This window comes from Scyliorhinus torazame, chromosome 10 (genome assembly GCF_047496885.1).
Source record: "Scyliorhinus torazame isolate Kashiwa2021f chromosome 10, sScyTor2.1, whole genome shotgun sequence".
In the NCBI taxonomy this organism is placed as follows: domain Eukaryota; kingdom Metazoa; phylum Chordata; class Chondrichthyes; order Carcharhiniformes; family Scyliorhinidae; genus Scyliorhinus; species Scyliorhinus torazame.
In genome coordinates this window covers 234,129,875-234,201,572 of record NC_092716.1, presented here as the reverse complement: position 1 = coordinate 234,201,572, position 71,698 = coordinate 234,129,875, and the positions used below count along the sequence as shown (strand labels likewise).

The following is a 71,698-nucleotide window of genomic DNA, read 5'->3' as shown; positions in this document are numbered from 1 at the left end:
GGTGGGGGCTGTGGGGGGGGGGGGTGTTATGTTGTGGTTTTCCCCGTGCTCTCTTGTGGTTTTGTTGCCCCCTTTGCTCTGGGCCCTCGAGGCTTTGGGCGAGGTTGCAGTTGGGAAGACTGCGTCACAGGTGGTGGGGTTGGCCCAGACAGGGAGAGCGGTTTATCCGCTCAATGGTGGGGGCAGTACCCGAAGCTCGGGGGTTTGAGAGGTGCCTTGTTTTTTTTCTTCTTTCTCTGTACACACGGGGTGTGGGGGGGGCGGACTCTGTTTACCTCACTTAGGTGGGTGGGGGGGAGTGGGTGGTTGGAGACTTGTAAGGGGAGCAGACAGTGGGATTGGAGGTGGAGGCGGGGGTCAACATGAGTCAGGTGACCTGCGGGAGTGCAATGGGGGGGTTAAGCGGATGCTTGACTGGGGTGGGGGGGTTGGGTGGGGGGGGGGGGATGCTGGGATGCTGCTTTGCTGACTGAAGGAGAATTGATTTTAAAGAGGAGAGTCAGGACGGGGAGCCTCCTGCTGGGGGGCTGGAGTGTGCGGGAGGCGCGGGCATGTGGCTGGCCTAAAAAAGGAGATGACTAGTCGGCAGGGGGGGGCAAGGGGGGGGGTAATTAGCCCCCTGACCAGGCTGATCACGTGGAACGTTAGAGGCCTGAATGGGCCAGTCAAGCGAGCCCGTGTGTTTTCGCACATAAGGGGGCTAAAGGCAGACGTAGCCATGCTACAAGAAACGTGTCTGAAGATTGCGGATCAAACCAAGCTGAGGAAGGGATGGGTGGGGCAGGTTTTCCACTCAGGGCTGGATGCAGAGACCAGGGGGGTCGCAATTTTGGTGAGCGAGCGGGTGGCATTTGAGGCGGCGGGTATTGTGGCGGATAAAGGGGGTAGATATATTATGGTGAGTGGCAAGTTGCAGGGGGCCCGGGTGGTGCTAGTGAATGTGTATGCTCTGTACAAGGACGTTGCAGTGTTCATGAAGCGGATGTTGAGTAGGAGTCCGGATCTGGAGTCATGCAGTTTGGTAATGGGGGGGGGGACTTCAATACGGTCCTGGACCCGACACAGGTCGAGGTCGAGATCGGGTAAGAGGCCGGCAGCGGCCAAGGTCCTGAGGGGGTTCATGGGCCAGATGGGGGGAGTGGACCTGTGGAGATTTGCCAGGCCAAGGGCAAAGGAGTTTTCTTTCTTCTCCCATGTGCACAAGGCCTACTCGCGGATTGATTTTTTTTGTGGTAAGTAGGGCGCTAATCCTGAGAATGGAGGGGATGGAGTATTCGGCCTTTGCGATCTCGGACCATGCCCCGCACTGGGTGGAGTTGGGGCTGGGGGAGGAGAGAGGCCAACGCCCTCTGTGGAGACTGGACGTAGGACTATTGGCGGATGAGGAGGCCTGTGGGCGGATTCGGCGGTTTATCCAAAGCTATGTGGAGACCAATGATACTGGGGAGCTTTCAGTGAGTGTGGTCTGGGAGGCGCTGAAGGCAGTTAGTAGGGGGGAGCTCATTTCAGTCACGGGTTAGCTCGGCAAGGATCAACGAGGTCTTCAAGGACTTTTATGGCAAATTGTATGAGTCAGAACCCCCGGAGGGGGGAGGGAATGAAGCAATTCTTGGACCAACTGAGGTTCCCTAAGGTGGAGGAGGGGCGGGTAGAGGAATTGGGGGCCCCGATTGAGATGGAGGAATTGGTTAAGGGTTTGGAGGGTATGCAATCGGGCAGGGCCCCGGGACCGGATGGGTATCCCGTAGAATTTTACAGGAAATTCTCAGAGCTGTTGGGTCCGCTTTTAACGAGGCTAAGGAAAAAGGAACCCATCCCCCGATGATGTCGCAGGCTCTGGTCTCGCTTATCCTTAAGCGAGATAAGGACCCGTTGCAATGTGGCTCCGACAGGCCGATTTCACTCCTTCATGTAGATGCCAAACTGTTGGCCAAGATCTTGGCCACTAGGATTGAGGACTGTGGCCCGGGAGTGATTAATGAGGATCAGGCGGGGTTTGTGAAGGGCAGGCAGTTGAACACGAATGTGCGGAGGCTCCTGAATGTGATCATGATGCCCTCGGAAGGGGGGATACAGAAGTGGAGGCGGCAATGGACGCGGAAAAGCCTTCGATCGGGTGGAGTGGGAGTACCTGTGGGAAGTGTTAGGCAAATATGGGTTTGGAGAGGAATTTATAGGGTGGGTTAAATTGTTGTATCAGGCCCCGGTAGCGAGTGTGTCGACGAACCGGCTGCGGTCGGAGTACTTTAGGTGATATCGAGGAACGAGGCAGGGGTGCCCCCTGTCCCCCCTGCTGTTTGCCCTTCGAGCTGCTGGCCATGGCGTTGAGGGAGTCTAGAAACTGGAGGGAGCTGGTTCGGGGGGGGGGAGGAGCATCGTGTTTAACTGTACGTGGATGACCTGCTCCTGTACATTGCGGATCCGGTGGAGGGGATGGGGGAGGTCATGCAGATCCTTAGAGATTTCGGGGACTTTTCGGGGTATAAGCTGAATGTTGGGAAAAGCGAGCTTTTTGTGATACATGCGAGGGGCCAGGAAAAGAGACTGGGAGAGCTACCACTTAAGATGGTGGAGAGGAGCTTTCGCTACTTGGGCATTCAGGCTAAGAGCTGGGGTGTCCTGCACAAGCTCAATTTAGCACGGCTGGTGGATCAGATGGAGGAGGACTTTAAGAGGTGGGACATGCTGCCGCTTTCCCTGGCGGGCAGGGTGCAGTCCGTGAAGATGACGGTCCTCCCCAGGTTCTTGTTCGTCTTCCAGTGCCTTCCCATCCTCATCCACAAGTCCTTTTTCAAGCGGGTAAACAGGATTATTACGGGATTTATGTGGGCAAAGAAGACCCTGTGTGTTAAGAGACTGTTCTTAGAGCGCAGTCGGGGTGGGGGTGGGCTGGCGCTGCCGAACTTTTGCAGCAATTATTGGACAGTGAATATATCCATGATTCGGAAGTGGGTAGTAGAGGAAGGGGGGGCGGCGTCTTGCAGGGATACTAGCCTGGCGGCATTGATAATGGCTCCGCTGCCGCTCCCGCTGACACGGCACACCACGAGCCCGGTGGTGGTGGCGACATTGAGGATCTGGGGTCAGTGGAGACGGCATGGGGGGAGGCAAGGGCGTCGTCAGTCTGGACCCCGATATGGAACAATCACATGTTCGTTCCAGGTAGAATAGATGGTGGGTTCCTAAGCTGGCACAGAACGGGTATCAAAAGGATGGAGGACTTGTTTATTGATGGGACTTTTGCTAGTCTGAGGGCGCTGGAGGAGAAATTTGGGTTGCCCCCAGGGAATACCTTTAGGTACATGCAGGTTCGGGCATTCATGAAAAAGCAGGTGGGAGAATTCCTGCTGCTGCCTGCCCGGAGAATACAGGACAGGGTGGTCTCGGGAGTGTGGGTAGGGGATGGCAAGGTATCGGACGTATACCAGGAGCTGCAGGAGCCAGAGGAGGCCTCGGTGGAAGAGCAGAAGGGCAAGTGGGAGGAGGAGCTGGGTGAGGAGCTAGATGAGGGCCTGTGGGCTGACGCCCTGGCCAGGGTTAATTCCTCCTCATCTTGCGCCAGGCTTAGCCTGATTCAGTTTAAGGTGGTGCACCGAAAGCATATGACACTGGCGAGAATGAGTAAGTTCTTTGGGGTGGAGGACAGGTGTGTGAGGTGTTCAGGGGGCCCAACAAACCATGTCCATATGTTTTGGACATGCCCGAAACTTACAGAGTTTTGGAAAGGCTTTGCAAAGGCTATGTCCAAGGTCTTGGACACTCGGGTAAAACCGAGCTGGGGGATAGCGATATTTGGGGTGTCAGACGATCCGGGAGTTCAGAGGTCGAAAGAGGCCGGAGTTCTGGCCTTTGCCTCCTTGGTAGCCCGGAGGTGGCTCTTGTTAATGTGGAGGGACGCGAAGCCCCCAAGTGTGGAGGCTTGGGTCAGTGACATGGCTGGATTTCTCAGATTGGAGAGGATAAAGTTTGCCTTGTGAGGGTCCTTGCAGGGGTTCTCCAGGCGGTGTCAACCGTTCCTTGACTTTCTCGCGGAACGTTAAGTAGAGGTCAGCAGCAGCAGCAAACCAGAGAGGTGGGGGGAGGGGGGGTGGGGGGGTGCAGGGGGGGGGGGGGGTAGATTTTATTTGTGAAGGGCAGATACCCCACCTTGTTTTGCTAATTTGTTAAGTTGTTTTCTTAATTATTACTATGCTTTTTTTTGTAGTGGTTTGTAAAAATTATTGAAAGATTTTGAATAAAAACAAATTTAAAAAAAATGATACCACCCTTTGCCAAAGCCCGCAGCACTTCCTTGTGCCGTATCCCTCTATACCCATCCTATCCACGTGTTTGTCAAGATGCCTTTTGAACATCGTTAATGTACCTGCTTCCACAACCTCCCCTGGCAGCGTGTTCCAGGCACTCGCCCACCCTCTGTGTAAAAAAACCTGCCTCGCACGTCTCCATTAAACTTTGTCCCACGGATTTTCAATGTATTTCCCCTGGTGACTGACGACTGACCCCTCCACCCTGGGACAGGGTGCCTCTATCCATGCCCCTCATAATCCTGTAGGCCTCTATCAGATCACCCCCTCAACCTCCGTCGTTCTAATGAAAACAGTCCAAGTCTATTCAGCCTCTCCGCATAGCGAACACCCTCCAGACCAGGCAACATCCTGGTAAACCTCCTCTGCACCCTCTCCAAAGCCTCCACATCCTTCTAGTAGTGTGGCAACCAGAATTGTGCGCAATATTCCAAGTGTGGCCTTACCAAGATTCTATACAACTGCAGCATGACGTGCCAGCTTTTATACTTGATGTCACGTCCAATGAAGGCAAGCATTTCATATGCTTTCTTGACTACCTTGTCCACTTGTGTCGCCACCTTCAAAGATCTGTGGACCTGCACGCCCAGATCTCTCTGACTTTCTATCTCCCTAAGAGTTTTCCCATTTACGGTATATTTCCCCTCTTATGTTAGACCTACCAAAATACATTATCTCACATTTGTCCGGATTAAACTCCATTTGCCATTTCTCTGCCCAAGTCTCCAACCTATCTATGTCCTGCTGTATCCTCTGACAATCCTCAACACTATCTGCCACTCCACCAACCTTAGTATCATCCGCAAACTTATTATTCAGGCCAGCTACATTTTCCTCCAAATCGTTTATGTATACTACAAACAAAAGAGACCCCAGCCCAAATCCCTGTGGAACACTTCTAGTCACAACCTTCCATTCAGAAAACACCCTTTTACTGCTACCCTTTGCCTTCTGTGACCGAGCGAGTTCTTTATACATCTTACCACCTCACCTCTGATCCCGTGTGACTTCACCTTTTGTACCAGTGTGCCATGAGACACCTTGTCAAAGGCTTTACTGAAGTCTATGTAAACAACATCTACCACCCTCCCCTCATCAATCATCTTTGTCACCTCCTCAAAAACCTTGATCAAGTTAATGAGGCACAACCTCCCACTCACAAAACCATGCTGTCTATCGCTAATGAGTCCATTTATAAACCCTGGGTATAAATCCTGTCTCTGAGAATTCTCTCCAATAATTTACCTACTATCGACGTGAGGCTCACTGGCCTAATTTCCAGGATTATCTCTGCTACCTTTCTTAAACAGTGGTAGCACATTAGCTATTCTCCAGTCCTCTGAGATCCCACCTGTAGCCAATGAGGATACAAAGATGTCAGTCAAGGCCCCATCAATTTTCTCCCTTGCTTCCCTCAGTATTCTGGGGTAAATCTCATCTGGCCCAGGAGACTTATCTACCTTAATATCTTTTAAAAGACCCAATACCTCTTCCTTTTCGATGTTAACATGATTCAGACTGTCCACACACCCTACCCAAGAATCATCTTCCACAGAGTCCCTTTCTTTGGTGAACACTGATGCAAAGTACTCATTTAGTACCTCGGCCATTTCCTCTGGCTCAACACATAGATTCCCCCCACTGTCCTTAAGTGGTCCAATCCTTTCCCTGGCCACCCTCTTGCTTTTTACATATGAATAAAAAGCTTTGGGATTAACCTTAATCCTACTTGCCAAGGGCTTTTCATGGCCCCTCTTAGCCCTCCTAATTTCCCGCTTAAGTACCGTCCTAATTTCTTAATACCCCAGAAGGGTTTTGACTGTCCCCACCCTTCTAGACCGTACAAAGGTTTCCTTTTTTTTTGACGAGGTTCACAATATCCCTCATTATCCAAGGCTCCCTAAACTTCCCATACTTATCCTTCATTCTCTCAGGTTCGTGGCTTTCCTGAATCCTAATCAACTGTCGCTTAAAAGACTCCAACATGTCGGATGTTGATTTACCATCCAACAGCCGCACCCAATCCAAATTCTTCAATTCCTGTCTAATGTTATCGTAATTTGCCTTTCCCCAGTTTAGGACCTTAATGTCAGCGACCTTTAAGACTTATCTGGATGGGCACATGAACAGACGGGGTTTAGAAGGATGCAGGCGGTTGGTCTAGGCAGGACACGTGATCGGCGCAGGCTTGGAGGGCTGAAGGGCCTGTTCCTGTTTTGTATTGTTCTTTGTTATTTGTTCTTTGTTGCCCTCATCCCTATCCAAAAGTATCCTAAAACTTATGGAATTGTGGTCACTATTCCCAAAATGTTCCCCTGATGAAACCTCAACCACCTGTCCAGGCTCTTTCCCTAATACCAGAACCAGTACTGCCCCTTCCCTAGTTGGGCTATCTATATATTGCATCAAGAAGCCTTCCTGGATACACATTACAAACTCTGCCCCATCCAAGCCCCGAGTACTAAGTGCGTCCCAGTCAATGTAGGGGAAATTAAAATCCCGTACCACAACAACCATGTTACTTTTGTACCTATCCAAAATCTCTCTACCTATCTGTTCCTCTATCTCTTTCTGGCAGTTGGGGGGCCTGTGATAAACGACCAACATTGTGATTGCCCCCTTCCTGCTCCTGAGCTCTACCCAGATTGCCTCATTGTATGAGCCTTCCAAGGTGTCCTCCCTCAGTACGGCTATAATATTCTCCTTAACCAGTAATGGATGATGCTATTAAATCTGCATCTGCCACGCTCAGTGCATTCCAAATCCTAATCACGCATTTCAGAAAAATGTTCTCAGAATTAATCATAAAATGTTTACAGCACATAAAGAGGTCGTTCAGTCCATCATATCTGTGCAAGCTCTCTGAAGGAGCAATTTACCCAGTGTCACTCTCCTGCCTTCTCCCTGCAGCCCTGCACATTCTTCCTTTTCAGATTCTCTCTTGAATCAATTTCCTTTTGAACGCCTCAACTGAATCTTCCCCCATCACGTTCACAGGCAGTGCATTCCAGATCCTAACCACTCGCTGTATAAAAAGGATTTTCCTCACATTGGCCAACTTTGTCTACATCATACGCTGCAGGAAAGGATGTCCCGAAGCGTGGTACATTGGCGAGACCATGCAGACCCTGCGACAACAGATGAACGGACATTGCGCGACAATCGCCAGGCAGGAATGTTCCCTTCCAGTCGGGGAACATTTCAGCAGTCAAGGGGATTCAGCCTCTGATCTCCGGGTAAGCGTTCTCCAAGGCGGCCTTCAGGGCACGCGACAATGCAAAATCGCCGAGCAGAAATTTATAGCTGTGGTAGTCACCACTGTTGTATTATATTTTATATATGGGTATTACGGTAAGGCCCCTGTACTACAGGTACGGGGTAGATCCCCGCCTGCTGGCTCTGCCGAACAGCAGCCATTTCGTCAGCAGCTGCAGGAGGCCACACATCTCTGTGTAATAAAGCCTCGATTACTCTCTACTCTCGTCTCGTAGTAAGTGATAGTGCATCAATTTATTACACAGAGATTTTTCAGAGACGGACCTCTGCATCAAGCCGGATCGCCTGCAGCTGCATTCTCAAGCAGACAATGCCAAAAAGGACTTCCAACATTGGCTAGATTGTTTTGAAGCATACATCGGGTCTGCGCCAGACCCAATCTCAGAAACACAGAAGCTCCAGATTCTGTACATGCGGCTGAGCACCAACGTTTTTCCCCTCGTCCAGGACGCGCCGACCTATGCAGAGACCATGGCGCTACTGAAGGAGAATTACGCTCAGCAGACCAACAAGATCTACGCCAGGCACCTCCTATCCACGCGGCGCCAACTTCCCGGTGAGTCTGTGGAAGATTTATTTTGTGCCCTGCTCGCCCTGGTGAGAGACTGTGACTGCCAGGCCGTTTCAGCCGCTGAACATTCGAACCTGCTAATGAGAGACGCGTTCGTTACGGGTATAGGGTCTGACTACATCCGCCATCACTTCTTAGAAGGGGCCATGCTTGAGCTCGCGCCGACCAAGAAACTAGCGCTCTCGCTCACGGTCGCCTCACGCAACATACAGGCTTATGCCTCTGACCGCACGGCCCCCACCCCCCTGTGCATCATGGACCCTGCCAGCGGCCACCCTCAGCCAACCCCACGCCTGCAACGCGCAGCAGCCAACCAACCCCGGGGGACCCAAATGCTACTTCTGTTGACAGGCAAAACACCCCCGGCAGCACTGCCCGGTGCGGAGCGTGCTCTGCAAGGCCTGTGGCAAGAAGGGACATTTTGCTGCAGTGTGCCAGGCCCGCTCAATCGGCGCTATTGTCTCGGCACCTCCGACGTGCGGCATGCGGGCGCCGCCATCTTCCTCTCCTCAGACCACGTGCGGCCCGTGGGTGCCACTATCTTGCTCCACTCACAACACGTGCGGCCCGTGGGCGCCACCATCTTGCTTGCTTCAGAACCAATGAGCGGAGCCATCTTGCCTGCCCCAGTGCACGTGCGGCCCAAGGGCGCCGCCATCTTGCCTGCCCCAGGACACATGCGGCCCGTGGGCGCCGCCATCTTACCCGCCTCAGGACCCCAGCCTGTCGGGCACATCATCGGTCTGCTCATCGCCTGCAACTGCTGACGACCAGCCGCGTCTCGCCTTGGTCACAATAGACCAGTCTCGACCGTACAACCTCGCGACCGCTTCAACAAAGGTGAAGGTCGACGGGCACAAGATATCCTGCCTTCTGGACTCCGGGAGCACTGAGAGCTTCATCCACCCCGATACGGTAAGGCGCTGCTCCCTCGCGGTACACACCATTAACCAAAGAATCTCCCTGGCCTCCGGATCCCACTCCGTGGTGATCCGGGGGTACTGCATCGCCACCCTCATGGTCCAGGGCATAGAGTTCAGCGGCTTCCGGCTCTACGTCCTCCCCAATCTCTGCGCTGCCTTGCTACTCGGACTGGACTTCCAGTGCAACCTCCAGAGCCTAACACTGAAATTTGGCGGGCCCCTACCACTTAAGGCCGACCCGCCTTCCCTGTTTGCAAACCTCACCCCGGATTGCAAACCCATCACCACTAGGAGCAGACGGTACAGCGCCCAGGACAGGACCTTCATCAGGTCTGAGGTCCAGCGGCTGCTGCAGGAAGGTATCATCGAGGCCAGCAACAGCCCCTGGAGAGCCCAAGTGGTAGTGGTGAAAACGGGGGAGAAAAACAGGATGGTTATTGACTACAGTCAGACCATCAATCGGTACACGCAGCTCAACGCGTACCCCCTCCCACGCATATCTGATATGGTCAATCAGATTGCACAGTACCGGGTCTTCTCGACAGTGGACCTGAAATCTGCCTACTACCAGCTCCCAATCCGCAAGGCGGACCGCCCATACACTGCGCTTGAAGCAGACGGCTGCCTTTTCCATTTCCTTAGGGTTCCCTTCGGCGTCACCAACGTGGTCTCGGTCTTCCAACGGGAGATGGACCAAATGGTTGACCGGGACGGGCTGCGGGCGGCTTTCCCGTACCTGGACAATGTCACCATCTGCGGCCATGACCAGCATGACTACGACACTAACCTTTCCAAATTTCTCCACACCGCCACACTCCTCAACCGAATTTACAACAAGGAGAAGTGTGTGTTCAGCACAAACCGATTAGCCATCCTCGGCTATGTGGTTCAGAACGGAGTTCTAGGGCCCGACCCCGATCGCATGCGCCCCCTCATGGAACCCCCCCTCCCCCACTGCCCTCAAACGATGCCTGGGGGTTCTTTTCGTATTACTCCCAGTGGGTCCCAAACTATGCAGACTTGGCCCGCCCACACATTCAATCCACCGCTTTCCCACTGATGGCCGAGAGTCACCAGGCCTTCAACCGTGTCAAGGCCGTCATCGCTAAGGCCGCGATGCATGCGGTCGACGAGGCACTCTCCTTCCAAGTCGAGAGCGATGCATCAGACATCGCTCTGGCCGCCACCCTCAACTAGGCAGGCAGGCCCGTGGCATTCTTTTCCCGCACCCTCCATGCCTCTGAAATTTGGCATTCCTCCGTCGAAAAGGAGGCCCAAGCGATCGTTGAAGCTGTGCGACATTGGAGGCATTACCTGGCCGGCAGGAGATTCACTCTCCTCACTGACCAAAGATCGGTTGCTTTCATGTTTAATAACACACAGCGGGGTAAGATCAAAAACGATAAAATCTTGAGGTGGAGGATCGAGCTCTCCACCTACAATTACAAGATTTTGTATCGCCCCGGTAAGCTCAACGAGCCCCCTGATGCTCTGTCCCGAGGTACATGTGCCAGCACACAAGTGGACCGACTCCAGACACTGCACGACGATCTCTGTCACACAGGAGTCATCCGCTTTTACCACTTCATTAAGGCCCGCAATCTGCCCTACTCCATCGAGGATGTCAGGGCTATCACCAGAGACTGCCAGGTCTGCGCGGAGTGTATACCGCACTTCTACAGGCCAGACCGAGCACACCTGGTGAAAACCTCCTGCCCCTTTGAATGCCTCAGCGTGGACTTCAAAGGGCCCCTCCCCTCCACCGACTGAAACACGTATTTTCTCAGTGTGGTCGACGAATATTCCAGATTCCCCTTCGCCATCCCATGCCTCGATATGACATCTGCTACCGTCATCAAAGCACTCAACGCCATCTTCGCTCTGTTCGGTTTCCCTGCCTACGTCCACAGCGACCGGGGCTCCTCATTTATGAGCGAGGAGCTGGGCCAGTGCCTGCTCGACAGGGGCATTGCCTCGAGCAGGACGACCAGCTACAACCCCCGGGGAAACGGGCAGGTGGAGCGGGAGAATGGAACGGTCTGGAGGGCCGTCCAGCTGGCCCTACGATCCAGAAATCTCCTGGCCTCCCGCTGGCAGGAGGTCCTCCCCGCCATACTTCACTCCATTCGGTTGCTCCTGTGTACCGCGTCCAAAAAAACCCCCCCTGAACGTCTCTTTGCCTACCCCAGGAAGTCCACCTCCGGGGTTTCGCTCCCAACATGGCTGGCAGCTCCAGGATCCATTCTCCTCCGCAAGCACGTGCGGCTCCACAAGGCAGACCCGTTGGTTGAGAGAGTTCAGCTACTCCACGCAAACCCGCAGTACGCCTACGTAGCGTACCCCGACGGCCGCCAAGACACAGTCTCCCTCAGGGATCTGGCACCAGCTGGGTCCCCACACACCCCCCAACTCTACCCCGGTTCCACCCTCCCTTTCCCCGGCGTACCCCACCTCAGCCCCCGCTCCAGGACAATCCGTCCTCCCCTTGCTCCCACCCGGGGATGAAGAGGATTTCGACACGCTCCCGGAGTCACCGAAGACCAAGCCGACGCCTGAGTCACCACCAGCACTGCGGCGCTCTCAACGACAGATCAAGGCGCCCAATCGTCTACATTTGAAACCTTCTCTGTAATTGTAAAACCAGTCTGTATGTATATAGTTTTCCACCACCCCCGCTGGACTCATTTGTAACAGTGGGTGAATGTGGTAGTCACCACTGTTGTATTATATTGTATATATGGGTATTACGTTAAGGCCCCTGTACTACAGGTATGTGGGTAGATCCCTGCCTGCTGGCTCCGCCCAGTAGGCGGAGTATAAATGTGTGTGCTCTCCGAACAGCAGCCATTTTGTCAGCTGCTGTAGGAGGCCACACATCTTTGTGTAATAAAGCCTCGATTACATTCTCCTCTTGTCTCGTCGTAATTGATAGTGCATCAATAGCCAAGTTCTGCACACATGAGTACGGCCTCAACCGGGACCTTGGATTCATGTCGCATTACATTCATCCCCCAGCATCCTACCAACTGTCTTGGCTTGAGACAATTCACACCTCTTTAACCTGTGGTTACCCCTATCTCTGGATCTGTAAAGACTTAATTACCTGCAAATGCTCGCATTCAAAGCATTGACTTGCATCTTTGACTTTGTCTATATATATGTTTCTGGAACATACCTCTTCATTCACCTGAGGATGGAGCAGTGCTCCGAAAGCTAGTGTTTGAAACAAACCTGTTGGACTTTAACCCGGTGTTGTAAGACTTCTTATTTTCCTCACAATGTCATTGCTTCTTTTACCAATGACTTTAAATCTATACATTCTGGTTTTCGATCCTTCCACCAATGGGACGTTGCTCCCTGTCCACCCTATCCAGACCCCTCATGATTTTGACATTCTATCAAATCTCCTCTCAGTCTTAAGTGCGGATTTGGGGACCTTTGTACCTCTTTAAGACAGGAACAGAATCAGCAGCAAAGCTTTGTTGTGAATCGGCTTCATTGAGACAAAGTCAGGACAAGTTTATTAAGTTCTCTGATAAACCATGTCAACAATCTTGGGCGGTGATTTACAGTTTAATGTGGGATACTTCCATGTCAAGATCTGGGTGGTAGAGCACACTAATGGTCTCTGTCTGTTTCTCCCTCCCTTGTCTCTTGTCTTGTTTTGTTCTGGTCTCTGGATGGTCTATCACTCCACACTGACAACACCAAACTCAGGGCATCATTTATCCTGGCTAGTATCCAGTTAACCCATTCCTCACCGCAATCATCTTCAACCTCGTGTGTGAGGACTCTTCCCTTGGCCAATCAAGTATAGTTCATGTGGCTGTTGCTAACCGCGTTTACTTAGTAATGGCCTTTGTATCTCAATGTGTTCATACCCTGTGGTTCCTTATCTGGTAGAGAAATATATCACATTCCATTCTCACACAAAAGAGTTTCCAGGTCTTGTGGATTTTTATTGTGAGTAAGGTCTTGACATGAACTAGACATGAACTTCCAGAATCTATCTTCCCTGGCCCCTCTACCTCGACCCTTTTGTTGTGATCCATTTACTGTGATCCTCCACATTGACTCCTTTACTGTGACTCTTCTACCTTGGCCCCGTTACCGCGAACCCTCTATCTTGACCCCTCTACCTTGAGTCCTCTAACTTGACCCTTCTACCTTCACTGTTCTACTTTGGTGTCTCCTTGAAACTCTGCCCTATGTCATCCCACTTCACTATTTTTCAAAGAAAGGTGTCTAATAAAGACAATTCTGAGTAAATTGCAAGGTTAGATTTTAGTTTCTAATAATGTAGTTAGATTTTAATAACTAGCATTCTTGTTAGTAACAAAATAATCTTACGCTTCATTTCCCCAAGGAGAACAGACCGAGTTTCTCCAATCCGTCTTCATAATTGAAGTTCCTCATCCCAGGAAACAATCTCATGAATCTTTTCTGTACCCTCACCAATGCCTTCACATCTTTCCTAAAGTGTGGCGACCAGAGCTGAACACAATTCTCCAGTTGAGCTTGAACCAATGTTTTATACAACATAATATTCTTGCCCTTGTACTCTGTGCCTCTATTAATAAAGCCCAGGACAATGCATACTTTATTTAACCACACTCTCAACCTAACCGACCACCTTCAATCACTGATGCACTATACACACAGAGGTCCTCCTGTTCCTACACCCACTTTTGAATTGTACCTTTTGTTTTATATTATTTCTTTGCCAATTCTTCCTCCCAAAATGAGTCACTTCGCACTTCTCCGCGTTGAATTTCCAAGAGCAGCATAGGAAAAGATGGAAGAAAATCAGTACTGAAATGCAGACACTAGAATAATGAGTAAAGAAGACAGTCAGAGAAGACACGAGAACAATGGTTATAAGAGCAGTGTGATATGTTGGAAGAATTGGACTGGCCAGATCTTCCGGGCCGGCCTATACTGATTCCCCCACCCACCCAACCCCCGCTGCAAACACCACACAGGCACCTTGGGGCAATTTGCAGAGAGTGCAAACAACGGGAAACCCCGTTGACAGCGGCGGGACTGGAAGATCCCACCGCCAGTCAATGGCAAGCCGTCTGCTGCCACAAATCACACTGCGGGGTAGGGCGGGCATGGAAAACCAATGTGTGCAAAAACAAGAGAGGTTAGTGATGCTCGGCATAAAGTACTGAAAACAACCGCAATAGCGAATGAAGATGTTTAATGAATAAACCCTGGATGAAATAAGGAAAAGGTGGAAGGAGAATATTGAAGAGCTTTGTGCATAAAAATGTAAAGGCTGAAACGATTGAGCTGGAAGAGGAGAGAGATGTTGACATTCATTTCACTGGACCAGAAGCACTAGAAGGTGAGATAAGAGCAGCAATAAGTGAGATAATTGTGGGCCACTTAAATGTGTAAATAAGGGTCCTCTACTGGTGCCAGGACACTAACTGTACAATTCAGCACCAATTGGGTGGCGCATGGGTCATGTGCACCCTATCTAGTTATACCCGGCATTGTGCAGAATAGCCCACAGTTCTTAAATCGGCTCCTCAAAAACTGGGCAAGGAAATATTGAGTTTTTGTGTTTTGGGAGTAGGACTGCTTTTTGTAGAGTCAGAGGATAACACTGATCCATTCAAAATTTCCTCAGCCTCTTCCTCCTTTCCCAAACCATTGCTGCCTCAGTTTAGGACCCGTCTGTTTTCCTTGCCTCCCAGATCCAGCGAATTGCCCCAAGGCGCCTGTGCGGTGTTTGCAACTCAGCAATGGCACCAAGTGAGGGGCAGGGCTGAAATGATTTGAACTGCATTTTGAACCATCCTGCAGAATGATTGTCCACAGACTTCACACCAGTTTTTGGTGAAAGTCAAATTTCTCAGCCAAAAAAAACAAACAAATGTCGAGCATTACCTCACCAGGGTAAACTATAATAGAACCGAATGAACATAAGTAGAAAACTCTGTAAATTACAAATTATGTGCAACAAAATGTTTTGACGTTATAGATCTTTATTTTTTTTTAAACTACACAAAAGTAGACAATTGAAACAATCAGAATTGTCACAGTGTATCCTAATGCTTAACATTAAGGGGTAGCTTTTAAGTGAACAGAATTCATTAAATACCGATTGAATCAACGATATTGCAAACTGGTTTAGGCCTGGTTCACTGAAAGCACAATTTTTTTCAACATCAAAATTTACTTCATGTGCAGAAAACCCCTTGAAAATGCAGCAGATTACAGTAAAAAAATCGATATTACAATACGATAAGCAACGATTCACAGCTTGGAAATAGACAATTCTGCAACCCTGATTTGAGTTCCACGTGTGATCAATTTTTAAAAATCACTGATGCATAAGAATCATTTACTTGAACAAAACTAAAGATTATGTCTGCTATAAAATGCACACCATTCTCCTATCCATCTATTATCTAATAATAATTATCTTTTATTGTCACATGTATGAAGTTACTGTGAAAAGCCCCTAGTCGCCACATTCCGGCACCTGTTCGGGTAAGCCAGCTAGATGTGACTCCATACCCACCACACCCAGACCAATGTGGTTGATTCTTAACCCTCCCTCTGAACAGGTCCAGCCAGCCACTCGGTTCAAGGACAATTAGGGATGGACAATAAATGCTGCCCTTGCCAGTGACACCCGTCTACGATGAAGAAAAATCAAGCATTTGACCAGCCTATAATAGATAATACTCAATCACAATTCAAAGCTGGATGAATAGAAATTTGACACACCATTAATTAGATTTTCATTTGTCTGCCAACAGCGTGTATCATATTGCTTCTAAACATCCATCCCAATTTGGTTTTGCCACTACTGGTAAACGCAAAACGGCAGCAGGAGTTAGAACAGTTTCTTGTTAAAGAGAAAGCTACCTTGCAAAAGTGGTTTCCAATCGGCTCAGTAATGGACAAGGTGCTGCCTATTCATTGGAACCTTGTGTATTAACACTTAGCTCTGGACAGAACAAAACCAAGTACACAAGTACAACATTAACTACATGAGGAAAAATGTATATGATGCATTAGAGTGTGTTTCCCCAGTGTTTGATGAATAATCAGATCTTGGAATAACGCCAGTCCAGTGACACTGCGATTTTTCAATTTTATTACTTTATATTTCAAAGTTGGAAAATAAATAACAGCCAAAGTTTTAAAAGCTCCTTACTCCTTCATCCATGAAGCAATTAGCACTATTGCTTCACTGCTCCAGGGTCCCAGGTTCGATTCCCGGCTTGGGTCACTGTCTGTGCGGAGTCTGCACGTTCTCCCTGTGACTGCATGGGTGTCCTCCGGGTGCTCCGGTTTCCTCCCACAAGTCCCGAAAGACATGCTGTTAGGTAATTTGGACATTCTGAATTCTCCCTCCGTATACCCGCACATGCGCCGGAATGTGGCAATTAGAGACTTTTCACAGTAACTTCATTGCAGTGTTAATGTAAGCCTACTCGTGCCAATAAAGATTATTATATTATGTATATCGCCAAGCTTTCATTGTGTCTCTGCAGAAAACTAATTAAAGGTCATCTCAGCTTCAATAACTAGAAACTTTGTCACCAAATCAAAAGTATTAATTGTTTTTTTTCAAAAGTGACAATGGCCCCATGGTTACAATGTAATAGACACGTAAAATGTGACAAAATGATCACATTTAATACATGGGTTCCACCAGCGATATATATATATACCCTGTGTATCAATAATCCTCGCAGCTCTCCTATAGGGTTGCTTTTACATTACCGTCTGACCTTTAAATTGTGACATCTGAATTGGATACGGGAACTATGATTAGAATGAAGTGTGATTCATACAAGAAATAAATGATAAATTGAAAAAAAAGTAATTTATCGAAACAAATGGGAATTAATGTGTTTAAGCCCATTTTAAGGTAAGCAAGGGAATGAAATTAGCTCCCAGGTCTCATCTGATTCACGATGGGAAGCTGTCAGTGTTGTTCATGCTTCCACATCTCACACAACGAGAGGGATCAATTGCAAAGCTAAGTCCCAGGAGAAAGATTAAACTACAGGGAAAAGGTCTCCAGTGGTAGGAATATTACTGCTCCGGCTGGATCCCCAGGATGTCTTTTTAAAAACAACATTTTAAATACCTTTGGAGGATGTAGTGGTGGCTGAAAAGTCTTGAACAAGGCAGACATTAACCATTCATTTTTCAAAGGGGTCCTTTAGAGGCATTAGGTCCCTAACTTGCACAATCAAGCCGGATTCCTAAAAGAAAATGGTCTCCATGAAGTTAGCAGTCAGACCAGTGCCTGTGCAAATGCAAACTTTACGCCTGTTTACTGCCCAAATAACTAATGCAACACATACCAATTTGAAATGTCTTATATATAGTTTATACTTCAGATAAATGTTACATTTGCCTTAAGAAGCAATTGCACAATTTCTTGATGTTTTTATTGCTACCAAATAAAAATGCCTAACCATTGGGAGACTACTGTATACAGAGTAGGACTTCAATGTATGTATGATAAGAGGATAAACCATATAAAAAGAAGGCAAGCTAATAATTCCCAATGTACAAAAAATGTTTCCTGCCAAAACAGAAAATATCTTCCAACTGATTTCACAAATAAGTTTAAAAATATATAAAATCCAAAGAAAACCAGCATTTGAGCTGGGGATCTAAGAGCAATTAACTTCTAGTTAAGGAAAACGCAGCAACTACACCTCTTCAGCTTAATGATTGTGCAAAGCTGTCCTCTTACAGCTGGATGTGGTGTGGAGCAGGATTAATGATGCTCCTATCCTCATAAACCAGTCAATCTTCTGGCCTGGCTAAACGAGCGACATAGACAACCCAGTAGTAATTATTAATGAATCAAATCAAATGAATTGATATCATATAGGAGCAGAGTAACTTATTCCAAACCTCGCTGTAAAAAAAAAAGATTTCTGTGAAGTAGCATTGGAATCACTTGCTTCTGTTTACCTACCAGTCTAATTTTAAAAATAATTTTATATTTAATCTTCGGCATTACTGCAGTATTTGCCAAAATAAATCAATAGATAGCTGGATGGGAATATAGAAAATCAGAGCAAAGATTGAGTGATGTGCATCAATTGGAACTGAGCATCATCAACATTCCCCCTCCCATATTAAAACCGCTTTTAAAAGGTTTGAATTTAGAAAATATTAACCACTCCTTCATCTGGTAAAATGTTAATATTACTATCTTACCCGCTTTTCTTTCGTGTTTAAGCACCAAACCTAACCAACAGTTCTGATTTTTGTGAATATCTAACATGGTCCTAATATTATAGAAAGGTTCACTTACTTGTGAACACTTTTTATTCGGACTATCGTCAACAAATATATTTGAGACGACCCAACACCGCACTGACCATAGTCTTTCAACAACAGTGTTGGAACCTTTTCACCAATATCAACTTTGCATACCAAGTTTGACCATGATAAGCTCAACTACCCACATTGTACAGACTGTTCACAGTCTCCAGTAGGTTAAAGATACTTAGAATCCAATTTCAGATCCAATAAATTCAGCTTAAAAATTAAAGGAATCATCTTCAGCTATTGTATCACCTTCAGCTATTATATCATCTTCAGCTATTGTATCATCTTCAGGTATTGTACCATCAGGTATTGTATTACTTTGTGCTATTGTATTATCCTGGCTGATTATTTCAGCTGGAACAGATGCATACTTTCCAAACTTTAACATATTGTGCACATCCATGAATCTCTGTAAATATTTTGACGTGTACAGCCAATGATGCTTCAGGATATCTTCCAGTTCGTAACATTTGGACTGCCTTGCGTTCATCTTCCTAAAACGCCGAAAAAGTTTGTTGCCTGACTCATTGCCTTCACTCGCCCATGCGCCTATGGAACCATCTCTCTCAATGAGCTCAGGGACATGAGCCAAAGTTTTGTGCAGGTAGTTGGTGATCTTCCCTTCATATCTGTACTTGAACTCTGTACAAAGCAGTTCTGCAAATCGCTGGGAATTAAAGCTGTACTGACAAAGAAGATCTGGGCATTCTCTCGCTGGAAATGTGGAGCGCCACACTGGTTTCATGAGTAGATAAAGGTGCATTAACTCTCTGAGAATCTCTCTCCTTTCTTCAGATGGAATCAATTCACACACGGCTTCGACCGTCTCTTTTGTCATTAGTTTTCTTGCAAAGTTTCCATTCAATCTCATGATGGGTTTCAAGTTCATCTTTTGTCTTAACTGTTTATCGAGCATTACTTGCCACCTTTTTCTTTCCTCCTTAGGCAATTTTGGATTTTTGTATAGCTCCCCAATCTCACCTTGGAAAAGTCTGTAGAATTCTGTCGCATTTCCAATGTCACAATGCAAGGCATCTATGGAGGGCTGAGTTTCAATGAAGGGTTTTGCTGCAATCCCTTTCACTCTATCACGTAACTCATCGGCTGTCTCGTTATATGGATTTGAACGCCAGATTTCATAGCGTTCCAAGTTCTCTTCATGGTTCCTTGTAATGGAATGAAGAACCATGTTCCGTGAGGCCTCACTTCGCGTGGAATCACATAGCGTGCAGACATAGATGGAACCTGAGGCTTCGAGGCCCTCCACCTCCCGTACAAACTTCTCATCGTATCCTGTGCCTCGAAAGATAAACTGGAAAGATCGGTGCAAATCTCCAATTTCCAGTATTAAATCGCTGGTCTTCATTGCTTCTCTTTCCGCAATTACTGGGCCCAGTATGGCTGTCAGCGTTTCATGGTCAGATTCATCCGCCAACATCAGGCAAAGTGGTTTGCAGCACAACTCCGAATTTGGCTTTAGCTCTTCAAACACCTTCACTTTTTCATCGTTTTCATTCATCACACTTATACTCATGATGGTAAAGGAATACCTCACGGCCTTCTCTGGAACTGCTGGACCACATCCGTGTTTTTCACTGACATCCCCCATTCCATCACAAGATTCCTTGATGACAACAGTAAACGGTCCACTCACAAACTCAGCGACATTTTGGCATTTTAAACCTTCCAAAATATCGTCCTCCATCTCCTTCACAGCTGAAGCCAGTGCCACGTCATACCTAAACCGTCTCGAAATGGTTTCCATTGGGTAATCATCAACGCACTGAGCCCAGCCGCTCAGGCCATCTATTATTCCCACTTCTGTGTTCGTGGAGACATTTGCTAGAGGAGGTTGCCATTCAAATGAATAATAACCTGGCAACAACATCTTCTCTGCATTTCGGAGTGCGTGCAATGGCTGGAAGATTTGCTTCCCAGTGATAGCTTTGACTGTCTTATACATTTTATGATACTGACTGCAACTTAGAAATGTATTAATTCTAATGGCAAGGCAGACTGCTGGCTTCAGTTCCGATCCCCGACCCTGCATGACAGCTTCAAGCTCATCTGCTTGCCTGTGCTCATTCCCAGCTCTAAGTGCCAGCAACAATAGAGTAAGGCATACCGACTTCACATCGCCGCCTTCCTCTTTGTCTGCAAAGGTCTTCACCTGAAGTTTGAGATCTCGCAGACGGTGCTTTTGCGCTCTTCGGGTTAAAGAGAGCAAATGCTGTCTTGGTCGACCACCCTTGTTCACCGGCGAGTAAGCATGCTTCACTCTTCTTTCTTTGTGGTCCAGGGCATGGGTAGAATATTCACCTAGTCTCACCTCTACTTCGCAGTCTGTCACTGGACATCTTAAAACCAGGGAATTCAGGACATTTATAAATGATTTAATTGGGCTTCGGAAATCTGCGGGGCCACAAGGAAACCTACAAACCGGGCAATACTTGCCCAGGACGGTGGTACATTTGAGGATACATGTTCGGCAGAAAAGGTGCCTGCAGGGTGTTTGTACAGGGTCAGCAAGTAAGTGCTCACAAACCTGACAGGACACTGTCTGGATAAAATTGTTGGGATAATCAAGTACGAGGAGTTTGGAATTTAGGTGGATCTTCTTGCAGTTGACAATCTTTTTAGCCAACAAAATACTTGTGCTATTTATTTGATCTTTCCTTTTAATGATCCTTGGTCTGATTGGAGGGTCAATTGCTACTTTGGGCTTCTTTGTGACTGGTGGACTTCGTCTGAGGCCTTTTCGTTTGCGAGTCCCCCTTGAAAAATTGCAAATGCTGCAAAGATTGGAATGTGGCTTCCACTCCACGATTGTAGTGATGGGAAAGAAGGCATCTTCATTTGTCGTGTTGTTGATTGTCTGAATGACAACCCGCCAGCAGTTGTAGCAAAAGTGGGTGGGATGTCTGGCTTCTGTATCTGTCTTGACGTCAATTCTAAAAGCGTTACGAATGAGCTCCGGCCAAAAACAGTCACCATGTCCCATTTTCCTCAGCACCTCTTGTGTGACACCATCCACAGGGCCACTAACTGGGTATTTCATGTCATAGCTGGTGGTGTTGAAGGAAGCGCCACAAATACGACAAAGATTTTGTAACCGTAATAAATGTTCTTCCAAAGATTTTGCCTCTGTTTGGGTAAAGTCACAGAACTTGCTTTTTGGTGGGTTGGCCTCTAAAGGCATCTGTTCCAGGAACTTTTCTTCCAAAGTCTTCTTGTCCAGAGGCAGTGTTTCCAAAGACATAGCTCCCACTGGTTTGGTTTGAGAGATTGAGGATTGCCACAATTGGCCATGGGCTGATGTAACAGTCTCTGCCTCATAAAGCTTTTCCATTGAAAGCATGGTTTCCTTTTTGAAATTTCTGAAAGACTTGACTTCTGCATGTCGAAAACTGTCAGGTATCATTTGCAGAGGCATCTCCATTTCCATTGAAGGTTGGCACCTAGCAGAGATATAAAAAGTGATTACTGATTAAAACATGATTACAATTCAGCCCCTGCGTGAGTAACATAGCTTTATATTCAATGTCAATGTACAACTGCCACATTCTAATCATTCATTATTCAGAGAGCTACATTTTGCAACACTAATATTGAGATTTTGATTCCGTTCAATAAAAGTCCATTGCATCCAATATCAATGGGCTAAAGTTAAACTGACCTGTCTGGTGGGAATCTGGCAGGGTCACGTAAGCTACTTCACACTAAATAAAGAATGAATTTGGGCAGGGTGTAAGACAGACAACCAACCCCATCTACTTCTTTACCCACTGGGTGGGTTAGATTAAAGTTAAGCATACCATCTTTGATGATGAAAAGCATATATTTTAACCAAGGCAGAACAAAATAGAAGAATATTGCCAGTTAATATCAGGCTATTATTTAAGATTCTCACGATTATATAGTTCACGTTTTCTTATTCAGAAATACTTTTTATTTGTTTATTGAAATATCTTTTTCAATTAAGGGGCAATTTAGCGGGGCCAGTCCATGTACCCTGCACAGCTTTTTGGGTTGTGGGGGCGAGACCCATGCAGACTCGTGGAGACTGTGCAAACTCCACACGGACAGCGACCTGGGGCTGGGATCGAACCCGGGTCCTTGGCTCACGAGGGAGAAGTGCTAACCACTGTGCCACTGTGCCATGCCACCTTATTTATAAATACATAGAAATAGATAAAAGTTGCAACATGACAACAGACCTAACCAATCTTATTTTCACATGACCAAATAGTTTCAACCAATTTCAGTATCTGAGAATACAAAGCAGAATTGGCTGTAATCACTTGGCGCAAACGGAACAGACATCACTACCACCTATTTTAATCAATGATCTTTTATCAGTGGTATATGCGGACAATGTAAATGATATGTTGCACAAAGGAGGCTCCTGCTGACTTGAATGTTTAACAAAAGTACGAAAACCAAAGGATTGTGGAAATAAACCTTAAATTGACACAAAATGTCAGTTGTCAGACTTAGGTAAAGTATTTCTCCTTAGGTTAGGGTGACTTCAAATTTGGAAGAACAATATCAATTTGAAGTCTCTCCCATTATCCCTAAGATCTTTTCATGATTAAACACAGAATCTCATTCTTTAGTAATAATAATGAGGGCGGCACGGTGGCACAGCGGTTAGCACTGCTGCCTCACAATGCCAGGGAACCTCGGGTGACTGTCTATGTGGAGTTTGCACGTTCTCCCCGTGTCTGCGTGGGGTTCCTCCGGGTACTCAGGTTTCCTCCCACAGTCTAAAGATGTGCAGGTTAGGTGGATTGGCCATGCTAAATTGCCAATTAGGGTGGGGTTGCAGGAATGGGGGGGGGAGATTGGGCCTAGGTAAGGGTGCAGACTCAATGGGCCCAATGGCCTCCTTCTGCACTCTAGGATTCTAACTAATACACTTCATTTTTGTATATATTTTGATTTCTATTCCATGCCTATACTAGTCTTGTGTTGTCTGCAATGTGTCAATTTTTTCATGTGAATTTATATCTCGTGAAAGTAGACAAAAGATGCCACCATGATTGAATGGCAGAGCAGACTCGATGGGCCGAATGGCCTACTTCTGCTCCTTGGGTCTTATGGTCTCACACTCAAGGAAATATTGCTTGAGATTAATAATAGTCATCAATAAAACAGCAGACTCTGCTCAGATATTAAGCAGCTTACTGAACGAGAAAGGTTATTAGGAGGGGTTATTGGGTTGCGGGGATAGGGTGGAAGTGAGGGCTTAAGTGGGTCGGTGCAGACTCGATGGGCCAAATGGCCTCCTTCTGCACTGTATGTTCTGTGTTCTACGTTATAAAAGCTATGAGATGATACAGTTGAACAATCTGGGCTGACAGAACCAGTAGAGCACAGCTTAATTTTTTTAATGCTCTTCATAATACTTGAGGTAATTAAACCAAAGAACAAAAGATCACAAAAGTGATCATTTTTGAAAGCATACTTGGCATTTTTCAGCCCGGTAACAGATAATGTTGGTTCTTACAATTTTTCTTGTTTTTTTAAATTACTCACATTCAAAACCATCACAACCAAATCCAATCACTTGTTTACAGGTTAATGGGGGTTTGGACTTGTTAAACACTTAATACACCAAAAACAAACATATCTTACTAATGTTAATACTAAAGTACATTCAAACTATAGCATAAGGAATCTCAGTAGAAGTGAGTGTTGGGGAAGGCGGGGATGTAGCGACAATGTTGCTTGGACTCAAAATCCAGTAGTCCAAACTAAGCTCTGAGGACATGGGTTCAAATCCCACCACGGCAGCTGATGGAATTTAAATTCAATTCATAAATCTGGAATATAAAGCTAGTCTCAAACTATCACTGACTGTTATAAAATGAAAACAAAATCCCAGCTGGTTCACTAATGTCCTTTAGGGGAAGGAAATCTGCCATCCTTACCCGGTCTGACCAACATGTGACTCCAGACCCACGGCAATGTGACTGACTATTAAATGCCTTCTAAAATGGCCTAGCAAGGTATTGAGTGCAAGGGCAATTAGGGATGGGCAATCAACTCTGGTGATGCCCACATCTCATGAAAGAATTTTTAAAAACAAATTGAATGGAAGAACAAACTGACTGTTTTCTCCTCAAAATAATAATCTGAGGTAAATTCTAAGCAAATTAATCCCCACTGTTTCATAAAAATGATCAATTTCGCAGCTTTCATGAGGCGTTTCACACTATCTCTCCTTAATTTACTTAGTGCTCCTTCAAATGTAAAATCTAATAAAACCACAATGTCACTTATGTCCAGCACAACAGGTAACAAAGCTGCCGCCAATTAAAGGACTTAAAAATAACCTTTATGATGCATATTTATCTACTATCTCTTACCTCAAAACATTTAAATTAAAAAAAACATTAAAATATAAAATCAATTAAAGCAACGTGATGTTTCTTGCTCAGCTTATTATTTCTCCATTTAATCGCAAACATTAGCCTTATCTCATATAACAAACGCAAGATCTACAGGCGCATTCGACTATACAGGATTGATAAACTTACAGGACCAATGTTACAAAGCTCCAAAAGTAGCTCCACACTTTAAACCAGTCATTGTACAAGCATTGGCAGCAGCGGCAGTCTCTATGTTTGCCCCTCTCTCTCACAGAATGTGTTTTTCAGAGAGGCTCCCATCTGTTCCAAACCATGAAGTTGACTGCAAAATAACAGGAACTCTCTCTACCTCTTCTGGTGCTACCCCTGCAGCAGCTGGTGCGGTGGCCTGCCGCTGTAGCAGATCACTCTGAAACCAAGAATCACATTGAACCACAACTCCTCGACAGGAATGTTACTTTGTGCGGCATTCTCTCCGTTATTCAGTTAGCGATGCTTCATGTAGCTTTCGCAATCTTGATTTTCATTTTACAATTTAATCTTATTTAAGTTCTTCATTTTTTCCTTTTTATTTTTCATTACTTTCTTCTATTATATGTATAATCTAATTGACGAATATATCTTGACTGCTAGAATGTTATCATTGTTATTTATCACCCATTGTTATCATAGAATCATAGAATCTATGGTGCAGAAGGAGGCCATTCGGTCCACTGAGTCTGCACCGACCCTTGGAAAGAGTACCCTATCTAGGCTCACGCCCTAACCATATCTCCGTAACTAAGTAACCCCACCAAATCTTTTGGACACTAAGGGACAATTTACCATGGCCAATCAACCTAAACTGTGCATCTCTGGACTGTGGGAGGAAACCGGAGCAGCCGGAGGAAACCCATGCAGACACAGGGAAAAAGTCCAAACTCCACAGTCACCCGAGGCTGGAATTGAATCCAGGTCCCTGGCACCGTGAGGCAAGCAGTGCTAACTTTTGAATGAATTACCCTCCACACCAGTAAACCTTCTTTTCATTTACCAGGGTTCTCTATCTCCTTTGGTTGTAATGATGTGGAGATGCCGGCGTTGGACTGGGTGGGCTCAGTAAGAAGTCTTACAACACCAGGTTAAAGTCCAACAGGTTTATTTGGAATCACAAGCTTTCAGAGCGTAGCTCCTTCCTCACTCACCTCACTCACTCCGAAAGCTAGTGATTCCAAATAAACCTGTTGGACTTTAACCTGGTGTTGTCAGACCTCTTACTGTCCTTTGGTTGTAGACATGTAAGATGCTGCCATCTTGTGGGTTGATTTAGCTTCACAGTGTTTCTCAATACGGAGAGGTGTATTTACAGTAAATCCCATTTAAACGATGAATGCCCATTTCGACTGGACGGATAAAGATGAAGATTTTTAAACCACTTCCTGACTTGCTCTAGTTGTGCATTTGTTAAAAAAGTGCCTTTTATATTAGTCTTATTTTTAATATTATTGGCAAAGACTGCAGTCTAAAACTCACACATCACTGCAGTACGTGCAGCACGGTGGCACAGGGATTAGCACTGCTGCCTCACAACTCCAGGGACCCGCGTTCAATTCCGACCTTGGGCGACTGTCTGTGTGGAATTTGCACTTTCCCTCCGTGTCTGCGTGGGTTTCCTCCAGGTGCTCCGGTTTCCTCCCACAATCCAAAGATGTGCAGGTTAGGTGGATTGGCCATGATAAATTGCCCCTGGGTGGGGTTATGGGGATAGGGGATTGGGCCCAGGTGGGTTGCAGACTCAATGAGCCGAATGGCCTGCTTGTGCACTGTAGGGATTCCATGAAAAAGGACCTGCAGATAATCCTCTGGGTATTTAAATGTGCAAAAATGTAACTGAATGACTTGGCCTTTAAATATTTGTAACAAATCTTTGTTGGCACATTCCACTTTGCAACTTAGACAACTGATCTGGGCGTGCCGGTTAAATAGCAGGAAAGGCCAAAATCAAGATTCACGCCTGGCGATGGCAAGTTCCAGATCTTGCCCAAAAATAGCAAGCGTATCATTAACCACAATTTGCATTCATTTCCATCTCATTAGCGAGATTGAAGTAAAATCTAACGGCCTCTCGGGAATTAACTGGCACCCCAGCAAGAAATCACATGGACGTTTAGTACTCCTTTTTAAAAACGTGAAGCTGGCGCAATGGCTGCTGAGGGAGGAGTGAGGAGGTGAATAGACATTTTCATTTTCTGGCATGCAGCTCAAGGGCACTGAAGCTGCTGCCCCAATGCCTTGGGGGGGGGGGGGGGTGAGGATGGTTTTGGAAGAGGACTCCTCTGGGGGGGGTTGGGCTTGGTCGCGGCTGAATCAGTCAAAGTCGGGGGTCGCCCCTGGGCCTAGGGTGCGGGTGAGGGGCGTTTCACCTGTGAAAAGCAGCTTTTCACTGCTGCCTCACAGTGCCAGGGACCTGGATTCAATTCCCGCCTCGGGTGACTGTCTATGTTTAAATATTGTGGATACCCATCACAGGGGCAACTACAGCTGCTGCCTGTCTTTCATACCAAAAATGTCCAGGACAGAGCCCTGTTCTTGGTTATATGCTGACGGTCACTCAAACTCCCTTTGACTGTGAGCAACCTCAAACTTCACAGCTGAAAGCTATTGCACATAAGGAATTGGCCTTGTTAGTTGTGAGAGCACTTCACAGCTCTGAAGTGGTGCTGCAGGTTGTGTTTGCTGCTTGCTGCTGCTTGTAGCTGTCAATGCCTGAAGGCTGCTGCTGCTGCTTCCTTCTTTTTCTGTCGCCTGGAGTAAGGAAAGTGAGGATGGAAGATGACCTGTTGCTTGGGCTGGAGAAGGAGAATGGGAGCTCTTTCTTTCTTCTGGCGTGCTCTGGGTTGCTGCGACTTTGCACTGCTGAGAAGGCTACTGCTGGAAGCTGCATGAGGGGGAGAGAGGGGCAGTCTGATCCAAATGAGTGGTGCTTGCTGCTTGCACTGGAGGCTGTGTTTGTTTGCTGCCGCCTCTTTGCTTTTGTGGCCTGGAGTAAGGAAAGGTAGAATGGTAAGGTGACCTCCTGCTGGGCTGGAGAATTGGTACGGGGAGGTGTTTCTCTCTTCTGGTGTGCTCTGGTTTGGTGTGAGTTTCTACTGCTGGGGAGTCTCTGCTGGGAGCTGCTGGAGGAAGAGAGAGGGGCGAATTGATCCGAATGAGCAACTCGATGAAGGTGTTGAAGAAATACTTTTTGCAGATTGCTGGTAATTGTATTGTGAGTGTAGTTAGTGCTACATGTCGACTAGCACTTCGTCATGAGTCAAACATGCTGGACGTCGAGGCTGTTTTACTGCACCTTGAACATCAGTGGAACATGTGGACACTGAGCTTTGGTTCCAATGCAGTTAGGCCGTATAAGAAGGCCGGTACAATGGAAGTTCATGGGCAGACTGATACGTAAAATGACCACATGGAAAGGATCCTCCATTCTGTTGACGACCTGTGTGGGTGGAAATGAACTGCTGTGTTTGTACCAATATTCTTTAGCGGAAAGCTACTAGTGTGTGCATGGCAACATGCCTTTTCCTTGTTGATTAATGGTTAGTGTGATATGTGGAATGTTATGTATGAGTTTTGAATCTTTGTTAAAAACATTAAGTACCCAATTCATTTTTTTTTTCCAATTAAGAGGCAATTTAGCATGGCCAATCTGTGCTGCACATCTTTAGGTTGTTGGGGGGAGACCCATGCATTCACAGGGAGAGTGTGCAAACTCCACACAGTGACCCGGGGCTGGGATCGAACGTGGGTCCTCGGGGACCGTGAAGCAGCAGTGCTAACCACTGCGCCACCGTGCCACCCCTCAAATCTTTGTTAATGTTGACTGTTATTGCTAATAAAATATTACTCAAGTGGCTTCTCGTGGGTGCACGTACTATGTCTCACATGATTATTGCATCGCATTTCAATCTATCTTTGAAGCCGGAACACTGTTCCTGTAATCTAGAAGTGTCAGAAACATAGAGGCAGCTGCCAACAGTCAAACACTAAAGAGCTGGGCTTCAGCACTGTGGATCTTCTTGTGACCAAATACCAAGTGTGTGGATCAGAGGAGGGAGCCTGAGGACGGTCTCCCTAATGTTCCCGACAGGGGTCTGGGGTCCAGGGGCTCCTGATGTGACCAGGAGTGTGCAGAGCGAGCTTTACCAGCACAACTGGCTCGGTGGATGGCACTCTGAGAGAAGGCAGGACACATTGGCATAGTGGTTAGCACTGCTGCCTCACGGCACCATGGACCGGGGTTCAATCCTGGCTCCAGGTCACTGTCCGTGTGGAGTTTGCACATTCTCCCCGTGTCTGCGTGGGTCTCCGATTCCTGCAATTTCTAGGATATTTCAAATCTTATCCAATTTCTGTTCATCGATGCTATTTTCTACCCCATACCTAATTCGGCTGAACTCTCCCCAAATGCACTAGCAAACATCACTGTAAGAATATTGCTGAATAAATACTGCAACTTTGAACCTTTATCAGAGCCACCTGATCATTCACTCGCAGCTAAATTAACCCAAGGCTGCCCTCTGGTGCTTAGAACTGGTATTTAAAAACATTGTTGCGTGTCTACTGCAGTGCGTTTTCCAAGAGTCAGAGTAGTTCAAGGGTATGCATGCTCTGGCCATCTGAACAATGTAGTCAGAATTAATTTTTCCATCCTCGTGTCTGTAGTTACCAAATGTAATCATCGGGGCTGTATGGTAGCACAGTGGGTTGCACTACTGCCTCTCAATGCCAATGACCCAGGTTAGATTCCAATCTCTTGTGACTGTTTGTGTGGAACATAGAACATAAGAATATACAATGCAGAAGGAGGCCATTCGGCCCATCGAGTCTGCACCGACCCAGTTAAGCCCTCACTTCTACCCTATCCCCGTAACCCAATAACCCCTCCTAACCTTCTTGGTCACTAAGGGCAATTTATCATGGCCAATCCACCCAACCTGCACGCCACCCAACCTGCACGTCTTTGGACTGTGGGAGGAAACCCACGCAGAGTTTGCACATTCTTCCCGTGCCTGCATGGTTTTCCTCGGGGTGCTCCAGTAATCTCCCATAGTCCAAAGATGTGCAGGTTAGGTAGATTGGCTATGCTAAATTGCCCCAAGGTGGGGTTACGGGGATAGGGTGGGGGATTGGGCCTTTGTAGAGTGCTCTTTCAGAGGGGTGGTGCACTCAATGGGCTGAATAGCTTCCTTCTGCATTGTAGGAATTCTAAGATTCTACAAATCACTCCCCTTCCCTCTCCCCACCTAAACTGAACACTAAGGGGCAATTTAGTATGGCTAATCCACCTAACCTGCACATCTTTGGACTGTGGGAGGAAACCGGAACACCCGGAGGAAACCCACGCACACACGGGGAGAATGTGCAAACTCCACACAGGCAGTCACCCCAGGGCCAGAATTGAATCTGGGCCCCTGGCGCTTTGAAGCAGCAGTGCTAACCACTGTGTCACCGTGCTGCCCCAATGGGAACACTTTCTCCATATCTGGCCCCTCGCGATTTTCTAATGGCGCTATCAAATCTCCTCTGAGCCTCATCTTCCCCAAGGAAAACAGACCGAGATTCTCCAATTGATCTACACCCCTGGGACCCACGCAGACACTGGGAGAACATTCAACTCCACACAGTCACCCAAGGCCGGAATTGAACCCGGGTCCCTGGTAATGAGGCAGCAGTGCTAACCCCCCCCCATGCCAACCCCCGTCCCTGTGCAACATTGTGCAGAGACTTCAGATCCCACAACCGTGAACAAAAATAAAGCATTTTTATGCATTATGCAACATTACATTAGCCTGTTTCTTTTGTGAGGAAGTTAAGTGGTTAATTTTCTATCTGGCAGTCAGAGCTGAAACTGGCTGCTAGTTATAAAAACCAATCCATTTCAGTTCCATCGGACATAAGAAAATAGGTATTAGATGGTACGATCTGCAGGCTTCAGTCTACAGCTCAGTTTTACACTGAAGGCTACAAGTTGAATGGGACCTGAAAAGTTAGAAGGTAGCATGGGTTGTCAAAACAATAACAATTAGGGTGAAGGGCTTGTGTCTGTCCAAATGCCCAAAGCAGAGGCTAAATAATTCAATTAAATACAAGTATCTTGGTGGTTTTATGTTAGTTTTGTCAATTTTCTTTGTGTGAGACATACAAAGTTGGATTTCATTGGTTGGTTTGTTTCATATATATTGGGCAGTACATCTGAAGCCATCAGTGAGCGAGAGATATCTGGTGGTAGAATTGGGCGGTAACAGAATGGGCAATCGCCAATTGGCAACCTGTTTTACCGCATTCATGGGAAGCCATTTTGCTCATTACGTCAGTGCTGACTCTCCAAAACAAACAGTTGGCCATCTAGTTCCATTTTTCTGGCCATTTCTCCGTATGTTTTAATTTTTGCCTTCCAAATATTTATCCAATTCCCCTATCGACAGTTCAATACACATCAGTTTATAGGGAACGAGAGCTTGCTTAATGACAGTGGCCTGAGATGCTGTACTCAAGAATATCTAGAGTAAAGATATGGAAAAACGCAACTCCATGGCAGCATGCAGAGAGGCAGGAGGGTTCTCTCAATACCTCGCCAACAATTAAAAATAAAGTTCCAGATGACCATAGGTTGCTGGCTGGTGGTAATTTAACCTCAGGCGAGACAGTCACAACAATTAAAATTGCAATAAAAAAATAATCTTATAACTGTAATTTATTTACATACGTTTCACACAAGCCATTTGGTTACACAGAAATAGCTACTTTAGGTCCGCATCAAAATTGACATTAGTCAAGATTTTCCCAAAAGGTTCAGCTGCCTCTTCATTTAGTCTCGGGCTTTTTCTCTCCTTCCTCAAGTTTGGGCAGATCAGTTGGCTCACGGTGTGCTGGGAAAGTTTCCCATGGACTGTTGAGGTCAAACTTGCGGAATTCTTGGGCAAGTTGGACTGGCTCAGCTACAACGCGTTTGACCTCATCATCATAACGTACCTGGAAGGAAAAGAAATAGTTAGCCAAAGATATGGCCATGGATATAATACTTCATGGTGTGAGACATTCAACTCCAGGATTATATTTACAATTATTTCAAGCAAATGTGCCAATAGCTGATGCCCTTTTGTTAGAAGGGGTTTCCACTCCAAAATTGACAATGTTGACTTGGGAGGCTTGGCGGTGGTGGTGAGTGGGAGAGCAGGGCACCAAGAAAATTTAAAAAAAACACTTAATAGATGTACAGCATTAGGGCAGCACGGTGGTACAGTGGTTAGCGTTGCTGCCTCACGGCGCCGAGATCCCAGGTTCGATCCCGGCTCTGGATCACTGTCCGTGTGGAGTTTGCACATTCTCCCCGTGTTTGCGTGGGTTTGACCCCACAACCCAAAGATGCGCAGGGTAGGTGGATTGGCCACACTAAATTGCCCGTTAATTGGAAAAAATGAATTGGGTACTCTAAATTAGGAAAATAAATAGATGCACAGCATTGAGAGAAGATAATTTTTTTTTACCTCTACATAGCCAGAGAGTGGAAAGTCTTTGCGAAAAGGATGGCCTTCAAACCCATAGTCTGTGAGGATTCGTCTTAGATCTGGATGGTCAGCAAAAAATACACCAAACATATCCCAAATCTGGAAGAAACAGAAATACAAAGTAACATCCCAGCCTTCCTCGAGAACTCAAAATTAAAAAGATTGACATCTCTAAGGTTTAAGTAAAAATCACCAAAATGCTTGTACACCCATCAACCAGTGATTGTGCAAGATATTACAATTTTTGTTTTAAAATTTATACAAATTATTGAATGATCAATTGTAAGAGGGGTAAGAAAAATCTAGTCTTAGAAGTGCCAAGACAGAAATAAATGAAACTGTGAAATAATACATAACATGCTAGATTTCATGTGATTATAAAGCAAAGTACAATAGTTTCAAATCACATTACTGTTCACCACATGGATAATTTGGGGAATTAAGTCCCTTATAGCACCCAATAATCAGTGTGACTATTTGTGGAAGTCCCACATTCTTGATTTCAATAGGGAAAGCTCAGGAAACACGAATGAGGTGATTTTCCTCATCAAGCCATCTACAGACAACAAACATCGACTCAACCCTGGACTCACGCCAGCTATCCCCAAACCTCAAAATAAAGCTCCAAACATTTATCTATTGCCACGATACGCCTCTGGCCTGTTGGGAGTCCACAAGTCCAACAGCATAAAAATAGCTCCATCACCCTAGTCGCTACATCTAATTCATTGAACATCCAAAAATGCAAGTTAGTATATTGGGTAGAACCCTTTGTCAGAAACGGTGAAGAGCCCCAAATGTAACAGCAAATCGTTCTTTGCAATTTTCCCTTCCACCTCGAATCCGGCTCATAAGCAGACTCAATGTCTGCTTTTAAAATAGAGTTAAATTTACCGAACATAAACTGCTTTTGCTAACATTTTGTTGCATATGCACCAGTGTACTTTGTAATTCCCTGTCCATCCCATTCTATCTACAATCTCTGGCCTACCACACTGAATACTCCGTTGCCGTTGGTTTAATTATTTTCGGCTCTCCAACCCTGAAGACCACACTTGGTCTTGGATTCCTTGGAGACTAACTGGTAATAATAGACTTGTTATAACATTCCACCCAATTGCTTCAACTCACCTCTCTCTCATACCAGTTTGCAGCCTTAAATACAGGTACCAAGGAATCCAGTGGTGTCAACTCATCAGTGTAAGTCTTCACGCGAATACGAGAGTTAAACTGCAGTGAAAGCAGGTTATATACAATCTGTTTGGAAAGGTAAAAGAAAAGATCATAAAATTAAATCTGTTTGACATTCTTGCATCTGTCCTGATGAATGATCAAGTTCTGTACCACCAAGCATTCTATCAGCATTCTGGTTAGCAATCCAATAATCTTCCACTTTGTCTTCCAGCACAAACAGGAAGAGACTGTACATGTTGTTTCCACTGGCGGGTGAAAGCAGAACTAGGGGGCATAGCCTCAAAATAAGGGGAAGTAGATTTAGGACTGAGTTTAGGAGGAACTTCTTCACCCAAAGGGTTGTGAACCTATGGAATTCCTTGCCCAGTGAAGCAGTAGATGTTTTTAAGATAAAGATAGATAGTTTTTTGAAGAATAAAGGGATTAAGGGTTATGGTGTTCGGGCCGGAAAGTGGAGCTGAGTCCACAAAAGATCAGCCATGATCTCACTGAATGGTGGAGCAGGCTCTAGGGGCCATATGGCCTACTCCTGCTTCTAGTTCTTATGTACATGGAAAAATCATTATGCCAAATTGAGCTGCTTTCACCCTCTTGTTTGAAATGGGGGTGAGAGATTTTAAGACTTAGAAGCTTGATGAATTTGCCATCATTATCTTTTAACAAATATATTACTGCTGCATCAAAATTGCACTCCAAAACAGGAAATAATTCTTCCCCATAACATAGAACATTACAGCGCAGTACAGGCCCTTCGGCCCTCGATGTTGCGCTGACCTGTGAAACCACTCTAAAGCCCATCTACACTATTCCCTTATCGTCCATATGTCTATCCAATGACCATTTGAATGCCCTTAGTGTTGGCGAGTCCACTACTGTTGCAGGCAGGGCATTCCACGCCCTTACTACTCTCTGAGTAAAGAACCTACCACTGACATCTGTCTTATATCTATCTCCCCTCAATTTAAAGCTATGTCTCCTTGTGCTAGACATCACCATCCGAGGAAAAGGGCTCTCACTGTCCACCATATCCAATTCTCTGATCATCTTGTATGCCTCAATTAAGTCACCTCTTAACCTTCTTCTCGCTAACGAAAACATCCTCAAGTCCCTCAGCCTATCCTCATAAGATCTTCCCTCCATACCAGGCAACATTCTGGTAAATCTCCTCTGCACCCTTTCCAATGCTTCCACATCCTTCCTATAATGCGGCGACCAGAATTGCACGCAATACTCCAAATGCGGCCGCACCAGAGTTTTGTACAGCTGCAACGTGACCTCATGGCTCCGAAACTCAATCCCTCTACCAATAAAAGCTAACACACCGTACGCCTTTTTAACAACCCTCTCAACCTGGGTGGCAACTTTCAGGGATCTATGTACATGGACACCGAGATCTCTCTGCTCATCCACACTGCCAAGAATCTTACCATCAGCCCAGTACTCTGTCTTCCTGTTTTTCCTTCCAAAATGAATCACCTCACACTTTTCTGCATTAAACTCAATTTGCCACCTCTCAGCCCAGCACTGCAGCTTATCTATGTCCCTCTATAACTTGTAACATCCTTCCGCACTGTCCACAACTCCACCGACTTTAGTATCATCTGCAAATTTACTCACCCATCCTTCTACGCCCTCCTCTAGGTCATTTATAAAAATGACAAACAGCAGTGGCCCCAAAACAGATCCTTGTGGTACACCACTAGTAACTAGACTCTAGTCTGAACATTTCCCATCAACCACCACCCTTTGTCTTCTTCCAGCTAGCCAATTTCTGATCCAAACTGCTAAATCACCCTGAATCCCATGCCTCCGTATTTTCTGCAATAGCCTACCGTGGGGAACCTTATCAAACGCTTTACTGAAATCCATATACACCACATCAACTGCTTTACCCTCATCCACCTGTTTGGTCACCTTCTCAAAGAACTCTATAAGGTTTGTGAGGCATGACCTACCCTTCACAAAACCATGTTGACTATCTCTAATCAAATTATTCCTTTCCAGATGATTATACATCCTATCTCTTATAAACCTTTCCAAGATTTTGCCCACAACAGAAGTAAGGCTCACTGGTCTATAGTTACCGGGGTTGTCTGTACTCCCCTTCTTGAACAAGGGGACAACATTTCCTATCATCCAGTCTTCTGGCACTATTCCTGTAGACAAAGATAACTTAAAGATCAAAGCCAAAGGCTCAGCAATCTCTTCCCTAGCTTCCCAGAGAATCCTAGGATAAATCCCATCCAGCCCAGGGGACTTATCTATTTTCACACTTTCCAGAATTGCTAACACCTCCTCCTTATGAACCTCAAGCCCTTCTATTCTAGTAGCCTGAATCTCAGTATTCTCCTCAACAACATTGTCTTTTTCCTGTGTGAACACTGACGAAAAATATTCATTTAGCACCTCTCCTATCTCCTCGGACTCCAAGCACAACTTCACACTACTGTCCTTGACTGGCCCTACTCTTACCCTAGTCATTTTTTTATTCCTGACATATCTATAGAAAGCTTTAGGGTTATCCTTGATCCTACCTGCCAAAGACTTCTCATGTCCCCTCCTGGCTCTTCTTAGCTCTCTCTTTAGGTCCTTCCTAGCTAACTTGTAACTCTCGAGCACCCTAACTGAACCTTCACGTCTCATCTTTACATAAGCCTCCTTCTTCCTCTTGACAAGTGTATCGTCTGCTTTAGTAAACCACAGTTCCCTCGCTCGACCACTTCCTCCCTGCCTGACAGGTACATACTTATCAAGGACACGCAGTAGCTGTTCCTTGAACAAGCTCCACATTTCCATTGTGCCCATCCCCTGCAGTTTTCCTCTCCATCCGATGCATCCTAAGTCTTGCCTCATTGCATCATAGTTGCCTTTCCCCCAGATATAACTCTTGCCCTGCTCCTATCCCTTTCCATCACTAAAGTAAATGTAATCGAATTGTGGTCACTATCACCAAAGTGCTCACCTACCTCCAAATCTAACACCTGTCCTGGTTCATTACCCAGTACCAAATCCAATATGGCCTCGCCTCTCGTTGGCCTATCTACATACTGTGTTAGGAAACCCTCCTGCACACATTGGACAAAAACGGACCCATCTAAAGTACTCGAACTATAGCGTTTCCAGTCAATATTTGGAAAGTTAAAGTCCCCCATAACAACTACCCTGTTGCTTTCGCTCCTATCCAGAATCATCTTTGCAATCCTTTCCTCTACATCTCTGGAACTTTTCGGAGGCCTATAGAAAACCCCTAACAGGGTGACCTCTCTTTTCCTGTTTCTAACCTCAGCCCATACTACCTCAGTAGACGAGTCCTCATCAAACATCTAACATTTAGTATTTGCAACTAATTTCAAATTGTTACTAAAGATTTGCAGATTTTTAAAGCTGCGATAAATGTAATATTTTATAACAATTATAAAATCGCACTATTTCACTCTTCCTGGCCTCTTCCTCTATTACCTCAAATCGAAACTGACGGGAAGGGATATCCACTGCAGTCTCATCTGCAAGAGATTTGAATTGGGCATTGGTGTGATCCCGCAGAAATGTCAGCACTGGGATTATGCCATCTGGATGGATAAACATTTCCAACTCATTGAAACATGTCACCTGTTTAACAGAGATAAGGCAAAGATGATCAAACACACGTGATGTAGTGACATAGATGTTGATCAAAATAATAACAGCAATTTAGAATATACTAATGGAAGCAAAACAATTTTATGGTCAAAATTCTTTTTCTGTTTCATTTTATCACTGTTGCTTTTACGATTATTTATGCTGGCATCGCAGAAAACAAAAAAGGAATTAAAAACAAACTATTGTGCGGATTTCCACATTTGATATTTGCTATCTGAGAAAAAGTTGCTTGGATGAAGCACCCCGCCTGTTATTTTAGGTGATGGTTTCCGTCTATTTAATAATCATTTTATTAATGGCACAGTACTAGATCCTAATACAGGTTCCAGAAAAGCATTTATTAGGCCAAGTGACAAGGGAAGAGATAACCAATGAAAAGCCTAATTTCAGATTCACCAACCCAATACCTGGCCACCCAAATATAGATATTTGACTAATGTATCAAACTCAGCAACCCAACTTAAGTCAAAGTATCAGCCAAATTGCTGACATCCTTACCTGCACCTGCTGGATGTATTTGGGAAGAATCTCAGCAACATATTCACCAAATGCAGATAGCTGGTTGTGCTGTAGTTCATTCCTTGGTGGGACAGTAGCTGGAAGGTAAAATGCAGCATTGCTAAGCAAATTTCATTTATCCATTTTTGACCATATTGTCCCCTGTTCGGAAAGCTTTTGCAGAGAATGTTAATATAAACAGATTTGAAAGTTTTATAAATGATCTACGCATTAATAAATGGTGTAACTACTTGTAAAAGTCAGGGGCAGAGTATTCTGCATTGCTTCATTCACCTCCTGACTCCCCAAAGCCTGTCCATCATCTACAAGACAATGATCAGGACTAGGATGGCAGAGTTTCCCTTCCCAACATCTGAAGAGTAAGTGGGGAACACATCACACCAATACTGCCTGTCTGGCCGGCAGCCATTTAACCTCCAGCAAGTGATAATTGGCTGGAGGCAGGACTTTAGCCCCTGTGTTAGGAAGACATTCAGGTCAGTCTGATTGACCAGCAGCTCTTTAGACTCTGCAGTGGACAGGACTGGGACTGCAAGCAGGGCTGGTCCCCACCTCCCGAGGGATCTCCTCCCCCCCCCCTCCCGAGGGATCTCCTCCTCCCCCCACCCCCACCCCCGCACCCACACCCCCCTCCGCCCCATCCACATTTGCGGCTGGGTGGCCTTGGAGAGGGAGCCATGGCACGCTTCAGACCTTGCATCATCAATGAGCACCACAGAAGCCGGGGTGCATCATCACCCCATTAAATTTTCATTTAATTCGTTAAGTTGCCTTTTGACGTTCCATTTTAGCGACAGTGCAGTATTAGGGGCTGTCGCCCTCGCAATTTTTGTTTAATTTATTGAATATTGTTTTATTAAAAGAGCAAAAATAGGGGACCCGGGTGGTGCTGGAGTGCTTCATACCCCGGAGAACAACATTTTGGTTTGATAAACGTTTCCTTTAAAATTTTGATTTTTGTTTCAGTGCCTCACCATGGGCTATAATCCCTTCTCGTTTTGGTTTTATTTATTGCTTTTTGGTGCAAATGGATTGGAACTCATTATAGGCCACCATCTGGGCCTGGCCAAATTGGTCATTGACAGTTCCAGGTAGCAGACGGTTGAGGAGGTCATCCAACCCAACTTTCTGCCTCTCTACCACAGCTATGTTCACAGCCAATTGACCTTGGTGAGGGAGCATGCGGTGTCCTCCGGCATGCTGCAGACCTTCAATGACCGATGGGGCTTACAGAGTCTGGGATACAGAAAAATCCCGGGAACAATATTTTGGCTTGATTAGAGACATTTCATTTCATGTTTTGCTTTTAGTTACAATGCCCCACGAGACACGGTCACTGTCTGTCATCATGTTTATCGATTTTTGTTTTATTATTGAAAGAGCATAATTACAGAATAGCTGAGGTACTGGGTGTGTGGGAGATTAAACTCCTGGACCTGGTCAAGGTGGCCATTAATAGGTCCAGGCAGCAGGCAATCAAGCGAGACATCTGACCGGCTGTCTGTCCCTCTTTCGCAGCTATGTTCGCGGCCGGGTGGCTCAGGAGATGAAGCATGCGGTGTCAACCAGGATGCCAAAGGCCTTCTATAACAGGTGGGTGTCGCCGGGACAGAATGCATCGTCACCCCCTGGAATGATATCTTGACGGAGTTAAGTTTTTTTGAGGTTTTGATTTTTGTTACAGTGCAAGAGTTGCCAGATTGGGCTTCCGGTGGCAGCCATGGAGGAATAGGTCGCACATTTGATAGCTCCCGTCTGTGACGGACTTTTGGATCTTTTCCCCGTTTTTTTCTGGATTTTATTGGATAAATCAGTGAAGAGTGAGACAGTAAGGAGAAATCCCCCTCCAGTGTATGGAGAATTGGACCAGATGTGGCCGCGTGAGAAGACAAAGCCCTACAAGGAAGACGTGAGCAGAGCTGGCAACGCGGGAAAGCATAGCGGAGCAGCAGGGTCGCGGGGAGACGGCACAGTGGTCAACGGAGCAGCTGGTGAAGTTTCTTGAAGATTGCTTCGCCAAGCTTAAGAAGGACACGCTGGACCCGATCAAGTCTTCGATTGATCAGGTGGTGCAGAATCAAGAAACCTACGGACGTGCGATCCAGGAGGTGGAGAAAAAGATGTCCAAGCACGAGGAATATATAACTGTGCTGGAGACCAAGGTGGAGATGATGAATGACCGACAGAAAAGATTGCAGGAGAAGCTGGAGGACCTGGAGAACAGGTCCAGGAGGCAGAATCTGAGAATCGTCGGCCTCCCTGAAGGCAGTGAGGGATTGCATGCGAGGGCCTATGTGCCGAACATGCTGGAGAAGTTGATCGTGGCTGAGGTGTTCCCTCGGCCCCTGGAAGTGGATGGAGCGCACAGAGCCCTCTCAAAGAAGTTCCGAGCGAACGAGCCGCCGAGGGCGATGGTGGTACGTTTACACCGATTCCTGGACAAGGAACACGTTCTGCGGTGGGCCAAGAACGGAGCAGCAAGTGGTAGAATTGTGAGCTGCGCATTTATCAGGGCATGGGCGCGGATTTGGCCAAGACACGAGCTGGGTTTAATCGGGCAAAAACGGCCCTCTTTAAGAAGGGGGTGAAGTTCGGGATGTTGTACCCAGCCCGTCTGTGGGTCACACATGAGGAACGGGAATTTTACTTCGAAACACCAGACAATGTATGGACTTTCATCAAGGAAAAAAGACTGGAGGTGAACTAAAAGACACTGAATGCTTGGTGAGTACTGTAGTGGCGATTTGTTGAAAATCACATTTGTGCTGGTTTGAATAAGTAGTGTTATGTGCAATAAGGGGCTGTTTTGATGGCTAAAGTTAACTTTGTCTTACTGGGAGCTGGTTGAAGGGGTTGTTCCTGGGGTTGTTTTTTTCTGTGGCTGTTTTTTCAGATGTTTGTTTGCTGGGGAATCTGACGCTTTGAATATGTTTGTCCAAGTGGGGGGAGAGAACAATGGGGAGACAGACTGTTTGGTGCCATGAGTGGGAGCTATCAACTCAGCCTAATCAGCTGACTCATGGAAGCACAGTTGGGGGCGAGCAGGTGTTCAGCTGGAGTTTGATATGGGGGGTTGGATTTCTAGTGCTGTTACCGGTGGGGGAGCTGCTTTGCTGACAGGGGAGGAACTGTCACTAGGGGACAATAGGGAGGTAGGGGACGGCGAATGCCTGAGGGGGGGGGGGGGGGGGGGGGCTCGAGGAAGCCGGGGGCGCAAGTTGAAGGCTGGCCTAAAAAGGGCGATGGCTAGTCGGCGGGTGGAGGGGGGAGGTGTAGCCCCCGACCAGATTGATTACATGGAACGTTAGAGGGTTGAATGGGCCGGTCAAGAGGGCTCACGTGTTTGCGCATTTGAGGGGGCTGAAGGCGGACGTGGCAATATTACAAGAGACACACCTAAAGGTTATAGACCAGACTAGACTGTGAAAGGGGTGGGTTGGCCAAATATTCCACTCAGGGCTGTACTCAAAGACCAGGGGGGTAGCGATCTTGATCAATAAACGAGTGGCATTCGGGGCAGGGGGAATCGGGTCAGACATGGGGGGTAGGTACATAATGGTAGTGGAAAGCTGGAGGGGGTGCGTGTGGTACTCGTGAACATATATGCTCCAAATTGGGACGATGTGGAATTTATGAGGCGGGTGTTAAGTTAGATCCCAGACTTAGAGTCACATAACTTCATTATGGGGGGAACTTCATTATGGGGGGAGATTTTAATACAGTCATTGATCCGGAATTGGACCTGTCAAAATCTAGGACAGGGAGGATGCCAGCTGCGGCAAAGGAATTAGATTTCATAGAATTTACAGTGCAGAAGGAGGCCATTCGGCCCTTCGAGTCTGCGGCTCTTGGAAAGAGCACCCTACCCAAGCCCACACTACCCTATTTCCCAGAACCCAGTAACCCCATTCAACCAACACTAAGGGCAATTTAGCATGGCCAATCCACCTAACCTGCACAGCTTTGGACTGTGGGGGGAAACCGGAGCACCCGGAGGAAACCCACGCACACACGGGGAGAACGTGCAGACTCCACACAGACAGTGACCCAGCCGGGAATCGAACCTGGGACCCTGGAGCTGTAAAGCAATTGTGCTAACCACTATGTTACCGTGCTGCCCTAATTGAAGGGATTTATGGAACAGATGGGGGGAGTAGACCCATGGACGTTTGCACGGCCAAGGGCAAAGGAGTTTTCGTTTTTCTCCCATGTCCGCAAGGTATACTCTCGCATTGACGTTTTTGTTCTGAGCAGGGCTCTAATACCGGGGGGGTGGTGGATACTGAGTGCTAGGCAATCACGGTATCGGATCATGCCCCACATTGGGTGGATCTACGGATTAGAATGGAGATGGACAACACCCGCTATGGAGGCTGGATGTGGGGTTGTTAGCGGACAAAGCGATCTGTGGGCGGGTGAACAAGTCCATCCAGAACTACCTGGAAATAAATGATACGGGGGAGGTCTCTGCAGCAATGGTTTGGGAAGCTTTGAAGGCAGTGGTCAGAGGGGAATTAATCTCGATACGGGCCCACAGAGAAAAGGCGGAACGAGCTGAGAGGGATAGGTTAGTTGAGGAGATACCTCAGGAGGACAGGAGATACTCGGAGGCCCCGGACGCGGGGCTGCTGAGCGAGCGGCGTAGGTTACAGGCGGCGTTTGGGCTGTTGACTACAGGGAAAGCGGTGGAACAGCTGAGGAAGACAAGGGGGGCGATCTAGGAGTATGGGGAAAAGGCAAGCAGAATGTTAGCGCACCAGCTCAGAAAATGTGAGGCGGCCAGGGAGATAGGGAGAGTGAAGAGTAGAAGTGGGAATACGGTCTTGGACCCAGTGGGGGTGAATGAGGTGTTTAAGGACTTTTACAGCAAATTATGAGTCGGAACCCCTGGTGGGGGTGGAGGGGATGAGACAGTTTTGGGGTCAGTTGAGGCTCCCAAGGGTGGATGAGGATCTGGTGGAAGGGATGGGAGCCCCAATTGAAATTGAAGAAAGAATTGAGGGGCTGGAGTGCATGCAGTCGGGCAAGGCTCCGGGGCCGGACGGCTACCCGGTGGAATTCTATAAGACGTTTTCAGAGTTATTGAGCCCACTACTGGTGAGGACATTTAATGAAGCAAGAGAGAAGAGCGTCCTCCCTCCCCCCCTCCAACAATGTCGCACAGGATTGTGTCCCGGGGGTGATAGGGGAAGACCAGACGACATTTGTCAAGGGAAGGCAACTCAAGGCCAATGTTCGAAGGCTTTTAAATGTTATTATGATGCCCGCAGGAGGGGAGATGGAAGTGGTGGTAGCGATGGATGCGGAGAAGGCTTTTGATCACGTGGAGTGGGATTACCTGTGGCAGGCGCTGGGAAGGTTTGGGTTTGGTGAGGGCTTTATTGACTGGGTGCGGTTGCTCTATCAGGCACCAGTAGCGAGTGCGCATACAAACCGGCTGACGTCGGGGTATTTTAAACTACACCGAGGGATGAGGCAAGGGTACTCCCCGTTACTGTTTGCTCTGGTCATAGAGCCATTGGCCATGGCGTTAAGAGTCTCTAGGAACTGGAAAGGGCTGGTTCGCGGGGGGGGAGATCTTATATATTTCAGACCCGTTTGGGGGGGGGGGAATCTTATATATTTCTGACCCGTTGGAGGGGATCGGGGAAGTTATGCGGATCCTTGGAGCATTTGGTAATTTTTCGGGGTTTAAATTGAACATGAGGAAAAGTGAGATGTTCGTGATCCAGGTAAGAGGGCAGGAGAAGAGACTGGGAGAGCTGCCGTTTTGAATGGTAGGAAGGAGCTTTCGGTATCTGGAAATCCAGGTGGCCTGGGAATGGGAGGCACTGCACGTTAAACCTATCCCGGCTCGTAGATCAAATGAAAGAGGACTTTTAAGAGATGGGACATGCTCCCGCTATCACTGGTGGGGAGGGTACAGACTGTCAAAATGACGGTCCTCACCAGACTTCTGTTTGTCTTTCAGTGCCTCCCCATCTTCATCCCAAGGGCCTTTTTCAAGCGGGTGAATAAGGTTATTGCGGGCTTTTGTGTGGGCGGGTAAAACCCCGCGAATGAAGAGTGTTGCTGGAGCGCAGTCGGGGTAGGGTGAGGTGGCGTTGACAAACTTTTGCAATTACTACTGGGCGGCTAATATAGCCATGATTAGGAAGTGGTTGGTGGGGGAGGGGTCGGTGTGGGAGCAGATGGAGGCGGCGTCATGTAAAGACACAAGTTTGGGAGCACTGATATCGGCACCTCTTCCATTCTCACCGACCGGCCTCGATACTCCATAAGTCCAGTGGTGGTGCCGGCTCTGAGAATCTGGGGGCAGTGGAGGCGATATAAGAGAGTGAAGGGAGCATCGATTTGGTCCCCGATTTATTATAATCATCGGTTTGTACCGGGTAGACTGGATGGTGCGTTTCGGATATGGCAAAGGACAGGAATTAGGAGGATGGGTGATCTATTTCTAGACGGGAGCTTCCCCAGCTTGAAAGCCTTGGAGGATAAATTTGAATTGCCAGCAGGGAATGGGTTTAGATATTTGCAGGTGTAAGACTTCTTGAGAAAGCAAGTTCCGGCCTTCCCGCTGCTGTCGCCACGAGGGATACAGGATAGAGTAGTTTCCAGTACCTGGGTGGGAGAGGGGAAGGTATCAGATATTTACCAGGAACTTTTGGATGCGGAGGGAACTCCGGTGGAGGAACTTAAGGGCAAGTGGGAGGACGAGCTAGGAGGAGAGAAAGAGGCGGGTCTGTGGGCGGATGCCCTTAGCAAGGTTAATACATCCTCATCATGTGCCAGGCTTAGCCTGATACAATTCAAGGTAGTCCACCGGGCACACATGATGGTGGCCCGGATGAGCAAGTTTTTATGGGGGTAGAGGACAGGTGTGCGGGAAGCCCGGCAACTCATGTCCACATGTTTTGGGCATGCCCGAAGCTTAGAGGGTTTTGGCAGGGTTTCACTAAGGCAATGTCCACGGTGCTAAAAACACAGCTGGTGCCGAGTCCGGAGGTGGCGATCTTTGGAGTGTCGGAAGAGCCGGGAGTGCAGGGGGCGAAAGAGGCCGACGTCTTGGCCTTTGCCTCCCTGGTAGCCCGGACGGATCTTATTAATGTGGAGGGACCCGCGTGTAGAGACCTGGATTAGTGACATGGCTGGGTTTCTCTTCTCGAGAAAATAAAGTTTGCCTTAAGAGGGTCAATGGTAGGGTTCACCCGGAGGTGGCAGCCGTTCGTCGACTTTCTCGGGGAAAATTAAAATGCAGAGGGGAGGGGGGGGGGGGGGGGGGGGCGTGGAAGAGAGGGACGGATTGTTGTTTTTTGGTTGGGGTGTGTGAAGATTGTGATGGGGGTGGAAATATTTATTGTACCATGTGTATGTCGTTATTGTTATTATTATAAAAACTTGCAAATAGCCTAATAAAAATATTTTTTTTTAAAAGAGAGCTGCCAGATTGGAGCAAGAGTTAGGCATTAGTCTGACTTTGAGCTCCAAACCAGATTTTTTCATCAAAGTTTTCTCTCTTGGCTTCAACTCTCCTGAGGTATTCACACATTGGGGTTGTTTGCCCACAGCTAGGAGTTTGGTTCATAAGCACCGGGTGTATCCACGTATCTGTGGGCCTGAACACTATATTTCTGAGGCCAAACCTCCTGCGAGCTCCTCAGAAGCTTCAGCCTGGGGCCACGAGGGACCGAGTTTCCATGTGTCACCACGAAGAAGCACAGCTGAGGACTTGCTGATGGAGAGGTTCTGCACTTACAGGGCGATACTTGCACATTTGGCTCTCTTCTTGCATTGCTGCTCGCCAGCGGTTTGGGATGACACTGAGAAGCGCATTAGCACATAAAAGTGAGAAGCGCGCTAACTCTCTTCACCCACACACTAAGCACATCACACTTCCCTATCGGACACACTGTTCATTACTAATTTCTGTCTTTGTCTCTTTCAATTACAGAAAAATAATCGATAGTTTCATTTTCAAAGTATTAATGTAGGCAGATGGAAAAAAGCATCATAAATGTATATTATTAAATCAACATCGAACTAAAATACAGCTTGACATTACTTACGTCGAGTCTCAGAAACAGTTCCCTCAAACCTAGTCTGTGATGCTAAAACACTGCGGCCAGGAGCTATAATGAAGTCACAAGAGCATTATGTTTTACAACTTAAATGTACAAATACAGCAAAAACTTTTTAGAACAGTGAACTATTTTTGTCTATAACCTGACATATTATAGATGAGATTTCCAGATATTATGGAGATATCATGACTTAAATCAATAATGGTTTGATAAAGAAAAACTATGGTAATTCTGAAAGGTTAAAATTCTAGTTCATGGAATCTGAATTATAATCTGAAAACCTAAAAAAATAGTAAGTCCATCAGCTAAGAGGCACATTAATGTTTTGAGGATGCACGTTTGAGGATCACCCTCTGCCTCCTGCCGCTAAATCAATTTTGGATCTAATTTGCAATATTGTCCTGGATCCCATGGACTCTTCCCTTCTTGATCTGTCTCCCATGCAGAGTCTTGTGAAAAGCCTTAATGAGGTCCATGTAGACTACATAAACTGCATTGCCCTCATCGACATACCTCGTCACCTTCTTGTAACCTTGTCACCTCCTTATAAAATTCAATCAAATTTGTTAGACACGATCTCCTCTTTGACAAAGCCATGCTGACTATCCCTGATTAATCCATGCCTCTCTAAATTGAGGTTAATTCAGTTTCTCAGGAATTTTAAAATAATTTCCCTTCCACTGATGTTAAATTCATTGGCCTGTAATTACCTGCTTTATCCCTACTTCCCTTCTTGAATAATGGTTTATTAGCTGTCCTCCAGTCCTCTGTTACCTCTCATGCAGCAAGAGGATTTGAAAACTAACGTCAGAACTCCTGAGATGATCTCCCATGCCTCCCACAGCAGCCTGGGATACATCTCGTCTGGGCCTGGGGATTTATCCATTTTTAAGCACATTAAAACAACTAATGTATCCTCCCTCCTAATGCTGATCTGTTCAATTACATCACAGATTACCTCCCTGATTTCTATACCAACATCGTCCTTCTCCATGATCAACACAAATGCAAAAAACGCATTTAAAACCTCACCTTTTGTTTTCCAGCTCCACACACAGATTGCAACTTTGGTCTTTCCCTGGTTACCCTCTTGACCTAAATATAAAACACCTTGGGATTTTCCTCTATTTCCCCACCAGTGTTTTTTCATGCCCCTTCTTCACTCTCATAATTTCTTTTTTAAGTACCCCCTTGCACACTCTATACTCCTCTAGTGCATTCACTGTTTTGAGCCCCCAGGATCTGCCATGAGCCTCTAGTTTTTGTTACCCAATCCTGTATATAATAGTCATCTTAACAATTATCTTTATCAAAGAATACAGCACAGGAACAGGCCCTTCAGCCCTCCAAGCCTGTGCCGATCACGTGTCCCATCTACACCAACCGCCTGTATCCTTCCATATCCAATCTGTTCATGTGCCTATCCAGATAACTCTTAAAGGTCACTAACGTATCTGCCTCAACCACCTCACTTGGCCATGCATTCCAGGCCATCACCAACCTCTGTGAAGCTTTCCCCGCACATCTTCACTGGACCTTCCCCCCCCCCCCCCCCTCACCTTGAACTTGTGCCCCCTTGTAATTGTCATTTCCACCCTGGGAAAAAACTTCCAACTGTTCAACCTATCTATACCCCTAATAATTTTAAAACTTCTATCAGGTCGCCCCTCAGCCTCCGTCTCTCTAGGGAGAACAATCCCATTTTTTTCAATCTCTCCTCATAGCTAATACCCTCCATACCAGACAATATCCTGGTAAACCTTTTCTGTGCTCTCTCCGAAGCCTCCACGTCGTTCTGGTAGTGCGGTGACCAGAATTGGACACAGTATTCCAAATGTGGCCTAACCAACATTCTATATAACTGTAACATAGTTTTCGAGCTTTTATACTCGATACCCCGTCCTATGAAGGCAAGCATGCCATATGCTTTCTTTACCACCATTTGCACCTGTGCTGCCACTTTTAAGGACCTGTGGACCTGCACGCCCAGATCTGTGTGTGTCTCTATGCTCCTTATGGTTCTACCATTTATTTTATAGCTCCCACCTGAATTGGATCTACCAAAATGCATCACCTCGCATTTGTCCGGGTTAAATTCCATCTGCCATTTCTCGGCCCAATTTTGCAGCCTATCTATATCCTGTTGTATTCTCTGACAATCTTCATCACTATCCGCAACTCCTACAATCTTAGTGTCATCCGCAAATTTGCTAACAGACCGGTTATGTTTTCTTCCAAGTCATTTATATATATTAAAAAGAGCAGTGGTCCCAGTACTGATCCCTGCGGAACACCACTAGTTACAGACCTCCATTCGGAAAAACACCCTTCCACTGCTACCCTGTCTTCTATGGCCAAGCCAGTTCTGGATCCATCCAGCTTGTTCACCCCTGACCCCATGTGATCTAATCTTTTGCACCAGCCTGCCATGAGGGACCTTATCAAGTGCTTTACTAAAGTCCATGTAGACAACATCCACAGCCCTTCCCTGTAAATCATTTTTGTCACCTTCTCAAAATATTCAATCAAATTAGTGAGACATGACCTCCCTCGTACAAAACTATGCTGCCTGTCGTTAATAAGGCCATTCACTTCCAAATGTGCATAGATCCTATCTCGGAGAATCTTTTCCAACACTTTTCTGCACTGTAAATTCTATGATTCTATGATGAAAGTTTCACTATCTATGACGTCTTCTCACTGGCCTAGAATTACCCAGATAATCCTTGCAACCCTTCTTAAATAACTGTACAACATTGGCTATCCTCCAATCCTCTGGGATCTCACCTGTGGTCAATGAGGATACAAAGATTTCTGCTGGAGGCCCAGCGATTTCATCTCTCGTCTCCCTCAGTAATCAGGGATAGATGCCATCTGGCCCTGGCGATTTGTCTACCTTAATGCTTTTTAACACACCCAACACTTCCTCCCTCGTAATAATGACCTGTTCTAAAGTGTTTACACAACGAGATACCGCCAATCAACGTGTCCGACTCCTTTGTGAATACCGCTGCAAAATACTCATTAAGGACCTCACCTACTTTCTCTGGTTCTACACATAATTTCCCTCCTTTGTCCTTGAGTGGACCAACTCTTTCTCTAGCTACCCTCTTGCTCCTAATATACGTACAAAATGCCTTGGGATTCCCCTTAATCCTGTCTGCCAAGGACATTTTGTGACCCCTTTTTGCCCTCCGAACTCCCTGCTTGAGCTCTTTTCTACTTTCCTTGTATTCCGAAGTGCTTTATCTGTTTTGAGTTGCCTGTACCTCACATATGCATCTTTTTTCTTTTTGCCAAGATTCTCAATTTCTCTGGTCATCCATCGTTCCCGAATCCTGCCTTTCCTATCCTTCCTTTTTACCAGCACATACCTGTCCTGCAGTCCCATCAACTGCTCCTTAAAAGACTCCCACATGCCAAATGTGAATTTACCCTCAAATACCCTCTCCCAAACAGCCTCTAAATTCTGCCTTCCCCCAATTTAGCACCTTAACCCTCGGACAACACTCGTCCTTTTCCATGAGTATCCAAAAGCTTATGGAATTGTGGTCACTGTTCGCCACATGTTCTCCCACTGCAACTTTGATGACCTGGCCGGGCTTGTTCCCTAGTACTAGGTCCAGTGTAGCCCCCTCTCTAGTCGGATTATCTACATATTGTTCCAAAAAATCAGTGTCACAAGTAGGTTTACATTAACACTACAATGAAGTTACTGTGAAAATCCCCTAGTCGCCACACTACAGCACCTGTTCGGGTACACTGAGGGAGAATTCACCAATCAAGCACGTCTTTCAGGACTTGTGGGAGGAAGCCAGAGTGCCTGTAGGAAACCCACGCACGGGGGGGCGGGGGGGGGGGATGCAGACTCTGCACAGACAGTGACCCAAGCCGGGAATCAAACCTGGATCCCTGGTGCTGTGAAGCAACAGTGCTAACCACTGTGCTACCATGCCGTCCATTCCTTGACATCCTGGGTTCTCTGGCCATTAGGTCCTGCCCTTTACCTTTCTGAGAACATGTTAGTCCTGTACTCTCTATTTCCTACACAGTAATCCTAAGGACCAGGCTAATCCTCTGGAGATAGGGGTGCAAATCAAATCAGAGCAGCTGATGGAATATAAATTTAGTTCATAGAACCATCGAATTCCTACAGTGCAGAAAGAGACCAGTCGGCCCATTGGGTCTGCACTGACCCTCTGAAAGAGCACCCTACCTAGGCTCACTCCCCTACCCTATCCCCATGGTCCCATTACCCCATCTAACCTGCCTATCTTTGGATATGATGTGGAGATGGCGGCGTTGGACTGAGGTGGGCACAGTAAGACGTCTTACAACACCAGGTTAAAGTCCAACAGGTTTATTTCAAATCACTAGCTTTCACCTGAGGAAGGAACTGCGCTCCGAAAGCTAGTGATTTGAATCGCTGGATAAGAAAGGGCAATTTTAGCATGGTCAATCCACCTAACCTGCACATCTTTTTACTATGGAAGGAAACCGGAGTACCCAGAGGAAACCCAAGCGGACATGGGGAGAGCATGCAAACTCCACACAGCCACCCAAGGACGGAATTGAACGCAGGTCCCTAGCGCTAACCACTGTGCCGTCCAAAATCACATCTTTCCCACTGTTATTCCTGGATGTTTTTAAGTTAATCACTCGCATTTTTTCAAATGGAGCAAAAATCATAAAGATATTTGGAATTAAAAGCTAGTTGTAATATCCCAAAGGAAATCTGCTATCCTTATCAAGTCTGGACAGCCACTGGAAATGGCCACACACCCAGCCCTGTCGACCCGGTAGCATAGTGGTTAGCACAATTGCTTCACAGTTCCAGGGTCCCAGGTTCGATTCCCGGCTTGGGTCACTGTGTGTGTGGAGTCTGCACGTTCTCCCCGTGTGTGCGTGGGTTTCCTCCGGGTGCTACAGTTTCATCCCACAGTCCAAGGATGTGCATATTAGGTGGATTGCCATGCTAAATTGCCCTTGGTGTCCAAAATTGCCCTTAGTGTTGGGTGGGGTTACTGGGTTATGGGGATAGGGTGGAGGTGTGGACTTGGGTAGGGTGCTCTTTCCAAGAGCTGGTGCAGACTCGATGGGCCAAATGGCCTCCTTCTGCACTGTAAATTCTATGATTCTATGACCCTGCAAAGTCCTCCACACTATCAACAGAGGGCTTGTGCCAAAATTGGGAGAATTGTCTCACAGACTAGACAAGCAACAACCTGACATAGTCACACTCACAAAATCTAAAATCCTGATTGCCACATACTCCATCCTGGTTAGCACTGTCGCTTCACAGCGCCAGGAACCTGGGTTTGATTCCTGGCTTGGGTCATTGTCTGTACGGAGTCTGCACCTTCTCCCAGTGTCTGCGTGGGTTTCCTCCGGGCACTCCAGTTTCCTCCCACATGTCCCAAAAGATGTGCATGTTAGGTGAATTGGACATTCTGAATTCTCCCTCTGTGTACCTGAACAGGCGCCGGAATGTGGCGACTCGGGGATTTTCACAGTAACTTCATTGCAGTGTTAATGTAAGCCTACTTGTGCCCCTAATAAAGATTATTGTCATATTAATAGTGTGGCTACCAGGGCAGGTCAAAGGCTAGAAATCGTAGGGTGGGTAACTCACCTCCTGAGCCCCCAAGCCCTGACCACCATCTACAAAGGTACAAGTCAGGAGTGTGATGAAATACTCTCTACTTGCCTGGATGAGTGCAGCTCTAACAACGCTCAAGAAGCTTAACACCATCCAGGACAAAGCAGCCGGCTTGATTTCTACCCATTAAACAAATATTCAATCCCTCCACCACCGAGGAACAGTGACAGCCGTGGGTACCATTTCCAAGAGGCACTGCAGTAACTCACCAAGGAGCGTCCCCCAATCCAGTGTATTGTCCGTGTACCAGGACACGGCAACACACTCTCTCCCCAGCTCCTTCAACCCAAACTCTGACCTTGTCGCGATGAACCGCCCGGACACGGCGGAAAGGTCAACCCGCGGGACAGGGGGGGTCCGGTCAGGCCCGCCTGTCCCTCACCCTGCGCCCCCTCACTCACTCCTCACCCGCGCTCCGGAAAGTTCTCTGAAAGCCGGCCCGAGCCAGACCGAGGAGTTTGGCCGCCATGGTAACGGAACCGGAAACAGCAGCTGCCATCCCCGTCCGTCCGCTCCCAATCTCCCCCCCCCCGGTCCGCCCCCAAATCCTTCCCCCTCCTCGGTGTCCGCCCCCCAAATCGTTCCCCCTCCTCGGTGTCCGCCCCCCAAATCGTTCCCCCTCCTCGGTGTCCGCCCCCCAAATCCTTCCCCCTCCCCCGTGTCCGCCCCCCATCCCCTTCCCTCCCCGATGTCCGCCCCCCATCCCCTTCCCTCCCCGGTGTCCGCCCCCCATCCCCTTCCCTTCCCGATGTCCGCCCCCCCATCCCCTTCCCTTCCCGATGTCCGCCCCCCCATCCCCTTCCCTTCCCGATGTCCGCCCCCCCATCCCCTTCCCTTCCCGATGTCCGCCCCCCCATCCCCTTCCCTTCCCGATGTCCGCCCCCCATCCCCTTCCCTTCCTGGTGTCCGCCCCCCATCCCCTTCCCTTCCCGGTGTCCGCCCCCCATCCCCTTCCCGGTGTCCGCCCCCCATCCCCTTCCCTTCCCGATGTCCGCCCCCCGTCCCCTTCCCTTCCCGATGTCCGCCCCCCGTCCCCTTCTCTTCCCGATGTCCGCCCCCCGTCCCCTTCCCTTCCCGGTGTCCGCCCCTGTCTCCTCCCGCGGTGTCGGGCTGCGGTTTGAAGGTGAGCTGTGGCGTGTTCGAGGGGAGGTCGCTCCGGGTTTGGACGATGAGAATCTCCCCCAGTTGTTGCGGGGTTTCCTCCCTCAGCCGGAGCATCGCGCCTTTAGTTTTAACTCCGGGATCGAATCGCTTTACTGTTCCAGCCCCTCCTCTGGCTCGAAAAGAGCTGAAGTTAAAATCTGATATTTTAATAAGGGCGGAAAGAGAAGGTTCAAATATTTAAAGGCGCTGGTGACGGCGCCGCTGCTGCTCTCCCCGAAAAGGTTTACCACAAACCCAGTGGTGGTGGCAACCTTAAGGGTCTGGGGGCAATGGAGGCGACATAGGGGGGTGACGGGGGCCTCGGTGTGGTCCCTGATCAGGAACAACCATAGGTTTGTCCCAGGAAAGATGGACGGAGGGTTCCAGAGCTGGCAACGGGCAGGTATATTAGAAGTCTGAGAGATTTGTTCATAGATGGGACGTTTGCGAGCCTGGGAGCGCTGGAGGAAAAATATGAGTTGCCCCCGGGGAACAATTTTAGATACATGCAAGTGAGGGTGTTTACGAGGCAACAGGTGAGGGAATTTCCGCTGCTCCCAGGGTATCCAAGATAGAGTGATTTCCGGGGTATGGGTCGGGGAGGGCAAAGTGTCCGAAATATATCAGGAGATGAGAGACGAGGGGGAGACGGTGGTAGAGGAGCTGAAGGGAAAATGGGAAGAAGAGCTGGGAGAGGAGATTGAGGAGGGTCTGTGAGCTGATGCCCTAAGTAGGGTAAATTCCTCGTCTTCGTGTGCCAGGCCTAGCCTGATACAATTTAAGGTTCTACACAGAGCACATATGACAGGAGCAAGACGGAGCAGGTTCTTTGGAGTGGAGGACAGGTGTGGGAAGTGCTTGGGAAGCCCGGCGAACCACACACACATGTTCTGGTCGTGTCCGGCACTGGAGGGGAGTGGCAAAGGTGGTGAAGGTCCGGGTCAAGCCAGGCTGGGGGTTAGCTATATTTGGGGTAGCGGAAGAGCCGGGAGTGCAGGAGGCGAAAGAGGCCGATATTCTGGCCTTTGCGTCCCTGATAGCCCGGCGAAGGATCCTACTTATGTGGAAGGAAGCGAAACCCCCCCCCGGAGTGGGGGCCTGGATAAACGATATGGCAGGGTTCATAAAACTAGAACGAATGAAATTTGCGCTGAGAGGATCGGCTCAGGGGTCCTCCAGGCGGTGGCAACCGTTCCTTGACTATCTCGCGGAACGTTAAGGAAAAATAGATCGTCAGCAGCAGCAGCCCGGGGGGGGGGGGGGGGGGGGGAGCACAATTTTTTGTTACTTTGTTAGTTCACTATTTTATTTAAATAATGTTATTTATCAGTTATTGTACTATTTTTATGTTGATTTGTAAAGTGGAAAAATTCTGTTTGAAAACTTTATTAAAATATATATTTTTTTAAAAAGAGAAGGTTCAAATATTGAAAACCCGAGGAAAGAGCAGAAAGTATTCCACAGAACAGTGAAACACTCAGTCGGTCAGTCAGAGATAGAGAGTCGAGGTTCCAGATCTGTCGTCCAGGCAGAAAAACAAGATTGGACAGATTAATAACAGAACCATGAACATCTGCCGTCAAAACACAGAGAAAACAAAATAAACCCAGGAAAGAGAATGTGGGCAGAGATCACAATTTAAACCAGGCGATATCGAATAGTGACAAGACAGATGCAAAGATGAGTTTCTCCACGCATTAGAGGATGATAAATGTTGGGAATTCTCTGTCCCAGAGGGAAAGGCTGAATTATTGAGTATGTTCTAGACAGAAATCGCTAGATTTCTACATATTAAAGATATCAAGGCGATGGTGGAGGGCGGTGAGGAATGGTATTGAGGTAGAAGATCAGCTGTGATCTAATTGAATGCTGGAGCAGACGCAAGGGGCTGAATGGCCTCCTTCTGTTTCTATTTCTATTTCTAATGTTCCTAATCTGAAATCATTAAATTCAATGTTGGTACAAGGTCAGATTTCCATCTATGATCTTCCACTAGGGAACTTTCATAGTGAATGCAGTCAATGTTGAAACCAGAAGATGGTGAAGTTTCTAACTGAAAGATGAGGTGCTCTTCCTCAAGCTTCCATTCAGCTCTATTAGAAACATATGGGTGGTCAAAGATACCCCTCCCCTCGGTGGCAGCAAGGTGGAAAATTAAAATGTGAAGCGAGCAAAAGCTCGGAGTCACCGTCACAGATTGAGCGGAGGTGTTATGCAAAGTAGTCTCCCCAGTGTAGAGGAGACCACATTGTGAGCAGTGAATACAGTAGACTAAATTGAAAGAAGTACAAGTACTTTGCTTGGAAGGAGTGTCTTGAGGCCTGGGACAGTGAGGGATGGAGGGGTTAAAGGGACAAGTAGTACAGCTATGATTGCCTGGGAAGGTACATGGGAAGGGATGATTGAGGAGTGGGCCAGCGTGTCACTGAAGGAATGGTACCTTTAGGGGCATAGAAGCGAAGGCGTATTTGGTTGTGGCACCATGCTAGAAATGGCAGAGAAATATGGAGGCTGTTGGGGTGGATGGTGAGGACAAAGGGGAGCCTATCATGGATCTGAGAGGAAAGGCAATCGCAGTAATATGACTCAACTGAGAACAAATATTGATTTTTAAAACGCTAACTTTTCACCACAAAATAATTAATTCTTATCTTAACCTATTGGAAAATATGAAAGATTTACAGAGCCATGGGTATTGACAGGTTTCAGGGGATTGACAGGCTGTCCAACTTGACAAATTTAGAAGTCCGCATAAAATAAATAATTGTTCAACTTTGGCACCATAATGTATGTGACACCCAGGGTGCTGTCGACCTCTATGACTCTATAACAAAACTACATGTTGAAGGGGCTGATTGTTTTCATATCACCCCTAAAAGATTGAAATGCAAAGTTTCAGTTCTTTTTTAACTGTCATCATGAAGTGATCATGTGATCAAGATTCTTTAAATTACTATTTTCCCACTATTCTGCGTAACAAGATTACCTGTTATCTGCCGTTCAATTTGATGTCCTTTTATTTAATGTCAAATTTGCCTGAAGTTCATCCTATTTATCAAATTATCCTTTCCTTTTAAAATCTCAGTGTGTTTGGTGAATCAAAACACTGCTGCTCCTAGAAATCGGAAGTAGAAACACAAAATGCTGCCGATATTCAGCTGTTCAGGCAGCATCTGTGGAGAGAAATACAAAGTTAACGTTTCATCAGAACTGGAAAAAAGTTATAGATCTAAAAATGCAAATGCAAAGGCAGAGAAGGAGGCAAAGGAAGGAAAGAACAGAGAGGTGTGTGATTGGATGGAAAACAGGAGTGATGAAATGGCAGAAGGGATGATGGTGCAAGACCTAGGGAGATGGTCATGGGAAGAAACAAATGAGTAAACAGCAAGAGCAGAATCATCAACAGCTGTTTGAAAAACCGGGGCAGTGACTAGCTTCTGAAATTGTTGTGGTTGCCAAATTTGGGGTGGCACAGTGGTCAGCACTGCTGACTCACTGCGCCTGGGACCCGGGTTCAGTTCCGACCTCGGGTGACTGTGTGGAGTTTGCACATTCTCCCTGTGCCTACGTGGGTTTCCTCCGGGTGCTCCCGTTTCCTCCCACAGTCCAAAGATGTGCAGGTTAGGTGGATTGGCCATGATAAATTGCCCCATAGAGTGAGGTTGCAAGAATTGGGTGGGGTATCGGGCCGCAGTAGGGTGGTCTTTCGAAGGACCGGTGCAGACTTGATGGGCCGAATGGCCTCCCTCGGCACTGTAGGGATTCTCTGATTCTAAGTGCAATGTGTGATGGGAGAGGGTGATTGAGGAGTGGACGAGAGTATCACAGAGGGAACAGTCCATTCTAAAGGTTGAAAAGGGAGGGAATAATGAGTTTGATGGTGGCTTCATATTGGAGGTGGCAGTAATAGCAGAGGTTGATTTGTCGAATTTGAAGGCTGGTGGGATGGAAGGGGAACCTTATGGTTCTGAGAGGGAGAGAAAAGGGTGAAATGGGGTGGATAGGGTTGAGAGTCCTGTCAGCCACAGTGTGGAGGGAATCCTCGGTCAAGGAAAACGAAAGACGTTGGAAGTACTGGTATGGATATTGATATTGTGAGAACAAATGCAACAGGGACGGAGAAACTGGGAGAATAGAATTGAGTCCTCACAGGAAGCAGTGTGTGAGGAAGAGTAGTCGAGGTAGCTATGGGAGTCAGTGGGATTATAATTAATATTTTACACAGCCTATTTCCAGAAATGGAAACAGAAAAATTGTGAAAGGGAAGTGTTGGAGAGGGACCATGTGAAGGTGAGGGAAGGGTGGAAATTGGAAGTAAAGTTAATGAACATTTCCAGGTCAGGCCAAGAGCAGAGTCATCGATGTGCCAGGAAAAGAGATAAGGGAGGGAACCTGAGTAGGACTGGAACAAGGAATCTTCCACAAGAGGACTCCGAGGTTCACATACCAACATCTTTTATTTGGAGGAAGGGCATGGAGTTGAAGGAGAAGTTGGTCAGATTGAGAACAAGCTCAGCCAGGAGGAGGAGGATAATGGTGGATGGGAATTGATTGAGACTCTGAGGAAGTAACGGCAAGCTCTCTGACTGCCCTCGCGAGGGATGGAGGTGTAGAGGGATTGGAGATTCAAACCGAAGAAGAGGCTGTTCGGATGGGGAAACTAGAAGATGTTGAAGTATGACGTGGGGTATCAGAAGAGTCACAGTGTAGGTGGGAAGAGACTGGACAAAGGGAGAAGTCAAGATAGGAGGAAATGTGTTCAGTTGTGCAGGAACAGGCTGACATTTTAGATGTACCGGGCAGCCCTATTTATGGATCGTGTGAGGGAGCTAGAAATGGGCTGCGTGGGTTTGGGGAACTGGGAGGCTGAAGACTGGAGAGAAGATCTCGATAGGAGATGAGGTCAGTGATAGGATGCAAAAGATTGGCTTGATGTTAAATGTGAGGTTATAGTCCAGGACGATGTGTCACTGAGTTGAAATGCATCCTTCCTAAGGTTGGGGTAATATCTCAAACAGCAGCAGCAGCTTGGGTCCTGAGCAAACCAGAGTGCTGTGAATTCAGATAAAGGTGAGTTAAGATGAGTGAGCAGAGGAGAAAAATTGAGATAGCTGATGTCACACCGGCAGTTCCCAATGTAAAGATCTAGAGATAGTAAGAGGCCAGAGGGAGGGGTCCAGGTGGAGGGAGACTTCTGAAAATAGGAGGTACGCTGCGGAGTGAAGAGATGGAGTCAGAGGAAAGCAGGAGCATTCCCAGGAATCCAAGAGTTGTTGAAGCTTGTGATCCCTGACACCTAAAAGGAAGAAATGTTTTTTGATAAAGCACTAAGTGATACCTTGGCTGAAATGATGCTGCAGACATCCAGCTTTGAGATTGAGATAGTCACTGCTGCTGAAGAGAGAGGCTGAGGGATAGTATGAGTGCCATTGTTACATGTGTTCCTGCTGTCTAATTCCACTATGATTATCTGAAATGTTTGTCCACAGATTTAATCCCGGTTGTAAGTATTTACATCCAGGCAAGGCATTGCAGCTTTGTATTTTTGGCGACGTGCAATAGTCATGATTTTATTTTATCTTTTGACAGGTGCATATTGGGAAAAGGGATTACTAACTTTACGTGTGTACTGATCCAGTAAGATGGTGAAGTTTCTCAATATATAATAAAAATACAAAGAAGATTGAAAGTTACATAACCTTTCAAAATGAAATTGTTCCCTTAGGTCCTGGTTTTACCAATCGTGAAATGGAGCCAAGTGGTGAAGCAGGAGGTGCCACCATTGCAGGTACAACAGACGAGAGTTACTTCATGAGCTATACCTTCACAGACAGATTCCATTCTGCACGGGTTGCTAAGAGTATTATGGATCTGTGCCTTGAAGACAGGCTGTTTGCCGACGTTACCATCTCTGTGGAAGGGAAAGAATTTCAGCTCCATCGGCTTGTGCTCTCTGCTCAGAGCTGTTTCTTCCGTTCCATGTTCACCTCGAATTTGAAGGAGGCTCATAATAATGTTATAGAACTGAAAGATGTGAATGCGAGTGTTTTCCAGCTCCTCGTGGAGTATATTTACCGGGGCACTGTCAAATTGAGAGTGGAAGATCTCCAGGAGACGTATGAGGTGGCAGACATGTACCAGTTGACCTCACTTTTTGAAGAATGCTCTCGGTTCCTGGCTCGGACAGTTGACATCAGGAACTGTTTACAGGTCATGTGGTTAGCAGATCAGCACAGTGACCAGAAACTTTACACAGCAGCAAAACAATGTGCAAAAACTCACCTGTCACAGCTTCACAAGACAGAAGATTTTGTGAAACTACCTGTCAGATTGTTCACCGACATCATTAAAGGTATGCATTTTTTTCCGCTTGATTTTACTTGCAGGAGCCGAGCTGAAACCTTTTTAATTCTTTCCGTCAGGGGAACCTCTGGAAAGATCATTGCAAATGAAAAGCAAGACACTGTGGACGCTGGAAATGTGAAATAAAAACTGCAAATGCTGGAAATACTCAGCAGGTTAGGCAGCATCTGTGGAGAGGGAAACAGAGTTAATGTTTCAGATGAAATGTCGTCGACCTGAAACATTAACTCTGTTTCTTTCTCCACAGATGCTGCCTGGCCTGCTGAGTATTTACTGCATTTTCTGTTAGTGTTAGTCAATTGTACAAGGTCCCTTTGTAGTATCCAAGCTCTCAGCCAAGATAACGTTTGCTTTGGAGGGAACATTCTTTGCCTTGACAGATAATTGTATAGACTTTCTCAAAGAAGAAACAATCTTTGTTACATTAAGAAATGTTGGCCTGATTTTTATGTTCGGGGTGAACCCTGAGCCAGTGCGCAGGAGCGGACGTGTAGCCCATTCATATTATTTCTAGAAGCTTCCCCACCTCCCCACCAGTCCTTCCTATAACTGATATTTTGAATTGGTGATTATTTTATTGCACTGTTTTAGATTAATTTCTCAACAAGAGAATGCGCCTACTTGGTAAGAGATTAATCAACATTAATTTAATGAAGTAATCAGTTCTAAATGGTGGTTAAAGAGGTCATTCACATGAAGACGAGCCATAACCTTTTTTCCTTGGACTTAGACCAGCAACGGGGTGCACAAATGAGACAATGAAGATGATTTACTTTTCCATCAGATTATGGCAAGTGGTGGGCAGGAAAACTGGAAGTAGACCCACTGGATTTTAATAGTCAGGCCTCATCCGCATTGAATAGGCAAGCTGCCAGCCTGAATCACACTGCTTCTAGGTGGCAGTGATTATAGGCCAGTGGTAGTACCCTGAAATAGAGAGCTGCAAACATCAGTGGGATTAATGCACTTAATGCTCAAAACTCTGAAAGTAAGGAAGAAAAAATGAGTACGAGACCTGCTTCAAGTATTCTCTTACTGCAGCTAATGATTCCCTACTGAAAGCAGTCACTGCCTGATATGCTGCCCATGGTTAAGTTTGTAGACTGAGGGGGTAGCGGTGATACCCCGATTGACATGAAATGATGTGGAGGTCTTAACCTAAATCAATACCCACACAAATGTTGGAAAGAGCAAACTTCCTTTGTTGTTTGTACTTTTTACACACACAAACTGGGTAGTGAGGAGACTTGTGGTGCGTCCCTGCCTTTGAGCCAAAAGCTCCAGATTCGAGTCCCACCCAGGACCTGGTGGTCAAAGATTTGTGCATTCGTAACGTGATCAAACAGATTGATTGTCAACCTGCAAATCCTTCCAACACACCCCAATGGCAGGTGGTAACAGCGGGAGAGATTCCTGGCCAGCCAATAGATTGGAGTCTCTACCATCACTATTCATAGCTCCAGACGCCAACGCGCATGTAAAAGTGTGTCGACAGGACCCAAAGTGAACTGTAACATACTGCTGCCAAATAGGCAAAAATCAGCACAGTCTGGATTGTACAAAAATGATGCTAGGGAACTAAAAATAATCTTTTCTCTCATGATATTGTAGATGGTGTTCCCAGCTCTCAGAAACCTGTCAAAGCCATAGAAACTTGGATAGACCATGACAAGGAAGAGCGAGCACAATACTCTGAGAACCTAACATCCAGTTTAAAGGTACGTTACCTCAAAATTAGCCAGTGTACATGTTCCACCAATACATCCTCTGAAACTAAAGTGCCCTGTGGGTGTGAAATGGAAGAGTTTTGTAGAGTTTTAGCTGTTATCCCGAAAGAAAATGCAAATTTTATTCCAAATTGTTCCAAACATTGAGAATCATTAATCAGATGATTTAAGTTATGGTGATGAATGTTGGGTCAGTATAATTGCAGAGTTCTGAATAATACAACATTCCCCATTGGATAAATCATATTTTGAGCTTCAGATCATCGTGGCAGGAATTCCTCTGGGAAGCGTTCTCAGCCCAACTATCTCCCACTGCTTCAAGTGATCCTTCCATCCATCATAAAGATCGGGACTGTTTGCGAAAAATTGCGCAGTGTTCAGTCTCTGCAGCAACCTGTCCAATAATAGAACTGCCCCTGAAAGCTTCTAGAATATGATGAGAAAAGGAACTAAGCTTGTGTCTTCTAGCTGTGGTGGCCAAGACGTAGCCTGCAATATATTCATCATACAACATCCCTAAAACAGATAATTTTGTCATTTATCTTGGGGCTTTGCTGTGTATAAATTGGCTGCCGTGTTTCCTACATTACAGTGACTAGATACCAAAAAGTACTTAATTTGCTGCAATGTGCTTTTTGACATCGTGAGGTTGTGTAAGACACTACACAAATGCCAATTATCCACAACTGATGGGGAAGATAGGAGAATAAAGCATTCCTCTGGTAAAAAAATCAGAAAGAGGGAACATAATCTTAATATTCAAACCAAGCCAGCTGGAGTACAAAAATACTCTTCCCATGTAAATTTTTGGGAGAATGTAGAGCACATTGGCTTTTCACCTTAACATTCATTGCAGTGTTAATGTAAGCCTACTTGTGACAATAAAGATTATTATAGAAATTCACTAAGGCAAAGACACCTGTGATGCTTAAAAGTGAGAGGTAAAAAGATAATTGAGCAGATATTTGATCGACAAAGTTTACGATTTCAGGATCCACAGATTCCTGAGATAGGCAATTGAGTATTTGTAAGTAATTATAAGGTAGTTTATTGAAGAGATAACCGTTTAGATGTAATGCATTAACTAAATAGACAAGTAAAATATAAACCCATGACAGTGGAGAGGCTGAATGGTTGGTGTGTGTTCTCCATAGCTTGTGATAACATCATTCTGCTCTCAGAAGATGAACAAATGGATACTGCAGATTTCTGAAACCCAAAATAATAATTATACTTATTAGTGTCACAAGTAGGCTTACATTAACTGCAGTGAAGTTACTGTGAAAATCCCCTAGTCGCCACACTCCGCGCTTGTTCGGGTACACGGAGGGAGAATTCAGAATGTCCAATTCACCTAACAGCACGTCTTTCGGGAATTGTGAGAGGAAACCGGAGCACCCGGAGGAAACCCACACAGACATGGGGAGAACATGTGGGCTCCGCACAGACAGTGACCAAAGCCGGGAATCAAACCCGGGTCCCTGGCACTGTGAAGCAACAGTGCTAACCACTGTGCTGCCGTGCCGCCCTTGAGTTTCAGACACTCTCAGTCTTTCACTGTCTGCCAAAGGCAATCTTCATCTCTAACTCTGTTCTTTTCCTCCTCGACCTGGCTGGGATGTTGGGGAACTATTTATCTTCTTCCAACGTACGTATCCTTATGAGCACCCGTTGGAAATACCCTATTTGTGGGGGCTAGTAAATCACCCAATGTCATTCAATCTGTTCAAACCATTCTGACCAATGGCAACAGAAGGAGTACCCAAGATGCCAGCGTGGTCACTTCCCCCGTCCACCTTCACCCTGGCTTGAGGTCAGTTTTTATTTGCTAAAGGCAGTGCACATGGCACCAGGAGACTTCCTGTTATTGGTTCAGAAATATTTGTAGAGTCTAGTGACTGCAATGCGGGGAGCACAATCTGTGTGGCCTTTATCTCTATCTTGTCTTGGTCCCTGACTAAGGATTGTTCATGTTTTATTCAGAGAAAGAGACGGAGAGAGATAATTGAATACTGTGCCTCATAGTTCCATGAGCAGTCTATACAATTCAAAATAAAACCCCAATTTCTTAACGATCCCGATTTCTTACAAGGTTTATGGGGGACAGGCCAGGAAGTGGTGATTGGGCTACAGTCAGATCAGCCATGTTCTTACTGAATTGTCGGAGCAGGTTGGAAGAGCTGCATGATCATCTCCTACCCCAAATTCATATGATCATAGCAGGGTCTAGGTAATACCAGGGCAGCCAAGTGGCAGGTAACATGTATGTCACATAAGTGCAAGAAATGACTATTTTGAACAACAGTGATCAACACTTGCTTCACAGCACCAGGGATGCAGGTTCAATTCCCAGCTTGGTCACTGTCTGTGGAGTCTGCACCTTCTTCCTGTGTCTGAGTGGGTTTCCTCCGGGTGCTCTGTGGACTTCCTCCCACAAGTCCTGAAAGATGTGCTTGTTAGGTGAATTGGACAGTCTGAATTCTCCCTCAGTGTACCTAAACAGGCGCCGGAATGTGGCGACGAGGGGATTTTTCACAGTAACTTCATTGCAGTGTAAATGTAAGCCTACTTGTGACACTAATAAAGATTCTTATTATGAATGCCCAACCATTTACCCTTGGCCTTCAAGATCACAACCATTGCCAATATCCTCTGAGGGGGATCACCGCTGATTGTTGTTTAAAAAAAAAAACTCTGGTTCACTAATTTTCTTCCAACGTAGGGCTGGGCCGTTGGAAGGAAATCTGCCACCCTTTCCTAGTCTGGCCTAATGGTGACTCTAGATGCACAGCAATGTGGTTAACTCTTAACCACCCCTCTGAAATAGCCTTGCAAGTTGCTCAGTTCAAGGGCAATTGGAGATGGGCAACAATCCCATGAAAGAATACGTGAAATAGTAATTCACTGAAGTTATTTTGACAACACCTCCCTCTCTACCACTGAGAACAAGAACACTCTTCCCTCCAAATCCTCCTCCATGTCATAAACCAAAATATTTTGCTGATCCAACATCGGTCCTGCGTCAACACCCTAGAATTCTTTATCCAATATCATTTTGGGAGGACCCTCACCATCAGGATAAGACTCACCACTTCAAGGCAAGTGTGATGGGCAATAAATTCAACCTCGCCCATGTTGCTTATATCTTGAGAATACTTTTTTGAAATCACACTTTTTTAAAAATATGTTTATTAAAAAATTTCCATTATAAACAAAATCATACAACACAAAGTTACACAATAAAAGAACAAGACTATCAAGCAAAAGTGCTATTAGCTTAACCCTCAAAAATTAAACAAAGCCCCTAACAGCTGAAAGTGACCCCAGAGAAAATTCCACTCATCCTCGCTTTAGTCAGATGTGTCCTGTGCACCACCTTGAATTGGATCAGACTTAGCCAAGCACATGAAGATGTGGATTCGACCTTGTGAAAGGCCTCACCATCCAGAATGGGGCCCAATTCACCCTCCCATTTCATCCTTGCCTCACTCAACGGAGCGAACTCTCCTGAGAGGATATGGCCATATATGTCCGAAATAAACACCCCATCAGACCCGGCCAAAGATAAAATTATTTTCAACAGGGAAGAGGGTGGTGGCAAGGGAAAGGAGGGAAAAGCTTTGTGTGGAAAATCGCGAATCTGAAAGTATCTGAAAAAACTGGAACCAGAGGATTGGAATTTCTTTGCCAACTCCAAACCTCAGCAACCCTTTCCCCTCCAATGACCTAAACGTTGACTCCAAACCCGCTGGCAGGAAAAGGTGGTTGTTGCAGATGGGGGCTAGCAAAGGCAGGGAACAGAGCTTAAAATGCTGTCTGAACTGCTTCCAAATTCTCAGGGTGGACACTACAACTGGATTCGGGGTACCTTTACTGGAGTGAAAGGTAATGATGCAGTAACTGTTGTACCAAGGCTAGAAACAGTGCAGGAACTTGCTTCCATTTGTCCCCATGTGGGACCCAGATCACTCAACCACAACAATATCTTCTGAATATTGGCTGTCCAATAATAAAACAAATTGGGCAGATCTCTTTGGAGCAAACCCCCACAGATCCTTGGAGTCTTACCGCCCAAATAAAGGAGGGCATTAATTTATTGACTTTGACAAAAAAGGACTTGGTGAGAAAATGGGGAGGCATTGAAAAATAAATAAAAAATCTTGGGAGTACGTTCATTTTAATATCCTGAACCCTGCCTGCCAAGGACATGGGGGGTTATCCTACATCTAAGTCTGGGGCCACACGGATCCCCAGATAATAAAAGTTAGTCTTGGCAAGGCGAAACGGTAGCGCCTCCAGTAGGCTCTCCTCCCTGGGGGTTGACCGTGAAACATTCACTCTTATCCAAGTTCACATGCACCCAGAGAAGGAGTCAAAACTCCTCAGCAGCTTCATTAACCCCTCCATAGAGGGTACTGGGCCTGGAATAGCGAGAAGTACGTCCTCCGTGTAAAGGGACACCGAAGCTCCACCCCTCTCCAATATATCCTTCTCCACTTAATAGAGGACCTCAGCACTATAGCAAGCGGTTCTATTGCCAAAGTAAACAGGAGCGAAGACAGTGGATACCTCTGTCTTGTCTTCCTAGTCAACGGGAAGTAGCCAGAGTTCAGAGCATCCATATAATCATTAGTATTGGGGGCCCTCTGCAGGCATCTAATCCAGGAGATAAACTTGTGTCCAAATCCAAACTACCCAGCAATCTCAAACAGATATTCCCGCTGCACTCTATCAAATGCCTTTCGGTATCCGGGCAAACAAGCACCAAGGACGGGAAAATGACAACGTTTAGCAAGCAACGTGTATTGGCCAACAATTGACCACCCTTAACAAGCCTGTCCGATCCTCCGAGATCACCTCTGGAGGCAGGGCTCCTGCCGCACTTTGGCGAGTAACTTAACATCTGCATTTAAGCATGAGATATGTTGATACGACCCACATTCTGTTGGGTCTTTGTTTTTCTTGAGAATCAAGGAGATAGAAGCCTGTGTGAGGGTAGAGGGCAACAAACCCCAGGATAAGAAATCATTAAATATATCCAGAATTAAAGGCTCTGCAAATCTCATATAAAATTCAATGGGGAGCCATCCGAGCCAAGGGCTTTACCAATCTGCATCAACCTAATGCATTTCTTGATTTCCTCCGGCTCCAATGGGGATTCCAAGTCCTCGCTCCTCTGCCCCTCCACAGCTGGGATGGATAAGCTGCCCAAAAGTCAGTTATGACCGATCCCTCAGCCGGAGGTTCTGATCTATAGAGACCCCGATAGAACGATTCAAAAGCCGCATTAACCCTGAGTTGGGGCAGAAACCAAGCTGCCGCTCAAGTTATGTACCTGTATGATCTCCCGGGAAGCTGCCAGTCGCTTCAGCTGGTAAGCTAAGAGGTGCCAGGCCTTCTCCTCGTATTCATAAAACATATCCCTCGAGTGTTGCAGCTGGCCCACTGCTCTGTCTATTGACAATAGCTCAAATTGAGTCTGGAGCTTATTCCTACTTGCCAACAACTCCGGGTGGGGGCGAGTAAGTACTGGTGGTCCACCCCAAGGATGGAGTCCACCAGCCTCTGCTGCTCTGCCCTCGCTGTCTTCACCACTTGCACATTATAGGAGATAATCTCCTCCCTGAGGACTACCTTCAGGGCTTCCCATAGCATAGAAGGTGAGATTGACTCACTTTTATTAAATTTTATATATTCCCAATGGCAGTGGAAATGCTTTTATAACATTTCTTGTCTGCTAATGTGTCCAGCCTCCATGGCGGACGCTGGGAGGGACCTGATTCCAGTGCCAAGTCCACAAAGTGCAGGGCATAGTCTGAATCTCAATCGCTGAGTACTCAGCGGCCACCACAGAAGGGAGGAGAGACCCAATATACCTCCAAAAAATTGATCTGCGAGTATACCTGATGCACATGTGAGAAAAGTGAAAAATCTTTGGCACCTGGGTGCCCCCCCCCCCCCCCCCCCCCCCCCCCCCCTCATCTATTCCATGAAAAACAACATTTTGGCCACCCCTGATTGAGTCAGAGATTTGGACTTCGTACAGACTAGGATTCAGGACACAATTAAGTCCCCACCCAAAATAAGTTGATACAAATCCATCAGAATAATTAATAAAATTTGCATCATCCCAGTTTGGAATAGGTATTAACCGGAGTTCCCGCCAGAGAGCCACAGACAATAACGTGCCTGCCATTGAGCTCGGCCAAGACCTACGCAGCAGAAAACTGAACCCTTTTATTAATTAATATTGCCGCACCCCTGGCCCTACCATCGAAGCCCTAACATCCCACCAGCTCCATCCGCAGCCTTGTCTGGTCCCTGATTCACAAATGAGTCCATTGCAAAAACACCACTTCGGAATTTAAACGCTTTCGGTGAGCAAATACTTTCAACCTTTTCACTGGGCCATTCAACATCCTGACATTCTGGGTGACCAAACGAATTGGGGGTCTCCTACCTCCCCTCAATCCGCAATCAGCTATTTCCACCAAGAGAGATTGCCCAACAGATTCACAAAAGGTACGTCAACCAGGCCCACCCAAGATGGCTGCCAAACCAAATCACAAAGACAAATTGAAGGCACCGTTAGCAAACTACCCTCACCCTCTTGTCCTCGCCCTCAGATGCTACCACACCCAAATACGCATACAAATAGAAGCAAGGCATACACAAACTAAAACCTACTTCGAACAAACCTACCCCCAAACAAAACAGGAACTCTAAGCTCATTATCTAAACCACAGTTTTAAAATTTTCAGGCTATAACATTGTGTTTCCCCTCGGCATTTATCTCTTTTTACCAAGTTCACTGATGGAAAAATAATTAAGGATCATGGTCTGAGTATATCATGGAGCACTGAAGCTTGAACGACCATAATTATAGCAAAGCTGAAGCAGGAGGAGGCCCAAAACATCTCTGACAATAGACCTTCATTGAGTGGAGTGTATCATCTGGATAAGCGATGAGACCAGCATAGCTGCCAAACCCAGAAGTTAGATGCAGCTCCCCTAAAAGGTTTAATCATGATCAGATGCAACCTGGACATTGACAGCAGTGATTTAATGATGGGCTGCTTTATTGCAACACCACAATAACCATTGTCATTGTACTGTTCACAGTTTAACATATTAAAATCCTGATCAGGACCAAAGAAAATCCAAGAGTTTGAAAATAAATGTATCCACTATTCATTCCTGCTTGGTGTTAAATTTTAATATTTGAAATATATTTTATTAACTAACCAAAACAGAAATTGTAGATAATTCACGGATTTTGGAGAAACCTCATTCAATTATTGTTTAGAGGGGACGGTAAAGTTGTTTTGCTGCTTCAGTTGCGGATATAGTGGTTTGTACAGAAAATTATCAAAAGAACATAGAACATACAGTGCAGAAGGAGGCCATTCGGCCCATCAAGTCTGCACTGACCCACTTAAGCCCGGACTTTCACCCTATCCCCGTAACCCAATAACCCCTCCTAACCTTTTTGGTCACTAAGGGCAATTTATCATGGCCAATCCACCTAACCTGCACGTCTTTGGACTGTGGGAGGAAACCGGAGCACCCGGAGGAAACCCACACAGACACGGGGAGAACGTGCAGACACCGCATAGACAATGACCCAGCGGGGAATCGAACCTAGGATCCTGGCGCTGTGAAGCCACAGTGCTATCCACTGGTGCTGCCTGAAAAGAAGGGAGACATTTTTGGTTTACGCTCAACTCACGATAGAAACTGCTTCCAATGATGCAGAGGAAAGTCGTAGCGAGCACTTAAGTCATCTTGTCTAAAGATAGTCTGTTTGAGTGCTCCCGATAATGTCACAGCTCTGTAGCTTATTGTATTCACTTCAGGATTATCATCTAAAGGAACACTGCCATCGTTTTTCATCTGGTGTTTCATTTATTTTGTGTTCCAAACAGGAAATTGGTGAGATTGTTCATATTTATCTGATTGGAAAGGAAGATACACGGACCCACTCGTTGGCAGTTTCTTTGCATTGTGATGACGATGCTATCAGTGTCAGCGGACAAAATCGATTGCGTCAGCAGATCACGGCAGCATGCAAACATGGCAGTGACCTGTATGTGGTGGGTGGCCCCATCCCACGGCGAATGTGGAAGTGCAACATGGGGACAATGGACTGGGAACAGTGTGCATCATTGCCAAGAGATCGCCTTCAGCACACACTGGTATCAGTGCCAAGTGAGGATGCCATTTATTCACTGGGTGGGAAAACCCTGCAGGATACACTTTCCAACGCTGTCATTTATTATGTGGTCTGTAATAATATGTGGGTTGAAACCAATCAGCTGGACACTGCGGTATCTTGTGCTGCTGGTGTTAACCTGAACGGAACGATTTACCTTCTGGGTGGGGAGGAGAATGACCTGGATTTCTTTACCAAACCATCGCGCCTCATCCAGTGTTATGACACACACTCCAGAACATGCCAGTTAAAGTCGTACCTCCTCCCCTTTGCAGGCCGTATGCACGCTGCTATTCACAAGGACCTGATTTTTATTGTCGCTGAGGGCGATTCTTTGGTCTGTTACAATCCATTGCTTGACAGCTTCACCAGACTTCGCTTCCCAGAGGTTTGGAGTCGTGTACCATCTCTCTGGAAGATTGCGAGTTGCAATGGGTGTATCTATGTTTTCAGAGATAAATGTAAAAAGGGTGATGCTAATACACTGAAACTGAACCCAGCCACATCTGTGGTCTCAGTATTAAGTGGAATTGAAATCCTACTGATCAATTGGCAATTTGTTTTGGCATGATTTTAAATTAATCCTGAAATTAAACTCAGAGGACAGTTTTGCACTGTGAACGTTTGTAAAGGTTCATTGTCACAATTTAATTCACTGTCAATTCCTAGTTGTATCATCTATTTGGTTGAAAGTCAACAGTGGTTATATTACATACATCAGAACAGTGAGATTTAACTATATATTTAGTTAATTGGACATGGCAATTTTTTTTTAAAAATACTGTAGTTGAGAACAAAACTAAAGTTCAGTGGTGTCTCAAATCTGGCTGCTCAAAACCCAGAGTTGGCTGAAAAGTGGACGTTTATAGAATGTACCATGCATCCGTTTTAATTGCGTAAAATAAAAAAAGATTTCCTGCATCACTCGCCTAGGCACTGCATTGGCGCTGCCTTGGTGCAGTGTGGCATCTGACTAGCCATTCCCTTTGCCGCTTGAATGCTGGTCTATTCTGCACTCCGAGCAGCTGCTGACCCCACCCGACCTGGCCTGGTGCTCGTGACCCAAACTCTTCAACCCGAAATCCGGCAACATCTTATATTCGGCATGGTCTCAGTCATGTGGTTGCCAGTTTTAAGTCGCTGTACCTGCACTTGTGTTTTGATTTAATATGACATGAATTGAGCTAAACACAATTTGATAAACACTGTCTCATGTCAGCCTATTTGATATCAAAATTGAGACAGAAGGGGAAGAATTTTTAAAAAAAGAGAAGCTTACATAATTCTACCTATGTTATGTCCAAAAATGTTTTCAGTAAAGTAGGCAGCAACATTACTTTTCTTGTAAAATTATGATCTCAGTTCCTTTTATGAAATAATAGAGTAACCACAAAGAAATTATGTACTTGTACAATAGATGCTTTAACAAATGTATTATTGTTTTAAATGTAATCAGGGAAAGTTTCCTCTGTGCCCCTGCATATGTATAATAAACTCGTTCTTAGTAAATAGTTTTCCAGTTTTATTATATGTAGTATAGAGGAAATATTCCATTGTTTCATTGAGGTTTATTGCATTGTGGAACATTGCAGTGGTATATTAGTACATTATGGTATTGACTAATTGTCTGCTAGTTTACATCTGTAAGACACACAGTCAATCGGCTAGATTTAACAAGATGGTGCAGGTATGCAGTTCCCGCAACCCCCCAACGAAAAAGCCATTGGGGGGGGGGGGGGGGGGGGGGGGGTGGTTTGTGGCGTTCGTTAAATCCAGGGGGGAGGGAAACCTGATTTAATAGTTAAGGAGGAATCCCACCACTAGCCCACAAGGAGAGACTGTCGGATTGGGCACCTGTCTTGGCCTCTCCTGTGTAAGTAAGCCCGGATACCAGCTTTTAGTGTAACTCAACCAATTTAAAATAAATTTCATGTTATATTTATTGTGATAAGCTAACAAAGTCAAAATGCCATTTAGTACTAACACTTGAAATCAGAAGCCATTTTGTATTCTGTATTTTATAATCACTCGCATGTATTAATTGTTATTACATAATTAGGAACCAGCCAGAAACTGCTAATTGACCAATGTAGCTCAATCAAGTAGTTATGTTAAAGCTGGATTTAAGACCGTATAATTTTAAATACCATTTTGATATGTCTGCTTTGGATGAGTATCAATCCGATATGTTGTGCTCAGCTCAGCAAACGGCATGACCAAATGGACAATCGACAACTGTGTGAAATCAGATAACATTAAGACAGTGCAAAATAAATATTGTCCTTTAAAGAGATGATGGTACGTAAGTTGTCAAACTCCAATTAAAACAAACCAAAATTTAAATTGACCAATTATGAAACTTCACAGACATGCTCTGAGATGAGGTATTGATAGTTTAGGGGCTAAACGTAAAAGCTTTGAAGACACCTTTACCAGCTAGTCAGGTACTGGATGCTCCCGAGGCAGAATTTGAAAGGATTGCTGTCAATGAAGGAGCAGGATGATAACCTTACTTTTCAGCGATCTGATAACTTGTTTGAAGCTGTAAAGTCTATTTTGTGTTGAGTATACTTTTTCCTTTTTAAAATAAAATTTCTCTTTTAATTTACTACTCGAGAGTCCATCTTGCCTTATGGCTATGTCTTGTTTGAAGCAAATGATTTATTGTATTTTGTTGAGTTTAGGTTGAGTCAGACAATTGCAGAATTAAGGGTTAAGATAAATTGAAAAAATCTATACATATTAAAAAACTACACATGACACTGGTTGAATCCCGATGGTGGTGGTGGCATTAATTGGTCACTTTAGGAACTCAACGAGCCAAAAGGTGAGGAGTCTGCCAAAA

General features: G+C 46.2%; 3 protein-coding genes across 3 annotated transcripts; 1 reads left to right on the top strand and 2 right to left on the bottom strand.

Moving 5' to 3' along the window:
* Positions 1-15,097: 15,097 nt before the first annotated feature.
* rag1 (recombination activating 1) lies at positions 15,098-25,083 on the bottom strand. Its single transcript, XM_072466597.1, has 2 exons — positions 24,941-25,083; positions 15,098-21,856 (listed from the first exon to the last, which is right to left on the bottom strand). The coding sequence occupies exon 2, from the start codon at positions 21,841-21,843 to the stop codon at positions 18,610-18,612; it is 3,234 nt and encodes a 1,077-aa protein (XP_072322698.1). The 5' UTR covers positions 21,844-21,856; positions 24,941-25,083; the 3' UTR covers positions 15,098-18,609.
* Positions 25,084-31,484: 6,401 nt separating this feature from the next.
* Positions 31,485-51,936, bottom strand: ndufs3 (NADH:ubiquinone oxidoreductase core subunit S3). Its single transcript, XM_072466596.1, has 7 exons — positions 51,817-51,936; positions 45,735-45,797; positions 37,648-37,745; positions 36,970-37,119; positions 33,448-33,573; positions 32,296-32,415; positions 31,485-31,780 (listed from the first exon to the last, which is right to left on the bottom strand). The coding sequence occupies exons 1-7, from the start codon at positions 51,905-51,907 to the stop codon at positions 31,613-31,615; spliced, it is 816 nt and encodes a 271-aa protein (XP_072322697.1). The 5' UTR covers positions 51,908-51,936; the 3' UTR covers positions 31,485-31,612.
* A 177-nt stretch (positions 51,937-52,113) lies between these two features.
* Positions 52,114-71,461, top strand: kbtbd4 (kelch repeat and BTB (POZ) domain containing 4). The gene is made up of 4 exons (XM_072466594.1): positions 52,114-52,531; positions 58,277-58,903; positions 60,526-60,632; positions 68,567-71,461. The coding sequence occupies exons 1-4, from the start codon at positions 52,219-52,221 to the stop codon at positions 69,422-69,424; spliced, it is 1,905 nt and encodes a 634-aa protein (XP_072322695.1). The 5' UTR covers positions 52,114-52,218; the 3' UTR covers positions 69,425-71,461.
* Positions 71,462-71,698: the final 237 nt, after the last annotated feature.

Bases quoted from the DNA above. Each gene is read 5' to 3' on its own strand.
- rag1 (XM_072466597.1), bottom strand. From the start codon at position 21,843: ATGGAAATGGAGATGCCTCTGCAAATGATACCTGACAGTTTTCGACAT.
- ndufs3 (XM_072466596.1), bottom strand. From the start codon at position 51,907: ATGGCAGCTGCTGTTTCCGGTTCCGTTACCATGGCGGCCAAACTCCTC. The intron at 33,574-36,969 runs GTAATAGAGGAA...CTTTCCAAACAG, and splicing joins CCCGTCAGTTTCGATTTGAG to ATTGTATATAACCTGCTTTC. The intron at 31,781-32,295 runs GTAAAAAAAAAT...TTTTCCTTCCAG, and splicing joins CACTCTCTGGCTATGTAGAG to GTACGTTATGATGATGAGGT.
- kbtbd4 (XM_072466594.1), top strand. From the start codon at position 52,219: ATGTCCGCCCCCCCATCCCCTTCCCTTCCCGATGTCCGCCCCCCCATC. The intron at 52,532-58,276 runs GTGAGCTGTGGC...TTGTTCCCTTAG, and splicing joins TGTCGGGCTGCGGTTTGAAG to GTCCTGGTTTTACCAATCGT. The intron at 58,904-60,525 runs GTATGCATTTTT...ATGATATTGTAG, and splicing joins GTTCACCGACATCATTAAAG to ATGGTGTTCCCAGCTCTCAG.